Genomic DNA, 62,951 nt, shown 5'->3' on the forward strand with positions numbered 1-62,951 from the left:
AAAGTGAAGTTCAAAATTATTAAAAGCTATCCAGATATAGTAATCTTCACTTGAAAAAGAAAAGAAAGGATTGACAACAATCCCTGAAAAGAAGAGAAAAATATATAGGATTGAAAGCAATCCAAATGAAAATATATATATATAAGTGAGGAGAAGCTTGAGGAGACGCCTAATTAAAAATTGGCTTCACTTGGACCTACCTAAAGGGAAAACCTAAATACAGTCCCGAACTTATATTTATGGAATAACATATTTTACTAGAAATATTCTCATGAAGTTCCTATCGTTTGAATATCTTAAGTAACTTGATATTACAACATATAGTCATTCTTGAAATGAATAGAAAACTAGAACTCTTAAAACTTGATGACTAGATAGTCTTGTACCTACAGAGTTAATTTAATTACTTGAAATTTTTCTGAAAATCTCACTATAGTATTTACTAAAATCAAACTTATAGTATTTTTGAATTAAAACTTTACTACAGTAGATCATAACTTTTATGTAGTCCTAAAATTACTTGAAGACAAGTAAAAGTAAAGTTTGGGGAATTTTGACCAAAGGAAAATATGTTGTAATTTTCATACCTGTTTTATAATTTTTTTGATGATATTGCACTTTAAAGAAAGGTATTTTTTATGTTTTGTTGCAAGAATGATGAATTAGGGTCATCGGAGCAAAAAGATGCAAAAAGGAGCGAATTTGGAGTGAAAATGACCAAAATGTGAAGAATTGAAATAGGGCGCCGACGACGAGCCCAACGGCGCCGACGGCAAGATTTTCCCGAGACTCCAGAATTAATTCACTTAGAAGGTATTAATTCTTTTAGAAGGCCCGCCGACGGCGCCCTCGTGGACGCCGACGGCGAGATCAGCGGTTATGTCCAACCAGGCTTTGGATGAGGACAAATTTTGGAGGGGTGCTTAGGCAACTCTTGTGAAAGCTCATCCACAACTTTAAAAGAAGACTTTGGCTGAAAAATAGGGACGGGAGGCTCAAAATTAAAGTGTAGAAAAAGTGTAGAGAGTCTAAATTGTGAGGAATTCTTTGAGAGATTGTAAGAGTGGAGGAAAAGTCGGAGATTTCCTCCTCCTTGCCGCTTCGAAGAGGAATTATGTGTGCTGTAAAGAAAGGAAGAGATTCAGAGGAACTTTGAGGAGTTTTCTTGGGGAGAAATTAGAGATAAGTTTATTTATTGTTGTGGTTCGTATGACTTTGCTTTTATATATGAATTCCGAGTTTTGTTGTGTTTTCCCCATGAGATCTGAGTAGTTTTCCCTGTCTTTCTCCTTGTCTTGAGATTTGTGAAATGATGAAGCCATAAAAATGTTTAAAAAATTGTGATGATCTTTTTACTTTGATCTTAATTTAATTTCAATCTGGCCAATTGATTTATTAAAATATATTGAGTTTTGCAACTAAAGTGAAGATTACATCCAAGTTTCAGGGAGGTCAAACCCCTTGGAAGTTGGGTACAAATGAATGGGGAAATAATATTATCGGGCGTAGAAATTGAGATTTTAGAGTGACAGACTAAAATCCCTAATCCAATCCTATCATTTGGGTGCTAAAGTGTAGATATTAGCCCTCATGCAAGGGGAACGTGGGAGCTCCGAAGTGAGAGTCGGTATCCTCTCAGTCTAGCCGCAGATTCAGTAAACAAGCGTAGGATTAGTCAATGTTCTTTATGCCTGGACTAAAGGGTAAAAAATAGGTATGTTCTTATTTGGCATAATACAAATTGAACTAATTCATTTATCCATTCACTATAATTTCTTGACAAGGAGAATGATGCTTTCTTATATATTAAATATCACATTAAAAACCTCATTAGCATAATTAGTTATTTAAGAGCTATTAAGAAAATTACATATTTATTTCAATTGTCTATTAGTGACAGATAAACAAATTTAATTTCATTGTTGCGATTAAAGTATTACTTTTCTAAAATCTTAGTTCGTAGCTTCTAATCTTACTCCCTATGGTATCGATATATAGGACTCCATTAGAGCCCTATTTTACTTGAGTGATACGTATACTTGCATTGATAAGTGTGACTTTATAAGTATTGAATATTTATTACACCCATATTTATCGAATCAATAACTGTTATTAAGTGTTATTAAGTTTTGGTATTTAAGTTTTGGTATAGTTGCTGAGAAATTAATTCTTTTAGCAGCAATATTAAATACTTATATTTTTAAGCATATATAAAGTCGCGGTCAATATCCATACTCGATTATGATTGCTTTGGGGATGTCATAATATTTGATACTAGTTATAGACTAAATAAGTAAAATTTGTGTTGTGCTCCAATTGTCGGTGTGAACTACCACTGACAGAATGTTCTATTTGGAGTTGACTTTTTGTTAGATGAAACAGTTGACTCATTCAAGTGACTATTTAAATCATTTATCTGGATAATGGATAACAAGCATCCGAGATTAATATTTACTGACCGGGATCAAGCAATGGTCAGAGCCATTGAAGAGTATCTTCTACATACCAGACCTAGACTATGCCAATGACATATTTACCAGAAATTGTTTTCAAAAGTCCATTGTGGTGTGAGCACCAAGAGAGTCAATGAGTTCTTTTATAAATGCTTGGGTAGATGGAACTCCGAGGAGGAGTTTGAAGAAACCTTATGTATAATGATTGAGCTAGGAAATCTACACGACAATACTTAGTTGAATAGTTTGTACAATATTAGGAATAAGTGGCCAACGACCGTTAATAAAGAAATTTTTGGGATGGGAATCCTTTTAACACAAAGAAGTGAGACAACGAATAACATCTGTCATGGTGCCTCCAAGCCAACAAGCACCCTCACTGAAAGTTTCTTGGGTCGTGGAAATGTCATGAAATCTTGACAAAGAAATGAGAAGGATGAAGATTTTAAATGTGAACATTCTGCAATTTTTTCCGCTGTAAAAAGTAGTCCCGTGTTGAGGCAAGGTGCTTCAGTTTATACGAGGAAGTTATATTCAATATTTGAAGCAGAGTTGCTACATAGTTTGTGTGGACTTGCTGTGCAGTGCTCAACCCCAAAGATTATGAATTTTACATTAGAAACTTAGATAGTGAACACACAGACAAACCCTGGATTGTTAAAGTCGACAAAAGTAACTCTGAAATTACATGCAGTTACAAAAAATTTGAAATGATGAGTTTATTATGTGCTCACACTCTAAGAGTGCTTAGTCATGAAAATATAACAAAGATCCCTGATAAATATATATTATTACAGTGGTTTATCCATGCAAAGAGGGTTATATAAAACAACTATGGGTATAAAGATCTAAAGGACTCACAAACGTCACCAAGTTGTTCAAGTGGACTCATACATCGAACACACGTACATAAATTTGCATACCAGATCAGTATATTAACGCAAGGTAATGAACTTGCTGAGAAAAACATTCTGGAGACATTAAAGAAACTAACAATCGAATCAGAGACCATATTGAATGGGAGAGACCACCGGGAAATGCCAAGGTCAAAGAAGAAAAAGACACCAAATATACAACACAATTTGAACGACCCAACGAAGATGCGGCCAAAAGGAATACCTAATGCAAGTTTAAAAGGCTATTGGGAGAAGAACATGAAAGTAAAAAAGTAAGCATTACCAATAGTACTAGTAAACCTGTCTTCATGCATGTTGTGTTACAACTCCCTAACATGAAGCATTGTATTACAGGAAAGGACAAAGATGTTGGTTCAAGTCAAGATACATTTCATCCATTCGACCCAAACCCGTTTGCAATGTCAGATTGATATAGTCAGGTACATGACTTAAAATTCGAAATACTTTGTAATTTGTGAACTAATTTTGATTATACTTATTTACTAACATTCATTTTTTATTACCTAAAATCAGCAGGAATTGACGGTAAATTGCCGGTATCCCTGCCCACAGACACATATACGAGCTTATTGATGAACCTAAATGATATGTGAATTACCAAGAAACTGCAACGAATGAACGTAATATGGTAATAATGTAGTTTTTGCAGTGTTAAATCAATCTATTTTTTGTTATTTTGGAATTAATGTAGTTTCTGCAGTGTTAATATTGTTTAATATTTTGCTAGTTTATTATAGCCTGCGATTAATATTACCAACATCCTTATGTTATTTTTATACATTTCATTACAAAAATATGTCAAATAAACAGAAATAAACCCTTAATATTATGAGAATATTCATGCATATACGAATAGTATAAGCTAGTTGTGATTATATATTTTACGAGTTTCTTTTTAGACTACGTTGAATAACCCGTGTTGAATATTACCAAAATATTACCATAATACAACCAGGATATAATAGCGCTCGCTAAAAAATATATCCTGGCTTGATTGGAATATTCATTTACTGTATTCTCTACTCCGCAATTGTATCTTGGTTGTTCCGAGGATATATTTATAATATTAAGCTATTTTTATATATTTCATCATAAAATGGGTGAATAAAAAGCAATAAAACCTTATAATTACCATAATATTGACTAAATATGCCTGGAATAAGCTAGGATTGATTAAAATATTTTACGAGTTTTTTATAGCCAGCGTTGAATAGTCAGCGTTGAATATTACCAAAATACAACCACGATATAACAGTGCTCGCTAAAGAATATATCCTAATTTGATTGGAATATTCCTTTACTGTATTCTCCACTCTGCGATCGTATCTTGGTTGTTATGAGGATATATTTATAATATTAAGCTGTTTTTATATATTTCATCATAAAATGTGTGAAATAAAAAATAATAAAACCTTATAAATACGCCTGGATTAAGCTAGGATTGATTAAAATATTTTTAGATTTATCAACCTTAATTTGTAGTACCGACATTTGCCCCTGAAAACTCGAGACTCCAATAATTATCGTATTCAGGGTTCCTTAAAATTCAGTAAACCATTTCTCTTCGCCTTTCAGCAGCTCAAATATTGATTCCATATTTTTATTCGTTACAGTGTACATTGTCTCCAGGGCAATGTCGCTTGAAACAACTGACCCCATATCAAATGATATAGTTGCCTATGGTCTGCCTTTGAATTTCGGTGTTGGAACTGAACTGGGTAATCCTTCATTTAGATTGGAGAGCAGATAGCAGATTGAGCTCATCCTCTAAAAAATTGATCATGAACCTGCAATTTATTTAAAAAAGAAATACATTAATCATTAAAACTCCCAAATGAACATAAGATTTTATTTTTAAATAACAACTAAATGTAACTTGCCTATTCAGTATTCAACCTCTTAAATGTTATATCAATCTGTGATGAGTTCCAGTTTACATTTGTTGGCCACCTCAACATTTGAGGTCTGGCCTTAGAAGTGGCAAGAGTAACCAAAGAAGTGTGCTCATAAAATTAGAGCTGTGTAAAAAAAAAAATCATATTTTGCTTTGCACAAAAATAAATGTTTTTTGATGTTTATACTAGATACTAACCGTTAGCAAAAAAAGAAAACCATCTATAGATCCCAAAGGCCGGCTCTGCCTTATTTTGATGACTACTGCATTAATTTGCTCAATAAGGAATTCATAGAGCGCTGCAGATCAATTAAATGAAGAAAATATATGTACATTCTCGCCAAAGGTGTAAAGTCCTTTGGATACACTGAAATTACTGGAAGGAAAAAATAAATTGATAATAAAAAATTTATATACAATTGATTAAAAGGGGTAGAAGCCTCCCCGATTTTAAAGTTCAAAATACCATTCTTCATTTGGTGGGCATCCGCACCACATGATGGAACTTTCTTCCACTTTGGCACTTCTCCTCTATTTGGCTTGCCGATCAAAAGGACAACTTCATCAGGATTTATTCTCAGATCTTTCCCACCCATTATGAATACCATTTTTTCATGTTGTCAGCATTGCAATATTTGCAGTGTTAGAACATTGTCTTAGAAGAGATAAGGTGGAAGAGCAAAAAATTGATCAACATTCATCATTTTCAGCTCATTCATGATGTCTTCAGACATGACATACTTGACTTTATCGAGCACATCTCTCACTACAGACGACCGACATCTACATCTCATGGACCCTGGGTTTACAAACCTACATAAAACAAAATAATGCAAAAAATATTAGGGGTCATGTAATCATTCTTAAGTTGATATTTCAGTGTTATTTACTCTTTGTTAAGGTGTTTAGTGAAAGTGGGTTAGGTAGACATGTTTTATTTTGGGATTATTCTAGTAATATTTAAGCATTATTATGTTATCACTCAAGTATTTTTTAATGAATTATTTAAGTGATTTTAGTATTATTTCCGTTGTGTTATTTGGTGTTAGTTGTTATTATTAAAGAGAACCATGTATTATAATTGAAATTATTATAGTATTATTTATGTATTATTCTAGTATTATTTTGCTATTATTCTGGTATTATTTTGATAGTATTATTTAGGTATTATCCTGGTATTATTTCGGTTGTATAAATGAAATTCATGTTTTATTCAATCTTTTTCAGGTATTACTCGGGTAATATTTTGGTAATATTTAGGTAGTGCTAAGTAGTGTTAGTTTGATATTATTTAGGTAATATTCAGGTGATATTCAGGTAATAGTTCGGTAGTGTTAAATAGTGTTAGTTTGGTGTTATTATAAAAATTCAGGTTTTATTATGGTGTTATTCTAGTATTATTATAGTAATAGTAGGTGAACTTGTGATTTATTACTAAAAAATAATAAGTCTGAGCTAAAATACTACTCAAATATTACTCAAATACTACTATAATACTACTCAAATATTACCAAAAAACATTCACTCTGACCTAAATACCTGAGTGATTTGTTACTCAAATACTACTAAAATATTACTTGAATACTATATGGATGAATTTCTACAATCTGTTAATAGTCTTGTCAATGAAAGTAGAACCACCAAAATAAAAATTACCTGGATGAACCCTCTTGAATTTCCTTCTTCTTACGCTCTTTCACTTCGTTTTTCTTGCGTTTATTAGCCTCCATTGTTGAATCCTCTTCATTCTCAATTATCAACGACTCTTTGGTCTCCATTTTCACAAGGCTCTTTTTGGTTTCCGTCTGCCTGGACTCGGATTCCATCTTGGTAAGGAGAAATCACAACTTTACTTTGACCAGCGAACAACAACAGAAAACCCTAAGCTTTTCTGAATCCAAAACCCTAAACGATTGTCGAATGAAGGTGCTCCGCGCTCGTGCGACGTTTAGCTTTCCGATGATCTGACATTTTGGTGAGGCTCGCGATTTAATTTTTAGATGCTTCAGGTCGAACTGAGGCCGGGCTGCGTAGTAAGAAAATAAAAAATTAATTTTTTTAACTGTGGGGCCCGTATTTCCATGTGTTACATTTTAATTAGACATCAAACGCATACTTGCGTGCGGTGTCCGCACAAAATAAGGGCTCCAAAATCTTTACTCACGTACAACCATCATAGGAGATGAGAAATGTGTTGAGAATGGAAAAAGGATCAAGTAACTCAAATTAAAATATTCACTTAAATAATAATTTTACGTTCTTATGAATTTTAGGATATTTTGATTTGAAATGAAGTTTCACATATATTTTCCTACAATAATATAGGGAAAATTTTTCAGTTTGAACTCTAGACGTAGCTTTATGTGTGAACTCCAATAATATGCCGCCACGTGTGCTACATCACAGAGGTTATTTTGGGGTTATTGAAGAGAAACCCATATATTTTATTTCAATAACCCCAAAATAGTCTTCGCGGTTCCACTTCAATAACCCGCGGAGGTTATTTCAGGAGGTTTTTTGGGTTATTTCAAGGTTATTGAAGAAAAAAACTCATATGTTCCATTTCAATAACCCAAAAATAACACCGCGGAGATTATTTCGGGATTAATTTCAAGGTTATTTATGGGTTATTGAAAAGAAGCTTATAAATAATCTCGAAATAATCAAAAAATAGTACCGCATAAATTATTTTGAGATTATTTCTGGGGTTATTAGAGTCTGGAGTTCTGCAATAAAATTCACGGTTTCAGTTTAATAATTATTTAGATGAGGCAAATATAACACATATAAGGGTAAAAGAGACCTGCTACGTCCCGTTAGAGAATTTTTACATAATTTAGAGGGCATATTTCTAATATTTCGCTTAACAAGCCGACGGACACCGTGGCGGGGAAGCGTTCATTCCTCTTTTTTCCGGTCTTGCGCGCAATCTATCACTCTGCGCGCTATCTCCGCCTATCTCTCTTCGAGTGAGCGATGGGCACTTCGAAGGGTGGGAAGGAGAAGAAGCGCGAGCTCAACGATCGCGAGCTCAAGCTTCGCCAGCGCCTTCATGAGGCTCTGTCCCTCGGCATCAGGTTAAAAATCCTAACTTCGTTCCCTTTCTCGTTTCCGGTGATAAGAAATGGAGTCACTTTACTTGTGAGAAAGTGCCATTGAGATTAGGTGGTTCTTGTTCCTAGAATTTGGTTGGCTCGTACTGTTGAACACAGTTATGTCCGTGAATCACACCTCAGGAGTAAGGAAGGAAAAGAGAAAGAGTAGGATAAGACAGGAATTTCAGGAGAGAAAAAATTAGTAATTCCCTCATGGCCTTTCGGGAAAGTCTCCCTTTTACTATTTTCATATTTACGGTAAATAGACATACATTATGAAAGGTCGGTAACGCTCATAAGATTATCTATTGTCACTTGGTCATAGTAACCTGCAAAGCTGCCATTAATTTTACTGAATCCTGTTTTATCAGATTGTTATTTCACTCACTCATATTCTAGCAAGTCTTTTATTTGCTTATTGGTCGATCTTCTTGGTTCAGCCCGCGAGATAATTTACTCTGTGCCGGTTGAGAGCTTTTTGAGCTCGTTTGAGTTGATTATTTGACATGTGTTCCATCCATGGTCATCGGATTTGGTTCGACGTATTTTGATCATCATCTTCTAGTTTTCTAGTTCTCTCGTACATTAGTAGGCTGTAAGCTTCCATAAGAGCGAGATAATTAAATGAAACAACAGTTAATTCTTATTTGACTAAATCCTAGTAATTGATACTTCCTTGATTTCTGTGCACTTGATTACTTATAAATAGATGGTAGCTTCTTTTCAATTTTTCCTGCTTCTGTCCCCTTGTTCTGCGCTTCGGTCACGTTTCTGAGAGACTTCTTTCGATGGAAAAGTTCCTTGAATCATAGGCTCATCTCGAGTAAGGTTCTACTTCACATACTATTTGCTGAGGAAAAAGGCAAGAGATGCTTCGAGGGTGGTTGTAAGAAGAAATTGGCGGTGAAGAAGGGGAGAGACACGCTCTCAGGCCATGTTGGATCTTCTAGAGCAACTCCCAGGGTACTCTGCTTGCTATTGTGGATATTCCTTGGACAACCTTTGTCGTTCACTCATCCCATATGCCCGTGCCTCCCGTCACAGTCCCTAGTTTGGTGGAAGGTAGGCTTTCATGCCATACATTGGCTCTTGGTCGTTGCATCAGATGCACCCCAAGAGTCATATGTATGAAATGATCAAAGTTATTGGTCCGTTCTATTGTTCAGTCAAAGCATTTTGTGGTTGCTTGTCGGTTGATGATTTTATAAATTGTCAGGAATGACAAATGACAAGATCCCTCAGAGTTTGAATGAGGCTCCATCGACGTCGATTGAGATTGTGGGGCAGATGATGGAAGGATTCAATCAACCCACCAAAGGAGGAGATCAGGAGATGGTCAGCCGTTTTTCTGAGATCGAGAGCTCTCTAGCTTGTGATGCGGGTATCCAGCGGATTGCAGAGGCACATACTGTATTGACTCTCATGGCTCAGTTGGAAGAGGAGCTATCAGTGGTCAAGCATATTGTGTCTACTCTGCAACAAGACTTTGTAAGTTCACAAGAGCCGTCCCAATCTCTCCAGTTTTATATAAAGTCCAATAGATTAGGTCAGTTTAAGTCTAATGGCAAGTTTTTGTTCCGGATGCTGGTTTGGCTGGGGGATGCCTCGGTTGAAGCTGCACCAGACCCATGTATTCCCTATTTTTTCTCTGTGTAATGCAGGAGATTTGTAATGATTGCATGTGATAATATTTCTTTTAAGTGAAATGACATCTTCAATTTTTATATTAGTATTTTATGGTTTAGTTTTTCGAGGCAACTGGTCCCCGTTTTGTCTTACGACGATTGAGATTTACTTAGACTCTATAAATAAATGTTTGATAGCTGAAAGAATGCTTTTCTCTTCCTATTCCTTTTTTTTCGTCGTGCTTCGTTTTGCCTTCAACTTGGAAATGACTCTCCGATGTCAGGGATCAGCTCCCTCGTGCGCCTCGTCGCTATACTCCCCATGACATGGTGATAACTCCCTAATCTGTTTCGTCAAACATGTCACAGGTGGAGGTGTTGGAATGTCAATTATGTCATGTTATTTTCCCTATCGTTCACCTTGGGTAGCCAAATAGAACGAGAGAGCGAACATTGTGAGGGAGAATGAGATGGTATGCTGGGACCAGCTTTTTCTCGGCCTTTGGTTACCTTCGTGCGAGAAGCTATGTGCTATTTTGATCCTCTATGGGGTTGCTCTCCCTACTTAATTGTCATTATAATGTCTTTCATGATTTTTGCTCGCTAGAAGGAGATGGTATGGTCAATTGAGCTTATTGGGCATTTATTTTCCTTTAGATTGTACCTCGAGGTAGACAAACTTTTCATCCACAGTTCATTTTTACTTTGTCCATCTTGAGAATAAGGTCAAGGACTGGAAGTTGAAGTTTGGCTTTGCCATTTCTCAAGTTGGCTGGACAGCCCTACGACTCCAAATGACTTTCTTTCAAAATCGAAAGGAAAAGTTTCAGTGGAAGTGCAACATGAAATTGAGAAGGTCGAATGGGACATATTGGTCATCTGCCAGTATTTGAAAAATTCCACGATTAACAAAATGCTAGCTTCCGAAAGGTTTGGTGAGATGTCCGAGGATGACTGGTGTGTTTTAGACGCCATGCATGCTGAGTGAGAAAAACTAAATATTGCTATGATCGCCGAGGAGGCGGGGGAAAATCACTGAGGGTTTTGTAGGTAATAGTCTTACTTTATCTTTCTTGTTTGACTGTCATTTTTTTGAAAAAGGGGACTGATGAGTTGATCATTATTTGAGGGGCTGACCTGCCAAAAGAAATGATAGCCGACGGACAATATATGTCCTAATCAGACGATGGTCTCAACCAAGGTGGGTCCCCTAAAGGGTGTTTTGGCCCCTGTGATGGTCTCATTAGGGAACATCTATCCTGATCTCGAATTTCCCTTAGTGGAGCAAAGGAGTGCTATTATTAGGATTTCTTCACTTGAAACTTTTTTGCGGGAACTGAAGATAGAGAGCTGGGGGATGAAGGGTTGTCACGTTGGAGGGATGTTTTTAATGTCAGGAATTAACCAAAACGAGAACAGATGATCGAATAGGCAAAATCATTTATCTGTTATTTTATTATATTACTAATAGTTTAATATTAAATTTAATTAGACTTATAACTTCTGATTTTAATATCTTTCAATCCTTTAATAATTATATACATAGTATTATATATTGAATTGATCATTTTGACACGTAAAATTTATAAAATTGGTTCTATTGAAATCTGAGAGATTCAAAATTTGGGCTATATTTTAAAGTTGCCAAAATTTTTACTCAATTTCACAAAATTGGTTGTTACAGTCAAGGTCGCCTCTATTGAGCCATTGCTGATGATCCCAAGTATTGCAAGCAATGAGAAGTGGATCCATTGGAATTGGATCCCTGGGAAAGTGAGTGGTGTCGAAAGGGGAAGGCTCCAGTTGAAGAGCCTTCTCAAAAGCGTTAGTTGGCGGTTCCCTATCGGGTGTCTCGACTGATGTGGGTCCCTTGGCACGGGTAGCGACGAGGGTAATGATAAGCTGAGGAGGCCGATTTGCTCAGGTCGACTTTATAAAGAATTAGAATTCCTTGAATCTTGTTCTGCTTGACATGCTCTTGCTCTGGCTCCCATTAGTGCTTCTCTTTTGGTGACCAAATATTTTTCAATTTTTGATTTGAAGAAGCTATCCATGGAGGCAACCCATTTACACGCATTAGCTTGACGGGCTTCTGACGCCTTGGCAATCTCTTGCCGTCCTGAGTGCCAAATGCATCAGGCTCTACAAAGCAAGGTGAGTGAGTTGAAGGTGAGGTAGGAATCGAACACCGCCCGGTGTTTGTGTATTGTGAATACGCACGAAAGTCATAATGGACTTTCTAATATTTTAAATCTTATGTGAACTCTCTTTGGGCCCCGACATGTTGGTTCTAACCACTAAACCCGATGGTGATGGTACATGACCCTAGCCATTCAACCAAATAGTGATGGCTTGGGGTCACAACCGCTCATCCAGGTGGTGACAGCTCAGGACCACCCATATGTGGCTTTGCAAAAGAGCTAAGAGTTGGTTTAAGTTTTTAAATGGGGTGGGCTTCATCACTAGGAATTAACCAAAACGAGAACGGATGATCGAATAGAGAAAATCTTTTATCTGTTATTTTATTTATATTACTAACAGTTCAATATTAAATTTAATTAAACTTATAACTTCTGATTTTTATATCTTTCATTCCTTTAATAATTATATACATAGTATTATATATTGAATTGATCATTTTAACACGTAAAATTTTATAAAATTGGCTCGATTGAAATCCAAGAGATTCAAAATTTAGGGTATATTTTAAAGTTGCCAAAATTTTTACTCAATTTCACAAAATTGGTTGTTACAGTCAAGGTCGCCTCTGTTGAGCCATTGCTATTGATCCCAAGTATTGCAAGCAAGGAGAAGAGGATTCATTGGAACTGGATCCCTGGGAAAGTGAGTGGTGTCGAAAGGGGAAGACTCCAGTTGAAGAGCCTTCTCGAAAGCGTTAGTTGGCGGTTCCCTCTTGGGTGTCTCGATTGATGTGGGTCCCTCGGCACGGGTAGCGACGAGGGTAATGATAAGCCGAGGAGGCCGATTTGCTCAGGTCGACTTTATAAAGAATTAGAATTCTCGGAATCTTGTTCTACTTGACATGCTCTTGCTCAGGGTCCCATTAGTGCTTCTCTTTTGGTGACCAAAAGTTTTTCAAGTTTTGATTTGAAGAAGCTATCCATGGAGGCAGCTTGTTTACACGCATTAGCTTAACGGGCTTCTGACGCCTTGGCAATCTCTTGCTGTCGTGAGTGCCAAATGCGTTAAGCTCTACAAAGCAAGGTGAGTGAGTTTAAGGCGAGGTAGGAATCGAACACGCCCGGTGTTTGCGTATTGTGAATACACACGAAAGTCATAATGGACTTCCTAATCTTTTAAATCTTATGTGAACTCTCTTTGGGCCCCTACGTGTTGGTTCTAACCACTCGACTCGATGGTGATGGTACATGACCCTAGCCATTCAACCAAATAGTGATGGCTTGAGGTCATAACCACTCATCCAGGTGGTGACAACTCAGGACCACCTATATGTGGCTTTGCAAAAGAGCTAAGAGTTGGTTTGAGTTTTTAAATGGGGTGGACTTCATCACTAGTCTTCTAGGATAGTCAATGGGAAAGTCATATGGCTAGATCCTAGACTCTAAGGAGAAAAGAAATGAAGACCACAAAATGAGGTTAACATGAAATAGTCAAGGTAGTGAATTTAGGGAATAAGCTTTTATAACTGTCATCGATGATAAATATGAGTAATTATATTCTTATTTATATTAAATTAATATTTTATTAAATGAATAATTGCTTTGTTAATTGGTTTAAAAATAAATATTTACTTCTGTCTTGCATTTTGAAAGTTTGAAATATGTCTCATAAATGGGAGGAAAATAACTAACATATGAAAATATATTTTAAAGTAATTTAAATTGATAAGAAATGAAATATAAATATTTGAGTCATATAGGATTGCTCCCAGAAGATATTGACAAATGATACGATGTACCCGTACATGATAAAGGAAATGATAAATGTGTAGCTTCAGATGCAAATTTTGAGAATACATTCGGGTATATTTTTGAGGATACCTTTGGGTGTGATGGTAATCTTGTTATGACTCTTAAGGAGGTTAAAAATGGTAAATACTTAAATTGAAACGAGAAGGGATAAATTTAAAGTGAAACTTTATAGTTTTATAAAATAATGAACTACAATTGTTTTGATCATTCATCCTTATCATTTGCATATAAATTTGATGTATATTAAGATTATAATTGTTCAATAAGTCAAACTTACCGTTGAATTTAATAGTTTCTTTCAGGAAAAGAAAAACTGTCGATTGATGTCTGAAAGGAGAGACTTAGTTTAGGAAAGAAGAGCTACAACTGATAGGTACTCTGTTATGGTGTTGTGATTATAGTTTCCTTTTGCACTATTTTTTTTTGGATAGTGATATACTGTTGTGTGGATATAGATATTTTACTCGCAGATTATGTTGTTATTGTTAGATGATTTAAATTTCTTATGTATATTTGTGGATTTCTGAGCGACTCTTTATTATGTTGGAAGTCTTAAATCTACATACAATAAATTAAATGTTAATACTATCATACCACAGTTCATGACTAAGTTAATTCTAAGTTTTTCAGGCCTGGTCGTGGTACTTCTGTAGTGGGCCCCACTCATGCTTCAATCATAGTAAAGAAACTAAGACGCACTGATCAAGGCCTTGTACTGATAGATCAATTTCTCTATGGCTCTCGGATTGCAATTCATGTGCTTCTTTAAAAGGAGGCCAACCCCTTCTTATTTTTTTCCCTCTTTTTTGGTTTATTCGTATTTTGTGAGCCCTCCTGGAGATCTATATATACATATATACCTTTCTCCTATACAAAAAGGTAGCAATATAAATTTTAGGGAGCTTTTCTCCATCGTTTTATTTTCTAAATTGACCATTCAAAACTTGTGAATGCTTTGGAATCCTTAAAACAATACAACTTTTACTACTTGAAAGTTTTTCATAAAAACTTATGATAACACAACCGCTGCACCGTTTGAGATTTAAACATGCATAAATCAACCCCCAAGGCAGCTATTTAATGAGCAGAAATCATGGTATCACATTATGGCTCTCTTTTAGGATTTTTTATCGGTTGGCTTACATGTAGATGACTGTGAAATACCATTGATAATTCATGTTTTTTATAATCTGAATGTATGATCACATATAGTAAACAACTTAATTAATTAGGTCGAAGGTTATACTTAAGAGTTTGCTACAACTTTTTTTTTAATTAATTAATTAATTATTTTTAAAGTTTGCTACAACTTTGTTTAATTAAATTTATCTTAGAAACTTCATGAATTGAATAGGTTTCTCTCATTAACCTTTGTAATCTTTGCCAAGCTATTCTTTTTACTGTTTTTTGGTTTATCTGATTTTATATTTTTTGCATATGTGGCAGGCTGATTGATGGGAAAGGTAAGAGATGGCAATGTTTTGATGCTGAAATTCAGTGGCATGCTCTTCGAGCAATGGATGCTTTTACTGAGTGTATGTCTTCTGCTCCCTTGCAACATCCTCTACTAAAGGTGATCAGAATCTACTGCAATACTAATAATAATAACAGTCAATATTTTGCTAGTGAAGAGCATAAAAATGTGTTCTGATTGTAAATACTTTTTGTTACATATGTGTCATTCTTTGAAGTAGTACTTACAGTGAATGGGATATAAATGAAAAAAATTTACAAAATTCATCATATCCCCCTTGTGTTTGATACCAACGTATGCTGCTTTGGCCTAATTTGCTGTTGTTTTTTGCAGATGATAAATTGCAAGCTTATTTGTGCAATTTATGAGTATTCTTAAACCGATTTGAATTTTTCATTTCTTTATGGATAAATTGAACTATTTCTTGAATCCCAACCATCTGTTGAACAAAAAATGATTTCCATCCTCTTTCATTTGTAAGTTTGCATTTTCTTCTGCCTTCCACCCATTTTTTGACATGCACTTGCACATAATTCTGTCGCAATCTTCCCTGTTTTCCTCATTCCACTCCTATTTTTTTTCTCTACTAACCGGTTAGATTCTTGAATTCAACTCACTGCATGAAAATTTTAGAAGTTTAACCAATTTTGGTTTGCTTCTCTTTTGGATTTTAGGAACTAAAGCATTTTGGTTTTGATTCAGATGTACCTACTAGATTTTGGCTTGAGTTTTGTCTACCCTGGGGAGCGAACGCCACACCCCCCACCTCCCCCAAGGTTATTTGAAAGTTACATATTGTATTTAATATCAAAAAGCAAAAGGTACAAAACTATGCATTTACAATGTGATCTCTACCCCTCTAGAGGCAAAAAAGAGGAGGATCTTTATTTACATGCTTCAAAACAAGACTATCATGTAAGGCAGTCACCGAGCAAAAATGATTGCCTTATTGCACTTCTTTTGAATTAAGTGGAAGAGCACCTGTTTGGACTGTGAAAATAATGTGAGATCAGGACCATCTTTGGGTTAAGTGCAACATATTTTTAATATTAATGTTCTGATGAAGAAAGTTGATGGCATTGATGTTGTCCCCCTCAATGATAATCCTCTTCATCTTCAGCATCAATGACTCCAGCATTTTCTTGATGGGAAAGGCAGCTGTAAGTTCAACCTTCGCAATGTCCTAATATCCATGTCCAGCTGTATTGAATTTAGTCTCCCTGCTTATTATGGATGATCACACTCATGCCCACAGCAAGAGGAAGTAGTGCCCCATTGGCATTCGACTTGATTCAACCAGGATTAAGATAAATTATTTGAAAAAAAATCAATAGTCATCATAATCAATTTAAGGAAAATTAAGTATAAAAAATATATGAAAAATTAAGTATAAAAACTATATGAAAAATTACCAACGAATGTTGAACTAAAAGGTTCAACAAATCAATCCTTAACTATTCTCAAAAGACATCTAGCTATTTAACCATATCCTAAATTTAATTTTAAATTATGATCAAACATGCATGATTTTGAAAATTTATTCTCAAAATTAAAGAATAATAATCTTGCTACAATAGAAGAAATTGATTCTGAAATTGAAGAAATTTTTTCATAAAAAGAAGCAATTGATGAATTATTTGAAAAAAAAATCAATAGTCTTCATAATTAATTTAAGGATTTAGAGTTAAACTTTTTCGAAGTAAAAAAAAAAAAATTTTTTTTATATATATATATAGAAAAATGCCGCTTGATAAACATTATTATATAATGGCAACTCAATTTGTTTTTTTCGAAGATAATACTGAAAGGTAGGCAAATCAATTTGTTTTATTCGAAGATAATATTGAAAGGTATCAACATGTTTATGTTGTCACACAATTCTATGAATGAAGCAGATGTGGTCAAATTGAGATTTGAATTCAAGAGACTCTACTTAGAATACTGAAATACGTCGCTCGTCACAATTAAGAAGAAAGTTAGCTCCCTTAGTAGCCAAAATGATCACCTATAACTTTGCATGTATTCCCATAGAATAGTGTGACAATTGTTTCACTCGAAATGAAAAATAAGATTTGTTAAGAGAAATAAAGTTTGAAGATGTTAACATTCCAAATACATAAGCAATATATAATGTTATAATCACAATATTAGAAAATTTTATAGGAAACATTTTAGATAATGGTGGAAAAATCAAATCATTATTATAAAAGTTAAGTTTTTCGACATTAACACATTTTAGATGATATAGAGATGTGTCTATGAGTCGAGTAATCCAATTAGGCGATGTAGGTTATCTGCATTCAAAACAAAAGTTTATTGAAGATCTTCTTAACTTTTTTGCTGAAAAGGGTGAGAGAGTCCTTAAAGCTTCTAATAAAATAATTCCCTATAAAATATTAACATATGAAAAAATAATTAATAATTGCATCACAACTAGTTTAGAAATCTGTTCAGAAATCAAGCTTAACCATCAACTTAAACAATGGAATTCTACGAAGAAAATAATTAGGCCAATTCTCCGAGCAATTTCTAGTTATTTTAATGTAATTCTAAGTGGTGGAGATAATGTGAAGTGAGAGAGAATTTGAAGATGATATATTATGAAGCATTCTCGAGAAAAATCTTATGAGTGAAAAGCCACTGGTACCATCAATAATAACTATTGAAAATTGTATAATTAACTAATGGAGAAGGGAGCAGAAGGAGAAGAGTTGCCAAGAAATGATAGGTCTTATGGAATAGAGTGGAGAACCAATGAGATTTAACTTAATGACTACGTGAAAGATCAATGCCAGGTTATTGTGGCAAATATTGAATAGAACCATAAAATCTATACCAAGATTTGCTTTAAGTAGGGGTCAAATGCATAATGTTAAGATGCAAAGCATTGCATCACTCACACTTCATAACCAAATGATGGACATGACAAATTTATCGCTTTATTTTAAAGTGCAATATTAAAGAAGTTGATTTTTGCATCTCATCTTATATTTATACTAGGGGAACCACGCAGACTGTATGATGTCGTGCAAAGTCAATTTTTTTAGGAGAATTGATGGTTTGATTTTGCTTCATCTGTTGACACTAGTTAAAGTTTCTTTTCCTGGCTAACATGTCTTCTAATGTTGTTCCTTCAGTGGAAAATGTATGCATGTTTTTTCTTGCTGGCATATTTTGGTCATTTTTAATTTTATCAATGTTATGTTGGAATATTCCAAGCTTTTCAATTGTGTCTTGTTTATTGACTATGCCAGGACTCCATTGCGGATATGCTTGTAGCCTTGGAAGGAATACTTCAATCTGAAAATGAAAGGATTTTGAGCCTGACAGTGGAAGTTCTTACGAAGTTATTGAGTAGGCTAGGAAGTTCTATACGGCAATTTCATGTGGTTGAGGTAGTTTTTGCTCTATCACGATTGTTATTATCATCCCACCCGATGGTTACTATTTCATCTGTGGTTGCGTTGAAATACATCCTGACAAACTTTGGTAGCATGAGCCCTAAGTTCTACGTGGGAGTTTGGAATGCTTTAGAAAATGCCAATACAGTATGCAACATTTCTCTTGCTCTACAGGATTACGTAGTGGGAATATCATCTTCTGAGTATTTCATGCAAATGAGCTCACTTCTGAAGATTATAATGTGGAAGTGGCCTCCCTCTAGGTATCATGTTTGGAGCAACAAGAATTTGATGGCTAAACTAGAAGGCGGATTGTCTGATTCGGATTCTAACATCGTTGTTAGCATTCTGCAGTTGTGTTCTGCCCTAGGTATCAGTAAACTTTGTCAATTCTCTATATTGGTCTCATAAAGCTTATTTGAGATTATTTTCTGAATTTAATCTTCTTTATCATTAAAAGACACTAATTTGTTTCAGCTCTTTGTGGTAATGGGGCACTGAAGATTTTAGAAAACAAGGAGCTTATTTCTAAAATTGTGTGTGCCTTGGAAAGTTCACGCCCTCATGATGTTCGAGTTGAGGCGCTGAAAACATGTCAACAATTATCGGTACTAATTATGAAGCAGAGAATTTTGTAACATTTAGTGTTCATAATGCATAATAACTCTCTCTTTTAACAGACATCTCAAGAAGGATGCTCAAAGCTAACCAACAGTCACGGTGAATCCATTGTTAAAGGAATAGTTGCTGCAATGAGTGAATTGCGGTCATCAGATTTTAGGAAGGTCACTCCTGATCAAATGAATTTAGTGAAGGAAGCATTTCGATCTGCATTAATTACTCGCTGGGCCGGTATTCATCATTCCTGTTTCTGGAAACTTAAGGTGGATAGGATCCTTTTTGGTGTTCTTTTTGGCAGTACCAGCTCCGCTTTTGAAAATCAAATTGTATTCCATTCTAATAAAATTTTAACTAAACTTCCTAGTAGCAATATTGACTTAAGACCATACATTTGGAATATTCTTGGATGGATTGCAGTGCATTGTGCAGAAGATTTTCCCAACAATGGGAAATCAGGATACTTAGAAACACTTATTAACAATGCATGGTATGTTTTGCCTACTTTTCCAGAATATCAGTCTCTCATCTTAGGCACTGCTGATTCCAGCTATATGGATATTCCTTTGTTTTTGAAATGTGCATTCTAGTTCTGATTCCTTTTCACCTCCTTTTTGATACAGTGCAATGGCCAATGAGTTTTGGATTAATGGGATAACATTCTTATCATCTGAAAGCTGTGAAGTTGAGCTTGTTTCTAGGGCAGTCTTACTGATGGTTTTTTCACCCTGCAAGTATATTTCATCACAAGCAAGGACTTGTCTGTCAGAAGTGGCCAAGACTTCCGGTGATAAATACCTTGAGAAGTTAATAACTTGCTTGATGTTAAATTTTAGAGAAGATGTCTCTCCAGTTTCTTACAGTCTTCATACTTTCCTTATAAGTCTAGCTTGCTATTCAACTTTGCCATTATATCAGCAGTTCATAGTTCAAAGAAAAGGCATAGATCTATTGGTTTCTATAATTAGGAAGTGCTTGGAAAGTGAGATACATGCTAGCAGGTCAGGCATTACATCACATCTGCATGGTTCCTGTGACGGAGAATTATGTTGCTGGAGTAATATAGAAGATTGGGAAGGTGGGGACCTGATCTTATTTCATAGTCTTCAGATACTTTCTCAATTGGCACCTTTCTCTAACTTAATATGTGATTATTCCAAGATAATCTCGAGAGATTATGCGACCTCTAATACTTCTGGCGGTATGGCTGAATCTTTGTTCAAGTGTCTTAGCACTATATTAGAAAACAACTATAGCCCTGGAATTAAAGGGTATGCTCAGTACACGTTAAGCTTTTTTGGTCTATATGGTTATCCAAGCAAGTTTGGCAAACGGATGTATAGAGCACTCGCTGAAGATGAACTTGCTGACATACAATTTCTGCTTTCAAGTGATCAGCGTTTGAGAGTTCATGGTGCCATTCTTGTGGCTAGCTGTCCTTATCTTCTGCCTCCTAAAGAATCTTTCATTAAGAAGAATTTGTTGGATTGTGAATCTTTCAAAAAGAGTAGACAGCACGGAACAATTTTCAGACATGAAGTAAAACTTTCTGAACATGTTGATTGTTCTGCGTTTGTGAAGATTCTGGAATATGTTTATACAGGGTTCGTTATTGTTAAAGATGATGAGGTTAAACCTGTACGCATTCTAGCGAAGCAATGTGGCTTGAATTCCCTGTCATATATGCTTAATAGAAAGCTGCCAGCATGGGGAGTTTCTGTCTCAAGCTGTGATTTTAGCCATGCGCTTGAACAAGCAGAACATCATCTTTCGTAAGTGTAATGTTTGGCAAAATTAATACAAGGGCCATGTACATACATACCATATAATTCTTATGTAATTACTTTCCTAACACCTCAACATTCATATTTACATGCATACCATTCAATCTTCAACATCACATCCAAAAAACCACCATCACTACCTATTTAAAAGTGAGATGCACCTTTTCTGCATAGGGTTATGACTCCAATGTGTTATAAGTGCAAATATCAAACGTTGGGCATTAGATATGTAAATGCTTAAGAATTATGTAGTATGTATGTAAAATTCCCTTTAATAAATTGAGTCTATTTTCTCAGATAAATTACTGTGCAAATACATAACAAATTGTAATGATTTTGTTAAATGAAAATATAGATGGGATTCTTTCTTGTCAATTCTACTAGTTAATGACTCGGTTTTGACGCTCGAATTATATGGTGAGATTGGTGTCAAGCTTTTTGTGTGAAAAAAATGAAAACGGGTTATATTAATTTGTGCAAGTTATAAATGTGTTCACATTGGATTGATAGCTATATAATTCGATGCATGAAAGTGTAATTACTATGAAAGCATAATACAATCTTGAGTTTTGGCTGAGAAGGAATTGACAAGAGAGAGAAGAGGGGAAGAAGGAGAATTATACCGTAGTTAACCTAAACCATAATAGAAAAATCAAATATTATTATTGGAAAGTCGATCAGGCTATTGCAACTCACATACTGAAAGAAAATTACAACCAACTATAAGGAAATAGGAAGTAACAACACACCTATTACACATCATGTGGCTAGGGTTGGATCAAGGGTGGTGGAGATGGGTCGGTGAAGGTTGGACGGTGGTGGGATGCTGAACGAGATGGTCAACAAACAAAAAACAACAAAAATGATGGTTTTATGGGTTCTGGAAAGCAAGCATGCAACTGATGTCGATGTAGCGTGGCTATCCGACATGAGGACAACAAGGGCGGCTAGGTATGGGTGCAAATTCTGACAGTGGACAACAAGTGGAAGAGTTTGTGCAACAGTGAAGGTAGGAGATGGGGGCAGCAATGGGAAGGGGAGAACTGCAGGGAAGACAGCTACAGGAAGCTGTCCGAGTGGATTTAGTAGGGATGGAGCGGTCGAGATCGATGTGGGAGGAGACGAAAGGGCATAGGTGTGACGACCCGACCCGACCCAAGATTTGGAATTAACCAAGGCAGGTAAAAACGGTTGGATGGTTAGAACTAAATTTTCTTTATTATTTTATCATTTAACAAATGAAAGAATCACTAAACAAATTAAATTAAAGTAATATATTTAAATTTATTTCGTTACTATTTGCTCGAATCTTTTATAAACATTTTCTTATATATCGCTTATTTTTTAATCACTTAATTAAATCTGAAATATTAATTTAAAACAATAATAAACTAAACAAAGCTAGTGAATATTAATACTCTTAAAATACAATAATAATATAATAAAAAAATAGAAAAATGCATGTTAAGTTTTTTAATTAATTAATATATGATGTTATTTAATGAAGATTACAATATTAGAGTATATATATCATTTTATATCCGTACAATCATCATAAGAGCACCGTCTAAAAATTATACTATTTAAAAGTACTTCAATATCAGTATCTTTTTCTATTTACGTGCATGAGTATATTAGTGTTTCTTTGCTAGTACAATAAAATTGTGACTCTATCATAGACAAACATGCACATACAAGCATACTATAAAAATATTACTTTCTAATAATAATCACTTCATTCTCATTTGCATATCAGTCAATATTATTGTAAATGATCAAATTTTTATGTTAATTTAAATAAAGCTGAGCACATAGGTCATTCTAATAATAGATAAAAAATTCAATAGAACCATAAATCATAGATATGTAATGCTATAATATTGAATGCATTTGGTGAAGAAGAAACAAATATCACTATAACAAAAGAATATGAGCACTCACCTCGATGACTTTAATTTATTGTTTTGCCTTGATGTCCACTCTTTTAAAATTGAAAGCCTAAAATAAACATAACATTCATATTAAAATTTAATTTATTTAATATGTTATTACAAATTTAATAATTTATTATTTTATTTTATTTAATCTTGCCAAATTTATATTCTATATATATATATATATTAATAATATTATTAAATTAATTAAATTTAAATTTAATAAAGCTTACGTGATCCTTAATGCACGTGCAAGGGCCTCTTCCTCTCAGTGAGATCCGGATCGCATGAGAGCTGGCTTTGGCTCGTTCCCGCAGGAACTCAACCTATTGCCTCTTCTTTCTCTGCGCGATGTTTTTTCTTTTTTTCTTTTCGTAGATTGGCTAGAGCATGGGCTCTCCTCTTGCACCGAAGTCACGAGCAGCTCTATTCTCCTCTGCTCGAGAAAGACGTCGATGTCCGTTGCTTTTGGCAATGAGGAAGACCTAACATGTTGCATTCCACTCTCTAGTAAGTAACTAGGCTCTGTCGCCCCTCCTATGCAAGGATTTATCCACAAAAGTATCCATTTGGCTTTCCGGTCCTCTCGCTTCATCTCACCCCTCTTTGACTTCCCCACTTCTCACTGCGGTTCTCATGACTTTGTAGTTCTTGTGAGTAAATGAAACATACCCCAAGCAAGTTAACATTAGCTATATATGAAACTAATGAAAAGTAATGATTATAAAGGTAAAAACTCGATACAAGACTCAACTATACTTCAGATAATAATATTAAAGCAATAAAGTATGTTGGGAAAATGCCCTTATATATAAGAAAATGACAAACTCATCACACCTCATCACCATCTACAACAGGTTCGTCAGGTTCATTAAGAGAGGAAATATACTGAAGGTCGAATAGGTTGTCTTGGTTGACTTTGAATAGGAGTTAAAGCTATAGACTATCTTTTTCTGTCCACCTGCGGTCTTGTGTGAAGGAGCTCCACCTAATTTCTGATCTTCAGAGCTCTTCTAGCTAAGAGATGGACAATAGCTTGCTATATTATTAGGCTACCAATAGCAAGTGTTAGAGCCCATCAAGCATCCACCTTTATGTTGTCTTCCGTATTTGGTATAATTGACTACAGTACCCTGAGTTGTACCTTTGCAAACTTCACCCAAATTATTCTTAGACTTCTTCCCTTTGGATCCCTCCGATTGATCCAAATATTCTTCATCAACACTATTCCTCTTGTGGTTCTCCTTACGCTTCTCAGTAAGCTGATAACAAATTTCCACTCTTCTAGCTCATTAGAGTAGTACTAAGTATTCATTTATTCCTGAGGGTAGAAAAGACTGCTTGATCAAATCCTTTATTCCTGAAAGAAAGCTATAACACCCTTTTTCTACAGTAATGATCAACTGTGACGCATACCTCGATAGTGTAGTGAATTCTGCTTGGTACTACATGACTTTCTTCTCCCATTGTCTCAACTAGATGAACCTGTCCTGCATCTGTCTTTGAGCGGATAGGGGTACATACCTCTCTCTAAATAACTCTACAAATTCTTCTCAACTGACCGTCATATTGGGTATGTCTGCTAGCTTGTCTTGGTGCTGCCTACGCCATCACCTTACGAAGTCTCTATCTAGCATAAAAGAAGTTAACTATACTCATTTCATTCAGACAAGTCATGATATTTAGTATATTATCTATCATCATTAGCCATTCTCCACTTCAATTGAGTCTTTAGTTCCATTGAACAAAGGTGGACATAGATTTTGAAAATTCTTCAGGTATTTATCCACAACGACTGTATCACTTCCGATAGACTGTGATATGGACTTCTGAATCAATCGAGTCATTGTCGTCATTATCTGAGTCAAGACATTCATGTTCACATTTATAGTAGATTGTTCTTCATTTTCTATCTGATTCTCTTATTCTAAAATTCTTCAGGTATTTATCCACAACGACTGTATCACTTCCGATAGACTGCGATATGGACTTCTGAATCAACCTAGTCATCGTCGTCATCATTTGAGTCAAGACATTCACGTTCACATTTATAGTAGGTTGTTCTTCATTTTCTATCTGATTCTCTTATTCTATAATTTTGAGTTTATCACTATGCCTGAATGAATATAATTATTAATTGAGTTAAATTAAATTTAAAATTTATTATTATTAAAATTTTTTCATAATTACCCTCTTAGCTCTTTCATCATGATTCTATTAATTAATTCTAATCATTGTCTCTGATATCACTTTTATCACAATCCAGCCCGGACTTGAAATTAACCCAGGCCAATGCAGACTGTCGGACTGTGGGAAATGCTTTCTATATTTATTTATCATTTAAGAAATGAAAAAGTCATTAAACAAAATAAATTAAAGTAACTGGCTGTCCACGTTTTCTGTAAATATTTTCTTTTCTATCGCTCATATTTTAATTACTTCATTAAACTTGAAATATTAATTTAAAATAATAGTAAGCAAAACAAAACTAGTGATATTAATACCCATTAACTGCAGTAATATAAGAAAAAAAGTAAAGTGCATGTCATCTAAATTTTTTTAATAAATTAATATAAACATGTGATACTATTCAATGAATATTATAATATCAACTGTATATGTAAAGCCCAAATTTCAAGGAAACAGGTAAAGCTTGACACATTTTAAAAGTATTCCAAAATTTTTTCTCCCGAAATTTTATCAAAATAATTTTATTGAAATCTCCATATGAAATTGAGCACTTCGATATAAAACACCATGCAAGAATTGTTAATAGATTGGAAGATATAAAATTTTGAAGTTATATATTTAATTTACTTTAATTAATACCTAATTAAATCTCCGTAATTCTCAGCACTATAGGCTATAGACCTTATGCCATTTTTATTCGTTTCGTTCTTTTCCTTCGCCACACTTCTGTATAGAAGTTTGCCTCATTTTTTGTGCTTTTTTTGTTTCTGGTAGCTGTAGGACATGTCAACCTCGTGTCGAAAGTGATTTGAAAGTTTTCACATGAGTTTTAACACGAAATTAGCAAGAGGAAAGTGAATATTAAGGTATTTGGAAGTGTTGGAGAGAAATTTGGTGTTTTCGGAAAAGACAAATTTATGTTGAAAAACCCTTTTGAGGTATTTTTTTTTTGTAAGTAAATTATCTTTTTGGGCTAATTTATGTTTTGAGCCAATTTTTATGAATTTCTATGTTGCCTACAAGTTCCGAGATGTCTATATAAGGAGACGAGCTTGAGACGAGGTGTGGGCACTCGTTGTAAGATCGCTTCATCATGTTAGGAGAAATAATCTTGTGCTAATTTAAGAAAAATAATCTTTTATTGTTGATTTCTATTTTAACATAGATGCATTTAGAACTTGTTGCATATTATAAATGGATATCTGTAATTAAATGTATGACTGCATGTTTACTTTTCTTATGATATGTAATGCTATGATCAAATTATGCTATATATGAATATGCATATGATGTGAATTTCTCACGGGTATTCATTTGTTATACCTAATGTCTATGTCTATGATGCATCTAATGCCTGATAAATACTTGATGCAGGAGTGATGATTTAATTATCACAAATAATGCCATGGGGTAGACTATTATATGAGTGTTTGCAAGTACATTATGTAGGGATGTAGTATTCCCGACTCTCGATATTTAAACAAGGACAAAACTTTGGGAACCGTAGGATTTAGGCGGTGAAAAAACTTTAGGAAACTGTGGGTATCAGGAGGCTATTGATAACTGCTATGTTGAGGGAAGCTCAACCTGTATCGATAGTTTATATGACATTTGAGGCAGGGTGATGACTCATGTTGAAATAATTTAGAAATAGTTAAACTCGATACATTAAATAAGTGACATTATTATGATATGACTTCTATGAAATGAATGAACATGCTTCAATATATATATGATTTCATACTTATTACCTGCACGTTATACATCTGTTAATTTATTTTTATGCTACATGTACCTGCTCTTTTTTCATGTTTTCTATTTTTTCAGTATGTTATGATTGTATTTAGATTTGTACTGTTTCCTACAAGCATGCACATTTGTTTTCTATGTATAAAAATCTTATTTAGTTTTGATTATTTATTTGAGTTCGTTGTTGCTTATTTTTCATTGTTGCCTTTCAAGTTGGGGCGACAAACATCAGGGTAAGTAGTCAGGTAAGTCTTTGTCAACTTTTGCACAATAGTTTTAGGAGCTTTATACATACATTTTGTACATATATTTTTATTTATTGGATTCTCTCTGATTCTGAGAACTCCATTCTTGCCTCTGCTTGTCGTTTTCATATGGTTGGTAAATTTCTTTATGGGCTTCCGAAATACAATTTTTTGATGAAGAACTTTGAGCTTTTGAAGTTATCAGGGGGCTGGAAGATCGGTGCACTGGATAGTAGACATATTCTTATCCAACTATCTAATGAAGATGATTATGCTAAACTGTTTGCACGTAGAACTGTACATTTTGGTGATGTGTGGATGAATGTCTATAAATAGACTACGGAGTTCGATCCTAAAATCGAGCTCCCTGTTATCTCCGTCTGGTTAAAACTTCCGGGTTTAAAAGTTCAACTGTTCAATCATGAAATTCTGTTTTCTATAGCTGCAATGTACCTACCTTTAATTTAACTAGGCCATCAATGGCTAGAATACTAATTGAAAGGGATGTTACCCTGCCTCCTCCGGAGGAAGTTTGGATTGGCTCTAGTCACACTGGTTATTGGCAATAGGTTTTGCTTAAAAAATATTCTCATTACTGCTTGCATTGTTGCATGTTTGGTCATGATTCCAATCACTGTTTTCATTTGCATCCTGAATTAAGAAACCCCCAGCTGGCCATATGGCCTCTACGGGGCTGAAATCTACTCCTAGAATTAATATATCTGAATCTGCTGCTCATTCGGCTGAAGCCTGCGTGGGTTCTGCAGAACTAGTTGCTCCAAGTTTGGCGGCAATTAGTGATGCTCCTCTTGTGGTCACTGCAACAGAGGGTGCAAGTTTGACTCCTGAAAGAAATATTGAAAATGTGGAACCTACCTATTTATCTGTTCCGGAATCTGAGCCACAACCTCCTCAGATACCTTCTGATTCAATTGAACAAATTGGGGTGTCTGTTCCCCTACCTGAAATCTCTCGTCCTTCCACTTCTATGCCTATTTCTCCAATGCAGGACCCTTCCTCCTTGGCTTCCTTGGTTCTAGAATCTGAATGACAAATTCAAAAATATAGCTGGAAAAGAGGAAGAAGGAAATCTGAACTTCCAAATATGGCACAATCAATTAATTTGGATGCCACATATCATTCGGAGGGCGAGCACTTGCACCTTCCCCCTTAGGCTGACTAGGAGGGAAGGTGTCATAGGCCACATGTTTAATATTTTGGTTTGGAACATTAGAGGAGTGGCGGACCCACCCTCACTCCTTTAATCATTTAAAGCATTTATGTAGGGTCCATAAACCTAACTTTTTTGTTCTTTTGAAGCGTCTTGTTTCAATTCATAAAGAGGAAATCATTAGGAAGTTCAAGGGGTACATGCATTTCAGTAATGTGAATAATAAAATTTGGCTTTTTTGGCAGAAAGACATCGTTCTGAACATCATTGATAATAATGTGTTAGTTGGAGAATTATTTCGGTTGGGCTACTTTCATTTACGCTAGTTCACTTTTAAGGGATAAGCTTCTTCTTTGACAGCAACTCACTCATATAGGTGCTACTATTACTGAAAATTGGTTTGTGGTGGGGATCTAAATATGATTATGTCGCCTTCTGAGAGATGGGGCGGGGCTAAAGTTGATACGAGTCTTATTAATCTTTTTTGTGATCATATTGAGATTGCTGGCCTTTATGATTTAGGCTTTTTAGGTCCTCATTTCACTTGGCGGCAGGGTTTTCTTATGCAAAGATTGGACAGATTTTTGGGAAACTCAGCTTTTATGAGTTACTATAACATTATACATGTCAAGCATCTTAATCATGTTTCATCGGACCATAATCATATTTTGCTTAGCTTGGCTTTTCACTCCAAACCTGCTCGTTATCATTTTAAATTTCTTAATGTTTGGATCACTCATTCTACTTTTATTGATTTGATTAAACAGGCTCGGGTCTCTAAATGGAGTGACAATCCTTGGTTCATTTTATGACAATTACACAAGAATGTTGTTTATCATTTAAAAAAATGGAACATTGATGTTTTTGGAAATGTTCATTCTAGGGTGTTGAAGACCCAACAAGAGGTTGACACTTTAGAAGCTCATATGGCCGACACTCCTGATCTTGTGGCTAAGTTAGCGGATACTCATCATACTCTTTTGGAGGAAATCTCGATTGAAGAAGATTTCCTAAGACAAAAAGCTTGTGATAATCATTTCAAAAATGGTGACAGAAACACCTCATATTTTCATGCTACTATTAAACATCGTTGCAACATAAACACCATTAAGATTGTTATTGAGGAGGGCTCTGTTCTCACTGATACTGAATAAATTGGTTCAATGCTGCTGATTATTTATCTTCTTTATATGCTGATGCTCTGCCAGTCACAGATATTCTTTCGAACTTGTTTGAGGATCAAAGGGACATAGTTTCCTCCCTCTGTCCGATTCTCCTACTGAGGTGGAGATTTTTACTGCCCTCAAAGACATTAGCTCTCAAAAAGCTCTTGGCCCTGATGGTTTCACTTCCACATTCTATATCTCATGCTGGGACATTATTAAGAAAGAGGTGGTCCTTGCTATTCAAAGTTTTTTTCAGAGAGAAGACCCTGGAAGATATTTCTCTGCCGCTCTGATTGTTCTTATTTCTAAAACAAATGATAAATCCCATTGGAAGGACTTTCGGCCCATCTCTCTCACTTCTATGATCTTTAAAATTATCAGTAAAATTATTGTGGCTCGTCTTCAACCTCATCTACCTTCCCTTATCTCCCCACATCAGTCGACCTTTATTAAAGGTCGCGATATTTCTGATAATATTTTTTTGGCCCAGAAGATTTTGTAGGATCTTGATAAAAAATGCATGAGTGGAAATCTTGTTATCAAACTTGATATCAAGAAAGCCTTCGATACCATAAGTTGGGATTTCATTATTAACGTTCTGAAAGCTGGGGGTTTTAACACAAGCTTTTGCAATTTGGTCAAAAGATGGTTGGCTAACAACTTTTATTCGGTGCTAGTCAATGGAAACTCTTATGGGTTTGTTACAGCGTGTCGTGGCATTAAGCAGGGAGATCCCCTTTCCCCTATTATTTTTGTTTTATCTTTTGATTATTTTTCCAGGATGCTCAATCATTTCCAGTTTTCACATCCTCACACGCAGTTCTCACACAAAGCTAGAATGATGGTTTCACACCTTGCTTATGCAGTGACGTCATTATTTTTGCTAATGCTTCTAAACTTTTTATAAAAAAAGTGATGGGGCTGTTACAAGATTTCCAAAATTGCTCTGGGCTATATTTTAACTGTGACAAGTGTCAGATACTTTTTGGTAAGCAGGTTAACATCATATTATTCAATGGGGAGTTGCTTACACTGGGTTTCATCACGCCTCTCTAGCTCTTAAATATCTTGGGATAAATTTGATACGAGGAAGGAGGAAACAAATTCAAATGGATGATGTTATTGATAAAATCAAACGCAAAATTTACGATTGGAGAAATGTTTTTCTTTCTATTGGGTGCAAGATCTGTTTGCTTTCTAATGTTCTACAGAGTATCCCATTATATGCTTTGCAAGTGTTTAACCCCAAAAAAAGTGCTATCAATGTGATGGAGAGGCTTTTCAATAAATTCCTTTGGGTAGGGAATGGAGCAAAAAAAATTTGGGGGTCTTGGCATAAAGTTTATAAACCTAAAAAGGCTGGTGGGTTCGGTTTTAAAGCCTTGAAGCATACTGTGGAAGTTAATCTTTGCAAACTTTGGTTTAAGTTCAGATTGGGCTCATCTCTTTGGGCTACCTTTCTACATCAAAAAATAGTGCTCAAACTCATCCATCCCTGGTTTCGTGGAAGGTTGATGATTCTCGTATTTGGAAAGCTGTTGTTAATGCTATAACCACTGCTAAAGACTTCATGTTTTTGGATATAGGCAATGGTATTATCTCTTTCTGGAATGATAATTGGGGGTTGTCACACCTCTCTGATTACTCCCACCCTCAGCATAATAATTCCCTATCAGTTTTCGATTTCTTTACTAATGATGGTTGGGATTTCCCTAAATTGTGTTCTATTGTGGGGGAACAAAATGCAAAGCATATAATTACTATTACTATTGCCCCTTCAAGAAAGGATCTCCCCTTATGGAAAAGAAACAACTCCCAATCGGTTTGCAGGATTATTTATAGCACTTTACACTCACATCGTGATTGGTTTTGGGGAAATTGGATTTGGCATAAATTGTTAACTCCCTTTATCTCCTTTTTTTTGGCGTTATCTCACATCTTTAATTCCTATTGATGAAATCCACGAAAAATGGCCTCGAGATGTAGTATGTGCAAAGTGGAGGAGGATGACACGAGACACATTTTTTTTGAATGTGCTTTTTCCTTAAAAGTTTGGAATATGCTTGGTACTTATTTCGATTTTTCGTGGATGCATAGAGGGTCTTTAAGCAATTATTTATGGCGTTGGAAAGATTTCGATGATGGCAAAGAGGGGTTTCCCCATTGGTCCTTTGGTTTCTTTGGAATGCCAGAAATAGCTTTAAATACCATACTTCCCCCCTCATAGCTTCTATGACTATTGCATTTGTGATCGCCTATTATAACAAAGTCTTAAGGGCTGGTCCCACTGATGTTCTTGTTTTAAAGCCTTCCCGACAAAACTCTCCCGGGTTAATAGGTGGGTTCCCCCCCCCCCCACCAAATTATGTTAAATTAAATGTGGATGGATGTTGGCATCCGGATTTTGCCGCGGTCAGGGGAATTTTTAGAGATTTTGAAGGTAGATGTCTCTTTTTTTTCTCCTCTGTTGCGGCTGATAACCCTTTGGCAACGGAATGTTGGGGGTTTTTATGGCTTTAACGGTGGCTAGTGTTTTCAATCTTCACAAATTAGAGGTGTAAATGGATTCTAAATTGCTCTTTGATATTCTATTGTTTGATATTCTATTGGGTATTTTCATGGGATATTTTATTCACTTTTAAACATATCATGAATGTTATGGCTGAGAAGCATCTCGAGGTAAATTGGAGTTTCATTCATAGGGAGGGCGACTCTCCAGCTGATTGACTTGCCAAATGTGCTGGAGAGGTTTGTCACATTGAGATTTACCCACCTGCTCATCTTAGAAGACTCCTCATTGGAGATAATTTATACCTACCTTATGTCTGTTTTTAATCTCTCATGTTTATTGGCTTTCTGGATGATTTGTTTTCGGTTTGCTTCGGGTTTGCACTTCACATTTGCAGGTTATTTTTTCCCTTGGCAGGTGATCTTTTGACTTTAGGCCGTGGTTTTCTATTCCTGTTTTCATGGTTTTCTGCTGGATGGCTGTCGGTGATAATGCTGATGGAGAACTATTCTTTTGTGAATACGCCTTTTGTACATGTTTTCTATTTAGCTTGTCAAGCTTTACACGTTTTTCCAGACCGGCATGTACACACTAAAACCCACTGCGCCTGCGCCTACTTCCAGAGCCTATGCTGCGTCTGTGCCTCTTCCCAATGCGCTCGCATTTCGACACAGTTTGACAAATTTGGCATGATTTCTTGCTATTTTGGTGCCCTTAGTACACACTCACACACCCACACGTGTGCGTGTGTGTATCTGCGCGCATATATATATATGTATGTATGTATATTACTATTATTTTTATTAATAAATCAATTAGCCTTAGTTTTTATAGAGCTTACCTTATCGATCCCTAAGCCATGTAGGTGCCTCTTCCTCTCCTCAGCGAGATCTGAATTGCACAAGAGCTGGCTTCGGCTCTCTCCCGTTCAAACTCAACTCATTGCCTCTTTCTTCTCTTCGCGATGTTTCATCTTCTCCTCTTCTTGAATGGTTAGCTAGGGCATGGGTTCTCCTCCTCTGCACTGAAGTCGCGAGCCACACTTTTCGGCTTCATAGCTCGACAATGACATTGTCATCCGTTGCCCCAGGTAATGAGGAAGCCCTAACCTGCGCCGTTCGACTCTGACAAGTAACGTGCATCTCTATCGCTCCTACTTTGTGAGGATTTATACAAAAAAGATCCATTCGTCTTCTTGACTCTCTCGCTTCACCTCCCCCATCTTTGGCTTCCCGACTCCTCACTTCGGTTCTCATGACTTCAATTAAATGAAACAGAATGCTATTATAGGGGATGATAATCACACTCTCGGGAGAGGGATATAGTTGGAGCACCACCCAATCCGTTAAATACAACCCTCAAATGGAGAAGAACAGACGTCAGTGACTGTCCTAAACAGAACATATTAAAAACTGAATCCTCAAACTCTAATACAATATATATAGAAAATGACCAAAAAAATGGATAATAGGAAAGAAAACATAAGAAAGGAAAACACAGTTATTTTGACGCCTCCCGTGATATGATTGTTTGCGGTACTGTAGCAGCTACATTATTGCAATATGTTTTTTTGGTAAATTCTCATGTTAGAAAAAGAACTAGAATGGATTTATAAGATCATTTTTTGGAATTCATTGTATTGCATAGACAAATTTGACAACACCTTTTTGAGAACTTTTGCTATTTTTGGGCCTTTGTTTACTCATCCTATTTTGTTGTCTCTTTTAAATTATTTTTGTTTTACTTGTCTAAAAAGAGTTAGGTTTCTTCTTTATTTGCTAAGAAGTTTATTCAAGTTTTATGAAGGCTTGTTCAAAATTTTGAGTTTCCTATTTTAGTTTTATTCCCTCATTAATATGTCATATTTCTTTTCTTTCTTGAGTTAATTTTTTTTTGGTAAGTTCTAATTATTGTAATCAAACTTTCTTTAATAGTTCCTTATTATATAAGGAGAAGAATCGTGATTTGATTTTTGAGAAATAAGATAATATGATTTTCTTCACCTTTTCATGGTATCAAGGCCTGAAAGCAAATCCTAGCTCTCCTTCCTCCGTCTGAGCCTCTCTCTATAGGCGCTAGACCCTACTGGCCATCCGTCAGATTGTCTCCCTACAGACGCTCAGCACCTGTAGGCGATCCTTTCCTGCAAGCGTTATTCCTTCTCTGCGGGAGTCACTCCTTATTTTCGGCTAGTTTTTCCCTGTTTAGTGGAGATCCTAATCGGGCTTGACTTTTTCTTTCCTCTTGTGGATTTTCGTTTTCTGGTGGTTATCCTAACCGGGCCTGACACTTTCCCAATTGGATTTTCCCTAGATATAGAAAAAATACCTATAATTTCACCTTTTGTCTGTGTGTTCTCCTGCCCAACTAGCAGCACAGTAAATTTCTACCCTCCATGTTGTTTCTTTTCTTAAACAATAACCTTCTATCAGGGGGTTTCTTAAGAAATATCAATATTCTGTAAGTCATCTCCAAATGTTCTTCATTCAGACTATTCATATGAGGACTCACAATGACAACATAAAACACAATATCAGATCTAGCATAATATGTAGATAAGCTTACCCACCATTCTCTGGTATCCTCCCTTTAACATTAGTGTATTTTCTCTCCCTGAAAGTTTGCAAAGAGTCATATGACATTTATGTCAAGAGCCTGGATCTCCTCTTCAACTGCCTATTTCTATTATAGACTTTGAAGTGTTTCGTGAACAGACTTGGGCATCTGTACACTATCAAGATTAGATACAAAAGCTTTATAAGTTTATGATAACTTCCAATATGTAGCATAATCCTGGATAGAATAATTTGTGTATCTTTTTTAGTTTTTTCCACTAAGATTTTGCCTCCCTTAGAACTTCAGAGATGTGTGAGGTTTGGTTATGAATTGTCTATGGCAACGTATTATCTTTATTCTACTTAGTGAATTTCTTTCTTTTAGTATACACAAGAAGTTCTATGTTGCTAATCTCAGGTTGGATGTTCTCAACTACTGAAACTTGAGAGACAGGAGGATTAGAAGGAAGTAGAATAACTTGTGATGAATCTAGATCAGAGTGGGTATCCAGGATAGTGTAGAAAAGTGGAATAGGTTATGATGAATCTAGAGTAGTGTCCCAAGTCTGATATTCACTCGAACTCTCCCCCTAAATATTAGAATTGGGATAGTAGGGTTGGGTTTTAAAGAAGGCAGCATCATGGAGTTATAGTATTTTCTTATAATAGAAGAATAGCAGTTATATCCCTTTTTTTAGAAGCATACCCAAGGAAGATTCATTTGATGGATTTTGGGTACATCAATGAATTGGATCTTATTTTCTTGCATATTGATGTAGGCATAATTAAGTTGAACCATAGAAATTTTGTTTTACCTTTTGTAGTTATCGATGTTTCTTATAATTATTGTGTTTTATTGTACGTGCTTCTGGGTTGAAGATTTTGTAGCATAAAACTAGCCACACCCTTTTTCTAACTACTGTCCCATCGGTGAAAATGAAAAGAACTAGTATCCGATTGGAGGCTTCTAACGAACAAGTTGACAATAAACTTTGAGATTGAGAAGCTCGATGACTTGAGGAGTTATGGAATTTTGAGATTTATGATCTGTAGTGTTTAAGTTCGGTTGGGACATGTGATTTACTCATAAAGCATGCGAAGATGCTTGAAATTATGAGTGAATAAGAAAGGAGAAAGGACGAAAGAACCTTTTTCACATTTCCACTATATTTTTCGAATAGATTATTAAAGTAAACAACCAAAAAAGGCGTATTGGTTAGGTTGAAGCCTTTGTATATAATCAAAAGTATCGCCAACAAATTCTATTAGAAGTTGGAATGCTACTTGTTTCACATGTAGGAAGATTTGCCTTTTAAAATATATTTAAATGACTTTAGTTCTATTATTGAAGATTGATGAATATTAATCTGATTATTGATAACAAAGATTGTGTTTTGCTTTTTTAATGCTTTATCTCCCTCGCATAAACATTTTTTTTGATACCATGTTGCATGGGAGACTACAAGTAGCTTTAAGGATAAAAAAAAATTCTCTCATTTTTAAAGCTGTGATTTCTAATCTTTAGAGTGCAAGAAATGAGATGTTGTTGGATTATTGGTTTGGGAGAAATCTTTCGAGGAAGGTTCCATTTCTTACCATGAAAAAATTAATTCTTTTGGCATTTCAAGGAAATTATTTGCTTTTATTGTTTGAAGAGATGCCATTTTAACTTAGATTTTTATGTTTTGAGGAGGAAAGATTAGCGTTCGCATAGGAATCAAGGGGAGAACTTAGAAAATGCATGTGTAGTTAGAAATTGGTTTGATTATGATATTGTTTATGCTCCTTGGTATTGATAGAGATCGATGCAAAGATTTATGGATCTTGAACTTAAGCTTATTTAAAGCATATGTATTTGTTTTGGAGATATTTTCTTACGTATAAGCCAATTTATAGCCTCTGTGTTGACATGAGAATGGAGCTGTGTAAGGCTGGAGGTTTGATCTTGTAAAGCTGAGGACTCGTGATAACATGAGTATTTCGTTTGTTGGAATCATTGTATATACCAGGTGTGGGATAGAATTTAATATCCTTAAATATTTGAAGTGCTACAAAATATAGGTTCTTTACTGATGCTATTGCTCAAATAGAGTTGGTGGACTCTATATGTTGCAGAATACAATATTTAGTAATGATAGATTTGATTGAATGACTTTGTTGAAGTATCACAATTTGAAGAAGCGAAGGAGAATTAGCTTCCAGGCATCAGGAGAAGTTTCAAAACCATTGGAGGCACAAGTGTAGGGGGAATTTTTTGGTGATTATTGATAGGATTAGTCTTTTGTTTCAAATCTATTCCAGTGCTAGGCTGTACCATTACAATTGTAATGTAAGGAGATGGCTACTTTAATAGTATGAAAATTCAGTGGGAGTTGCATGATTTTTTTTGATCGTACAACTACAAAGTGTAGCATTTATGCCATTTAATTTTGCTATGCAATTTTCCTTGGTTACTTTGTTCAAAAGGGCATCTAAATGTGATGAGATTGTGCGGGGTTAAGCTTTTCAGGGCTTTAGGAGCTTAGAGTACTCATTTTGGAGAGGACTTGCTACATAGGAGATCCAATTTTTGACATGATATTGAGTCAGGGGGAAGATTTATTGTTGTTGACTTAATAATCATGCATGAATTGAATGATGAGGTAGGTATCGAGCTTCCTGTGTAAAAAATTAAAAATGGGTTCGATGATTATTTAGATATTGGTTAGCTATCCGTGCATGAATCACGCGGTGAAGTAAGCATAAAGCTTTTTATGTGAAAGCCTGGAAATTTCAACTGATTTTGCATATGTTAGTTTTCATTGAGTTGGTGCTTATCTAAATTGATGCTTGAAAGTTTTCTATGGAAGCATAAGGAAGTTTTGAGCATTTTTGAAGGGTTTGAGGAGGACTGAGAAGAGGGCTAGGAGGAAGAAGTACAAAGAAAGAGAAGGAAATTACGATTAGTTCGTTTTTGGGGGTTTGAAATATTATCTTGACTAAAATGGTGGTAACTTTTGAGGAATTTTAAAGGTGGGGTTTTGAGATATTCTTTTACGTCTCTTTATTTGTTAATTCTTCTATGCTTATTTAAAGGGACTTGCAGTTTCTCATCTTTTTGTTGGACCAAGGTATACATAGGTTTTAAGGAGCGCTAGTGAGTGTCATTATGCGCACTATAATTGTGTCATTTTTGTTAGTGGATCATATTCTCTCTTCTCTATTTTTGATTTCAGCTTAGTGTTCTCTTTTGTGATAATTGATGTTTTCTTATAATTTCTTGTTATCGCACTTATTCCTGGATTGATGCTTCCATAGCAAAAATTTGGCAAATTCTTTTCCCAAAAAACGATAAAGAAATATGGATACAGTTTAAATGAAATTCTGAATATGGAATATTTAATGAGGTCTTATGTTGTAGTTTTGGTTTAGTAATCTTTTCAATGTATCATAGACATAATGTATTTTATATCCTCAGGGTAGAAATAAGAAACAGCATAGAATTCCCTATGGTTCAATTTCGCTCATTACTAAGACTTTTCATCAGATGAATTGTTATGTTTTTATTTTTTGTGAGTTTCCTGTTGTTTTGGAATATGTTGATGCCTCTTCTTATGTTTTACAGGGACATTATATTGGAAGCGAATAAGATGACTGGAGCGACTTGGACTTGTACTATATGTGTGTCCACTATGCCACATATTCATGCTAACAGGGTCATATTGCTGTCTAACTGTGGTTATTTGCGAGCACTCTTTCAGTCAGGAATGAGTGAAAGGTGAGTCTTATGCTTCTCTTAGTTTTTTTCCTTTCACCATGTATGATTCTGTTTGTGTCTTGTGGGTTTATATTGTCTACAGACTAGTATAGTTATCTCAACTTTATATAATCATCAGTAAAATCTCAATGCCGATGCATGGGAAACATGCTCTGATTTTAAGAATCAAATGTTTATGTGGTACAGAGGGCAACAAAGAGTATCTCCTAGTAGTAATGAAGTGGGTGTTATCAAATTTACAAATTTATAAATGTGAGTTTTAATTGAATGCACCAAACATATCTCTAAAAGCTGGGTTAAGAGAATCAATACTTTTGGATCATAAAGAGAATAGGAATTTATAAATTCAAATGCAAAACAGTGTTCTTTCTTGAATTGCCACACACACACACACACACACAAGCACACACTCAATATTGTGTAAAACTGGATGCATAATTGAACTGGCCAGCTCACTCCTTGCCAAACTCAACTTGTGCCATTGGCAAATATCTAAAAGGAATAGCTAAAATCTTGCCTTTCAATGTTATTAATGATTTTAGTATAAAAGAATCAGAAAGGAGTGCTCTTCTGATTTAGCTACCTGATTATATCCATTGCAATTAAATTAAAAAAAAAATAATATTATAAATTTCATTCGTTGTCTTCAAATTTTGACGTATTTATGCATGATATTTTGAATCTGTATGTACCAAAGTTGATAACAATGCGTAGCATAAAAAAAACATTCCATGCAAAAATTACACCATTATATCAGTGGCATGCAATTTTTTAATACCTTATTAGGAGCTTATTGGCAATCCATGTTCTACTGGCATGCTAACAGATATCTCATGCCATTGGACCTTTATGATAATTTTAACATTGGCATAGTTATTTAGGTCATTTATTATTAAACTTATTTGATGATTATTAAGGGTCCTACTCAATAAATAAGATTCTTTTGGATTACCACACTATTTTATGATGATTTATGAAGAAATAGAAGTTTTATTTTCTTTTGATGGCCCTTTGTAACAGGTATAAAACTGTAAGTGATGATTATATTACACATTGCTGATTCGGTTCTTTCATTTTTCCTCTTCATTTTAAATCATCTTATCAACTAGTTTTATTTTTTCTTTTAGCCTTCTTTTTGTCCGTATTATTTTCACTTCAAGCCATTGTCTTGATTTAAAGTCTTTCTACATTCCATCGAGCATCAAATTAGTATCAAAAACAAAGCTTCAAATGTTATTGTATTGTTAATTAACTTACTTATTTCATGTAAGTTGTTTGCATTTTAAAGCTTTGTAAGGTGCAAGTGTTCTTTACAGAAGTATTCAAAGGCTTATTAGGATATCATACAAAATTAATGTATGACAACTTTTCCTGATTAAGAAGAAAAATAAGCAATGGTTGGCTAAGATGCCATTTGCAAGTTGTGCGTTACAACTTAACCCATATCGTGGTAAATGATAAGGTAAGGATTGATTTGTTTAAAATTATGATTAAATTTGCAATATGGATTTGGAGGAATTTGGATTGGATACTAAGAGAATTAGTTGATAAAGTGTGTTCTTAATAATTAATGTTTTCTTATTTTTTGATGTACAATATTGCTTGGTTAGTATGCTTGTGCCAACATCACTTCAGGCCCGTTCGGGGCAAGTTTATTTGGTGCGGTGAGTTTTGAAAACTCTTTCAGGGGAATATGTTTCATGCAGCGTGGGAGCTTATCCTAATAATCCGTAACAATATTCTATTAAACGCGGCCGCGAGTTCTACTCTGTGGCCCGACCCGCGTTCGTTCGCATAATAGTTACCCCGTTGCCCTCGACCTCGTGCCTCTCTCGCATCTCATCTGCCCTAGCTTCGATTTCTCTCACGAACCCATGGGTACTTTCTCTTGTGCCTCTATCTCTCTCACGCGTAGCGTTTCCTTCTCCTCTTCCTCCTCCCTCCAATCTTTGGTTACTGTAGTTATCTTCTGGTAATTTTTTATGGAATGACTTTCTTCATGCGATTTTTGGCTTTCTCTATTGATGGGGTTTTTGAGGTTGGTTTGATGTTTTACTGCGAATTTGATGAATAGAAATAAGGTTGTTGATTTGTTTAGGAGCATTGTTTCGGGTGCCTTGGTTGTAATTGCCTAAAATCTACATTCTCTACTGTTTTTATTTTTCTTTGCTTGATCTTGAATTTGACAAATGGATATAAGAGAGTGCTTCATTTGTAGTATTTCTTTAGTTAGTCCTGTGGTAATTTTTAATGGAATGACTTTCTTCATTCGTTTTTTGGCTTTCTCAATTGATGTGGTTTTTGAGTTGGTTTGATGTTTTATTGAGAATTTGAAGAATGAATGAAATAGGGTGCCTGATTTGTTCAATAGGCATTGTTTTGGGTGCCTTGGTGTACTTGACACATTCGTTGCTCATGCTTGTTGGGTGAATTGTTCTTTCATTAAACTCTAAACGAAATTGTTTGAGGCTACGGGAAGATTTTTTTTTTTGGGTGGGGGATCCTTAGATTTTTACTAAACTTCGAACTGATCAAATTTGATGGGAAAAATATGCCGAGTATGATAGTAGTTATGATGATTGTTATGAGGCAGCCCTATCATACTTGAAAGTTTTTTCCGGGATATAGTGATGGTTGGATCATTCAACTTGTTAGTGGGTTGTGGGTGTATAGGGAAGGTGGCTGTTAGTGGGCTGTGCGTGTGTAGGGGAGGTGGTTATGGGTGTGTTGGAGGTGGTTGGGTGGGTGTTGGGGTGGCTGGTGGTGGAGGTGGTGGTTGTGGGTGTGTGTTGGTTGTGGTGTATAGGGGATGTGGCTGTGGGTGTGTAGGGGAGGTGGTTGTTACTGGGCTGTGGCTGTGTAGTGGAGGAGGCTGTGGGTGTGTGCGTGGGTGTGTAGTGGTGGTGGTGGGTGTGTAGGTGTTTACGGGAGGTGGCTGTGGGTGTGTAGGGGAGGTGGTTGTGGGTGTGTTGGTGGTGGTTGTGGGTGTGTTGGGGTGGCTCGTGGTGGAGGACGTAGCTGTGGGTGTGTAGTGTTGGTGGTGGGTGTGCGTTGGGTGTGGAGGTCTGTAGATGAGGTGGCTATTAGTGGGTTGTGGGTGTGTAAGGAGGTGGATGTTGGCGTATTGGTGGTGGTTGAGTATGTGATGGGGTAGCTGTTGGTGGCTGTCGGTGTGAAGTGGTGGTGGTTGATGTGTTTTGGGTGTGTGTTGGTTGTGATGGCTGTTAGTGGGTTGTGGGTGTGTAGGGGAGGTGGTTGTGGGTGTTTTGGTGGTGGTTGGGTGTGTTGGGGTGGCTGGTGGTAGAGGTGGTGGTTGTGTAGGGGAGGTGGTTGTGGGTGTGTGGTTGGGGGTTTGTGACTATTGGTGGCTGTGAGTGTGGGTTGATCTAAATTATTAATGTTTTCCCTTTTCTTTGTTTAGTAAAGCAATGGTTAAGACTGAAGAAGCCGGTTCATCAGTTATGTGGGGTAAGGAAGTCGCAATCATATTTTGTGACATCCATCTTAAGGAGGTCGAGCTGGGAAATCGACCCACCATCTACTTTAACAGAGAAGGGTGACAAAATATTACGAAGAAGTTTAAGGAAATGACAAGAAGAGAGTGTGGTAGATTACAATTTAAGAACAAGTAGACTCAGTTGAAAAGTGGCTGAAAATTATGGAAGGAACTAAGCTGGGGATCAACGGCTTAGATTGGGATCCAATCAAATGAACTATTGATTCTTCGGAGGAATGGTGTACTGAGAAATTGGAGGTAATAACCTATCCACTCAAGACTTGTTTTTCCATTCTTTATCTCACTATGCTTAAGTAATAAACTTGTTCTTATGTTGTAGGCAGTACCAGCCTTCAAGAAATTCAAATTCAGTTGCATTGAGCCGGACTTGGAGTAGAAGTTGGACTGTATGTTCAGTGGGGTTGTTGCGACGACCACACGTGCTCACCCCAAGTGCGCATGAGTTTACAAACATACCAGAGGACTTGGAGACCGAGCAAATAAGTGGGTCAAATGAAGGCCCCAGCCTAAATCGAAAGGAGTTGGAGTCTACATGCCGGTCAAAGCAACCTAAGGTAGAGAAGGAAAAAAATGAGGTGCTTTCGTCAGAAGCCAAAAAACAAAACAGGTGGAAGCGTGCACAATTCATGCTGGTGCTTCACATGACACCTCCATAGATGACTCTCTCTGAGTTCTGGAGATATCCGAAGCTAGGTCGGATAAGTTCTATCGTATCACTTTGAAGTTGCTAGAGAACCCGATCTACAAACAAATATTTATGAAGATACTCCTCGAACTTAGGGTCGACTTTTTATTTTTTTTATGGATAAATGATTTTGTAGAGTTATTGTTTTGTGGCATTGGTTTCTTTTTTCATTTGTTTCATGGGTTATTTGATTTGAATATTTTCCTTTCTAGCATGAACAATCTATATGCTGCTCTGTATTTATTTCTGCTCATTATACTCTATCTTCAGATTTTAGATGTTCTTTTAATGTTGTTTAATGCACACTTAATACCTGAACAAAACACTTCTTTAACATGAATTCACATTGAGAGAGCCTGAGAAGAAAGATTTCGGTGGCAGTTGTTTTGATGTACGAATACTACAACTCATACGTCGACTGAACTCTCTGCAAGACATCGACTATATTGGTGATAAATGGGTTGATGAGCTACTACAAGATTCAATAACATGTTCCGTATTACAAACCTATATTTATAGATCTGCTCGATGAACTACATAGACGTCATGGACTCTAAAGCTCCTCATGAATGACATTAAGAGAAATATTAGCAATAATCCTATACATTTTATTACAGAATAAATCAATGAGGGGAGCAATTGAGTGATTCCAACATTCATTTGAAATAATTAACATATATTTCAAAGTGGGGTTAGAAGCTCTTGTCAGTTTGTCGGCAAAATTATTAAGCCATAGGATCCAACATTTGAGACAGCTCCAACAAATATTGCAAATGACCTGTGGTATATGCCATTTTAAGGTAATTTTTTAACATGTTTCATTCATACATCCAAATGTCTTGCGTGACTGACATAACATTATTTATCTGACAAAACTATATTTGAGTGATTGACGGAATTCACGTGGATGCATGAGTATTCAATACTGAGAAGGTTGCATACATTGGACGGTGTGGATAACCCACATAAATTGTAATGGTCGTATGTAACTTCAACATATGTTTTACTTTTGTGATGATTGGTTGAGAAAATTGTACACATGATAGTCGTATTTTTGTTTTTGCAATAAGAAACCGAAGACACGGATTCCCTCACTCACCTCCAGGTTTGTAAAGCTATCAACCACAATCGTTGTTTTAGTTTCTTACTAATTATGGTATCTGGGACAGGTAAATACTACTTGGTCGATGCTGAATTTCTTTTACGAAGGGGGTATTTGAAGTCATTTCCAGATACAAAATATCATATTTCTAATTTTGAAAGATCCAACGGTGTTGCTTGAGACAGAAAACAAATATTTAACAAAAGACACTCTTCCTTATGTGACGTATTTGAAAAAATATTTGGAGTGTGGAAGAAGAAATAAGTCATACTGTGTGATATGCAGACGTATTAATTTCCAAAATAAGTGCAGATTGTAGTGGCCACGATGACGCTCCATAACTACATTCAAATAGATGTAGACTTCAATCTGGCTGCCGATGATCACATGTATGTCCCACCAGAAACATTTGAATTTCACGTAGGTCATTCTATACCACAACTAGAGGTAGAGTCACAGGAAGGCTACACTCAAGATGGCAAAGATGCCGCAGAAATGGTTGAATAAAGAAAGCGGATTACTGACGTCATTGTTGGATGTTGATCAGACGATTCTTATTTATTTTATCATGTTCATGTTTATTTTATGTTTTATGTATTATTGATATTTTAGATTTGGAAGTTTTATGTTGTTTGTAATTGCTTTTTCTCTTTTTTTTCATTTCTTTTTTGTACTTTTTTTTGAGTCTATGTCGTCCATGATGAGACGTTCGACCTTATGGATTCTTTTGGATGACATGCTAGTCACTGTGATTAGTGTTATATGTTAAATCTTGATAAAGACAACCAAGTTCCTCTTTTCTTTTTTATGCTGGGGTTTTTGAGGTACTTCTGGATGACATGCTAGGTGCTGTTAGTTAAAATGTCACATGCGATATCTGATAAGGGAAATCAAGTTCCTCTTTTCTTTTTGACGTTGGGTTTTTGAGGTACTTCTGGATGACATTTTTTAGAGTGGTATGCATATGTGCACACACGAGCTTGGTGTTAAGTGAGCTAAAGACAATAAAAAATCCCTATTTTATAAGGTCCGCTGTCTTTTTGTTATGATAGGTTCAGTGGATTTAGTGTACTTAGTTTTCTAAGACTTTGCGCTCGTACAAAACCGTAATTGATTACTGCTTTTGTCAATTTATAAAGTTCATGTTTATTTTATGTTCCATTGATTATTGATATTTTGGACATTCTAAGTTTTATGCTATTTGTAATTTTTTTATATTCTTTTTTGATTCTTTTTCTTTTTTTCGTGTGGGTTTGTGAGGTTCATAATGAGACATTCGACCTTGTGGATTCTCCTGGACGGCTTGTTAGTCGCTGTTGGTTGGTGTCACACGTGAAATCCAGATAAATGCAACCAACTTGAGTCACTATGTTATATGATTGGTATTGATAAATAGACATATAGGCTTTAGTAAATAACAGATAAAGGTTAAATTTGCATAGACGTATAGGTTTTATTATAGTGGGTTGTAAGTTGATTTATTGTCGTGGAAAGGAGCAAATAGCAGGAGAATTATTAATGAAAATTCCAACAAAATTAAGCTGTGGAATTGATATTAGAAAAATTTTCGGACTCTTGTTGCAGTTAAGTGCCAAAATTTTATGTCAAAAATCATCCGATGGCCTTTGTTATATCTCAAGTCAATTGTCCCTTCTTGCCCAAGTTCCTATCTGCTCTATTTGCTCTATTTTCTCTATTGCTCTATTTGCTATGAAATCTCGAGAAAATAGATTATGCAGCTCATCCTTGTTTTAATTCAGTTGAGGTTTTGTGGATAGAAATGAGATGTTATGATTGGTTTCCTAGTAGCGTATTATCTTATAATTATTATTAGAATTTTAAATATAAGAAGAGCATTTAGTTTCAAAATTGAAGTTGCTAAATAACAAATAAACTTCTTTTTACTTAGAAAGAAAGAATCCTCTTCTAAACATTATAAGATTTTTTTGAGAAAAAATTTAACCGGTCAATATATAGTAATATGGTTATGAATTTATATAGGACTATAACATATGATTAGAAGGATTTATTTTCTTAGGATTGGAAGAGAAAAAAGTTGTCAAGAGGGGAAATTAAAATTTATGACTCAGCTAAACCTCTTTGAGGATGTACTGTTTAAATCTATTAAAAAAATTTTCATAAACTTCATTGATTGAAGGAGCACAAAAAGCTATTTGGAAAGATAAATGCACTTTAAAAGAGTAATAAATAATAAATATGACTTAGACTTAAGGTATCAGTGAGTTATGTCGGTTTGAACTCAAATTATTAATGTGCTATGATCGAGATTATTGAGTCACTATGTTATATGAGCTTGAGCTTGGCACGGCACAACTTGAGAGCTCGTTGAGTTAATGCGATCAACATTAATTAAGATCTATGAACTATCCAACTGAAAATTTTCATTTTTTACTCGTCTTTGCAGTTCTATCGAAATAACTTAGCCCAAATCTGCATTTTTTTAGTCCCGAACTTCCTAGTGTGTCTCCAGCTCAACAATAGAGTCAAGCTTGTGTAACCTTGTCGAGCTTGAGCTAGACATCTTTTGGTTGTGTCAAACTGGAGCTCTAGTCAAAGCTAACTAATAACTAAATGAGTTACTCAATTAAGCCAAAATTCTAATCGTTCACACTCCTTTTTAAACTTATAGTAATAAAAAAAAGTTGTACGTTTTTTAAAAATGTTAGTGTGTAAAGAAAAATGTGTGACTTTTGAAAATTTATATAATAGAGTAGGTACTAAGGAAATAGAAAAAAGATATCTAAAATTATCAAACTAAGAGATTTTAATAAGCTTTAATGCATTAAAAAGAATGATTATAATATCTTAATTAAAGATATAGAGTGTTAACTAAATATTAAAAACTATTTAAAATAGTTCTTAAATGAGAGTTTAAGAAGTTTGCTTGGAAGTGGGGCAAATAATTCTAGCATCAAGGAGTTTTAGCATTTCAGCCCACACCACTACCTTCATGTTAGGATTTAACCTTTTTTGGCGTTTTACCATGGTTTATCATTTCTCTTCCTCGTTTCATAGCCTTTTCTTGCAAATCTTCGAATGGCCTTATTATGAATGTAAGTAACGTCGCATCTAGTCTTTGAGTACATTCCAGAATTTCTTAATTTTAAAAACGTAAGTATCACATGATGCAAACTAACAGCCGTTCATTTGGGTAGTTAGATTGAAATAATTCATCGCACAATTGTAAATAATATGAAAAAAACTTTCAACTTCAACATTTGAATGCTTTATAAACTTGAAAAATTAAAGATCAAATGTTTCTCTTGCACTCTCAGGACTTTGTAAACGTCAGCAAGGGTTCTGGTTGCTAGGAACAGTTTGCCAGAAATCTCTTGTTCTTTATCAATATCAAGTATTTTGAAATCAGTTGGGAAGGCGAGTTTGTCCACCTTCACCAAGATACCTTAATTTATCCATTATGAATGCTTCATAAAATTATTTGCCACTCATGAAGATATTTTTTGTAGGCTTTGCTTTTTCTGTGTTTTAATTTTTATGCTAAAAGAATATCAAAGTTATGTTTGTGCCACATCACACAAGAACTTGTCAAAATATGAGTTTTCAGTTGTGCACGAATTGGTGAAGTTATTTGGGTCCTTGAGTTTTGGTGGTAATTTTCTTTTGTAGAATGGTATTGCACTTTTCAGTAAGTGCGATTGTCTCATAAATTTTCTTAATCCTTTTGTTGGATTAGATGTTCTTCATAAATTTCATATAACCGGGCACACACCACAAAGCATTTATAAAAAGAATATTGATGTGGAGCTTCTTCAGAAACATCTAAAATTTTTGGGAAAAGTTTATCGTACTTATTTTTTGAAGTCTTCGTGGATATGGAATTTGTGGCACGTACGGTGAAGGATTGTCTGGTAAGAGTTAAGAATTTGGCTTCTCAACTTCTGTTCAATTTGCTCTTCTGAATTTGTTGATTTATAATCAAATTCCTTGCTTTTTGGATCTTCAAGTACTTCTCCACTTCAATTGTTTGGGAAAGTATCTTGTGCTTGTGATGAAAGTTATGATAATTAGCCAATTTAAACATTAAGATTTTGGATCAATTGAGTTTGCCTTTAAATTGCGGCGCTCTCTGGTAGCATGAATGCACGATTCTTTTCTTGCAAGATCCATTGTTCTAACACTTCTCAAAAGATAGTTTAACACTCGTCTTTGAAGTGTGGCATCAGTTCTTATCATAAACTGAGATGTAGAGAAGCGAATTTAACAAGTGTTTCTTTCAGTAAGACCACCTTATTTTGCTTGTACATGGAAACAAGAAGTTGTTGAATTGTTTTTCAGATGCACTTTCATTAAAAGGTGGTGCAATTTTGCTATCTTTGGTTATAGTTAATCTCGAAAGGATTGGTTTGCTGCTTGTTTACGTGTGAATTGTAGGATTCATTAGTAGCATGTGCTCCACGTTAGAATTCACAAATAATAGGTGTAAGAATGGCATTTGTGTAAATGAATTAAATTGCTTAAGACAACAAAAAAACTTGAGCAATCAGTGCTGAAGTTGGATCAATCTCAAATACTCCTACCATATTCTTTGGTGCAATGATTTCATTTAGCCATTGATAGTTGTTTATGATCATCTCCTCTAAAATCTCATACACTGCTGCTTGTATTTTGCTCATCAAAGTAACTCCAAAAGGGCATCAAACAATGCTTTTTTGAATTCGATCAACACATTATAAAAGGGATGAAATCCATTCACTTTGGCAAATCATGTAGCACTCTAGGGAAATGTATAATGTTTATCCTTCTATCTTAAGCAAATTTCGAGATCTCAGTTTATCGTTTTTGTAGTTTTGGTTATGTGAAAAGTACTCCAATAAAAACTTTTGGGCCAAATCGTCCCACTTTGTGATAGGGTGAGTTCAACAAACTCTTCACCTTGTCATAAAGTGAGAATGGGTCAGAGGTGAAGTGCATTTTCTGAAAATCTATTGAATTTGAAAGTATCATATATTTCCAAAAAAAATTAGCAATGTGATAATATATGGATCATTATTCAGCAATTCATTGAATTGAAAATCTTGGATTTGGTCAACTCAAATTCAAAATTTGTTGGTTTTTTGCGAAGTTACAGAATTGAGGAATTTAGAAGGCTACCGAATTGTCTCGTACAACTAAACACAATCTTTGAAAAACGTTAGAACTCACAAAAATTAGTTAATATAAAATTTAATAAATTTTCCAAATTAAAACTAGAATTAATTTCTATCAATATTAATGCGCAAAAATAAGTCCCTAATGCAACACTAATAATGCAAAAAACTCGTTGCATTATCTTAATATAAGTGCACGATGTTGCAAAAGCAATGAAGTTTACGTGCCGTGGGGATTGATTATATACTCTATTATTGAAATTGTTGTAATCCTAATTTTATTTGAAAAATAATATAAAAAAGGTCTAAGGTGAGCTCAACATGAAAAATAAAATTAATTGCAATTGATGAAAGCAAATGGAGAATCATGAAGAGATGAACTCTAGATCTTACCAACAAATTCTGTTAGATTTATACTATTTTAACTATCCCTTCTTTAATTTCAAATATTGCTAATTGATTTCAAATAATCATCCAATAAGCTTTCTCAAGCATTATGGAATATATATTGCTAGGCTGTCCTCCTCATCTTAGTGATGAATTCGATTCAGGAAAAAATGCAACATTATTAAAACGACAAATTCTACAAGAATAATACGTTGGCATCTCTATCATTCAAAAGTTTCTTTGCAACAACTCTTAATTCTAAAATAAATTTAACTTCTATAATTGTTGGTCATGCAATCACGAACATAAATAATATAATAAAATACTTCAACAAAAGTTAGGAAAATCATAAGAAATAGATGAACTAGAAAAATAAAAATTCAAGATTTTCATAATTAATTTGCTCATTGTAGCATACAAGATTTGTGATTGAGATGATTGTAAACCATCAAAGCTTATCATATAGAATTATGACCATTTATACATAGAATAAGCATGATATAAATTTTTTATGAAAATTCACATTAGAGTGATAAAATGGAGTCAAATAGATAGCGACTCTTTATCTTATGTTATCAAAAGTCATTCTTTTATTTTGATAATAGCAAATTTCTGGATCATGAAGATCATCTTAACCTGCAGTTATTCATCAATCATCAAAGTTCCCGTTGGATTTGAAGCCCTAACAAAGTTAGTTACATGGTTCTATACCGGTATACTCCCAAGAATAAATTTAGATTGCAATTGGAACAACATGGCTACAAGTCAGCAATTCCATGAATTGCAAGTTTATGTGGAACTATCTTCGCTTGCTGAATTCTGGTTGTTGAAGGAAGTTGAAGAAGAGAGCTTGAATGTAGTTCTGTTATGCTTGGAACAAAACCAGAAGCTATCAATGGAGATCATGGACTTCGCTTTAAAACTCCATCAATGGAGAATTGTGAAAGCTGCAGCCAGCAATATTGCTCATTTGTATCCAAAAATGCGTGATTTGGGCGATCTTGAGAACTTGAGTGAAGAGGCCGTGGATTTGTTGAGATCTGAATATGTCCGGCATTCTCAGAAGGGGTTTTCTTAGGATGGCTGAATTTTGTAAGGCTGTCTTTTTCAGTACATACCTGGAGCAGCAGATGTCTGTAAAACGTATTGTTTTTAGAACTCAGGGTACAAATGGCCAATGGGCGACTTGCTACTGTGCTTAATCGGGTTCACCTGCTGCAATTTAGAGATTTATTTATGTAGTATTAGGCTTGATGTTTTATATAATTTGTAAAATATTTTCTCTATTGTTTACACGGGAAAATGGGGAAATTTTTTTTTCTTATTATCTTATAAAATGTGAATTAGATTAAGGGAAAATTTGGAGGATAATTTTGTTACATTTCCTATAGAACAAAGTGTCTGATTTTTCTGATATATATATATATGTATTGTGGGCATAAGGATCTATTTTTATGCTTTTGCTACTATCCAACATTCCCGAGTGCTTTCTAGGAAAGTGCGAAAGGGGGGTTTTTGTTATTCAATCCATTTCTTCTCTTGTGAAAACTTCACATAATTAAGCGTACAGACGACATCATTTGCTTCAGTTGCATTTACTAATTTTTGCTTTTCATTTAGTTAATGACCATTTTAATTTGTTGCATGAAATTTACTTTAAGATATTTTATATGATTTTGCCTTGGTGATGATTTAATTTTTAGAATTGGAATGTAATATGTTAATAGAATTCATAGAAACTATTATGGATGTTGAATAATGATTAATGGAAAAAATAATTTCTTTACGACACTAGAGAAAAAAGCCCAAACTACAAAAACAACTTTTATTAATGGAGAAATATGATTACAACGCACACAAATTGAAAATAACATTATTAAAATATGAAAGACAAACAAACACCTCGAAAGTATAGCCCTAGGGTGGTGGAGGTTGGCTAGGTGGATCAGAATGACTAGTGGGGGTGGCGGTAGTAAAGATGGAGTGTTGTGTAGCAGATTTGGCTGTAGAACTGCAGGCTGCAGATCTGGTCAGCCGATTTGGAGGGGCTTGAAGGTGGGTTGGAGGCGGTTGGAGAAGGGTCAAAGTGGTGCTGCTGTGGAAGAAGTAGGACAATAGGGAAAAGGAAGTATTGTAAGAAAAATGCGTCCGCAGAGTCTTGATTCAACCGGAGCACCACTCGAACCCTTAAAGACAATCACTACCTTGGATGAGGGACAGTCAGAGCACTACCTTGACGTTGGATACATCCCTCGAAGGGAAAAAACAAAGGGTAAAACTTGAATTTTAAATATGACCCCAACTCCAAGCATCCCATCCCATGACCAAACCAAGCCACCATTTGACCTAGATCATAGCTAGAGCCTATTTCAATTCAAATTGAGCTAAGGAGAAGCTTCATGGGATCATAACGATCGTGCCTGTGAAACCCAATCGAGGCTACATCTCTTGGGACCAGGTATGGATCAAGAACGCTAAAATTTGCTTCGCATTTGGCCTTTCGTGGAAGAAACTAATGCACAATGCTTAATCAACCGTATAGATGTGTTCTTCTAAGTTAGATAAAGATTTAGGAACAAATCCCATAAGCTTTCATGGAGAAATGAGGGAGATCATTTGGCCTTTCGTGGAAAAACGAAACGTTGGATCATGGCTACCTCGGATGCTAGCGTGGAAAGGAGGTCAATCTAACGACGTTGTGCAAGCTTTCGACAGATCCGAGGAATGACACGATGTCGAGTAGGAGAAATAGAAAATTCAAAATTTCTGAATTAAATAAATTCATAAAATCCTCATAAACTCCAAAAAATTATATTTTCGTGTAGAAAATCACAAAAATAAAATAAAAATACATCTGAACTCAATGAATAGAGGGAAAAATAATAAAAATAAAAATAAATGTAATTAACTTATATTTAATTTTTAAATAATTAAAACATCCAAACAATGTTTTAATTATTAAAATTTAATTAAAAAGTGAAAAATTCCAAACTTTTAAGGGCATTTTCTCTCTGATATTGGGAATGATCTCTGATTTTTTCAAGATCAGAAAGAAGCTCTAACCCTAAAATGGTAAATTCTCTATCAAAATTGTATTTATTTTGAAAAATAATTACAAAAATTAAAATAAAGATCAGAAAATTGAAAATTAAAATGAAAATTAATAAGAAAAATTAAGGTAGTGAAATTAAACCCTAAATCAATACTTTTATGTTTGAAAACCCTAAAATGAAATACTAGAAAATCAAGGGTAAAAAAAATAAAAAAAAAAAAAAAAAAATTGTATTTTTGGCCCAAATTGCTCTTCAAACCAAGTTAAAACATTAATCCAGGGGTTTTATACCATGGTTAAGCTCTTAACCATGGGAACATCTCTATGACCTAAGGTTTAGCCTAGTTTGAGCTTAGGCTTAGGTTAGGTTTAAACCAACTTAAACCTAACCCGAGTGAACTAAGAATTGGACTCAATCCAATAGAAGTTAATTCTAAGCCCTAATCAAACTTGACTTAACTCATGTCCAATTTGGGTTAGAAACAACCTAACCCTATGTGTGGGTTCTAACCACTTTAGACCCAACGTAACCCTAAGTGTTGGGTCTAACCACTTTAGACCTGACCTAAACTAAAGTGTTGGGTCTAACCACCTTAGACACAACCTAACCCTAAATGTTGGGTCTAACACATATTAGACCCAACTTATACCATAAACCTAGGTTCAACCTAACTTGAACCTAACCCTATATGTTGGGTCTAACCCATATTAGACCCAACCTAAACCTAAAACGTAGGTTCAACCTAACTTGAAGCTAACCATAATTGTTGGGTCTAACCCATATTAGATCCAACCTAAATCTTAAACTTAGGCTCAACCTAACTTGGAACTAACCCTAATTGTTGGGTCTAAACCAAATTAGACCCAACCTAAATCTTAAACCTAGGTTCAACCTAACTTAAACATAACCCTACATATTAGAACCAACCTAAACCTTAAACCTAGGTTCAACCTAACTTGAACCTAACCCTAATTGTTTAGTCTAACCCATATTAGACCAAACCTAAACCTTAAATCTAGGTTCAACCTGAATTGAACCTAACCCTAAATGTTTGTTTTAACCCATATTAAACCCAATTTAAACTTTAATTCTAGGGTCATCCCAAATTGAACATAACCCTAAATATTTAGGTTCAACCCAAATTGAACCTAACCCAAAATCATTAGGTTCAACCCAAATTGAACCTAACCCTAAACCCTCGGGTTCAACCCAAATTGAACATAACCCTAAATGTTGGGTCTAACCCATATTAGACCTAACTTAACCCTAAATATTTAGTTTCATTCTAAATTGAACCTAACCCTAAAACCCTAGCTCCTGCCCAAATTAGACTTAGCCAACCCTTTTAGGTTCAACCTATATTTATCCTTAACCCTTAGTTGGGAATCAGAAGGAACGAAAGAGTAATAGTAATTCTTAAGAGCATTTCGTAAAGAAAACAAACAAACAATGTGAGCAACAAAGATATCTATTTGCTTGCCCCTCACAAAAAAAAATCAACAGTTCCGTCAGGTAGGTTATCATAAAATTCCCAAACCATAGGAACCACTATCACACATGTTGTGTAGCAGAAAGTCTCCCATTTTTGGCTCATAATCATGCTTTCCATAGCTCCTCTTGGCCTAATAAATCCCCTCTCAGCAATCAATTTCTTTGATACCAATTGTTCGTTGTAACGCTTCTAAGATTTGGAGCTTACAAACTTCTTTCTATTGAATGTAGCCATGGGTTTAATTTTAGTTTTTGAGAGCCATGGAAGAAAGAAAACAGAAGAATTTCTTAAGAATGAAGTAGATCTTTAGGGTGGATGAACTTAATATGCAAGTTATGAGCTAAGAAAAGTATTCTTAAAAAATCTTCAAATTTTTTAAAATCTAAAAAAATTTCGCTATAAGAAGAAAAAATCCAACTTAGGAAGTGGAGTTTACCTCAAAGAAGTGATTTCTACCTTCCAAAGCTGCGCAAATCAAGCTCAAATCCAAGATTGAAGAAAACCTTAGGTGTTGCCCCTCTAAGTCGAATGAGAGCTAGGGCGGAAGAATTGCAAAAATGCCCTAGACCGACCAGTTTAGGTGATTTATCGCCCAGGAAGGAGTGGGGCCTAGGTGCCGCAATTGTGGTGCCATGGTCTTGCTCCTTTTGTTTGGGGCCTTGGCGCCAGTTCAACTTAAAGCCTTTTGACGCTAGAGCCTTTTGCTTTAATGTGTAAGCCCTAGATTTGGTTCCGATCATATAATTCAAATTATTTTTTCCTCCCCAATTATTAATTCACACAAAACAAGTTCAAAAAAAAAAAAAAATCCTAGATGGATGATAAATGATGATTACTAATGCTCCTTCTCATCACGTATCCCTACCTTAGTTCCAATATCTAACTGAATCTCTACATTGTTATGTTAGGTGCATTTCAAAACTTTTGTAGGGCTGACACCATGGACAAGATTACCCCTATTTTATTGGCTCAAGTGTTGCCAACCTCAGGTATCACCTCATCTGTAATGTATGCATACTCTTTCTGGAAATAGATTGTGTGTGGTCGTCCTTATATTAATCATCAAGCAAGTTTATGGAACCTACTTAATGAACACAAGGTTAGATAAAGGAAGTAACAGAATTGAGATGGACCCATCCTAAGGCTAAATTCAACATCTCTAGATAGACTTATGCCGATTAAGAACTATGATGTAGAGGATAACATTGATCCTACTACCTCTAACATCCAAGCTAAAATCTAGTCATAACGAGAAGACTAAGGATTCACTATCTCACATCACACACGCAAACACAAACACAAACATAAACCTAAAATGTAAATCATAGTAAACTACAAAACAACTCAGAAACACAATCACACAACAAAACATGAGTTGCCTCTCAAGAAGCGCTTTGCTTAATGTCATCAGCCCGCTGTTTTCAGATAGTATTTGAGATAATCCAACATCAAAATCTCATTCAAAAGCGCTCTTTCCCCTTCTAAGTAAGGTTTATGTTTTTGTCAGTTTACTTTAAATTCTCTCCCATTTTTAGGATCTTTTATATCGATGACTCCACAAGGATAATTTTTTACTACGGTAAGTGGTCCTAATCACCTGGACTTAAATTTTCCTGAAAATAATTTTAATTGAGAATTAAATAGCAAAACCTTTTGTCCAGGCTCATAATCCTTCTTAAGAATCTTTCGATCATGCCACTTATTTATTTTGTTTTTATAGATCCAGTCATTTTGATAAGATTCTTGTCTAATTTCTTCAAGTTACTTAATTATAGTAGTTTATTCTCACCAGCTTCTTTCATATTATAATTAAATTCTTTTATCGCCCAATAAGCTTTATGAAAATGAAGGCGAACAGATCTCATATATTTAATATTTTAAATAATCGAGCACGACATCATAAGTAATACACCATCCTAAGAGATATACATACTACTTGGCGGTGAACTTGATTATATAAACTAAAGAATTTAAGGGAATTGTCAGCCTGCGAACCTTTTGTGTGACCGATAATTCCCTCACATAATATAAAGATTAGATAGAATTTATTTTACCCGGATTTCTAATTTTCTATAAGGGCAAACTCTTATAGTTAATTACGTCTTAAATGATCGAAGTCACTAAAGAAAACTCTCGATTAAGATTAGAGATTTTGTCTTCAAGATTTCAAAGTTGGGTTTTCACAATTGTTGTTAGGAAATTCAAGTGGGAATGGTTCAAATAGGAACAATTATTTTTGAGACCAAAGGAGCGAAACATAGTGGATGTCACATGTTTTGAGGAGAACCTTAATGACTTCTCAAACTATCATATTGCTTAGCTTTACGTTTTGGGAATGAAATTATTTGATGTTTACTTCTGCCGATTATTTAAATATTAGGGCTTACATTCGCACAATACCTGATCGTGCAAATAGCCTAGTCCTAAAAGATTTTGGGCTTATATTACACACCATGATTGTGTAAAGGCCTAAAGTATGAAGAGAGGATCTATGTCGTCTTAGGCGAACAACCTCGAAGTCCTATGAGTTATATTATTTAAAACTAAGGAATGTTTAGTTAAAGTAGATTCTCTTCATTGCTGAATCTTGATCATTATTCAAAGTCGTCCTCCGTCTGCTTGCAGCTTGCTCCGAGCTCCTTGTCGTGATGGTTATGAGTTCAAGGTTTATGTGTGAACATGCATTATTATTGAGTCAAACGCTTGTCGTAAGGTTCCTCCTTAGCATGTTTCCTACCATTGTCTACCCCAGGGGTCTTTGCAAATTTAACAAATCATGTGTAAGTAAAAGAACAATAAAAGCATAATGAAAGTAAAGTAAACATGCGTACTTGTGTTTCCTGTCGTTGCTACACAAAGGTTAGTACCATGAACATAGAGCAGTAATAAGGAAATTAAACAAGTCATGAGGGACTGTGAACGTGTTTATGTGTGAGAAAGCAAGTTGTCATGTATATGAAAAATTGGAGATGACTATAAGAATTCAATTTACGGGGAGGCTCAGGCTTATAATTCATGAGGAACCTCCATAGGCAACCATAAGCATTCTGTCTGCTTTGTCCTATACAACCTCGAATAAAAGTTATCAACAAAATGATCGAAGGAGGACAACTCCAGACCTACTCAAAGTGATTACTAAGTGGACTTATAGAAGGTAACATCCAAAATTCTTAAGTTGTTAGGCATTTAATATTTAAATTTTTAATTAGCAAACAAAAATAGTAGTGTCCCGAGAAATTTTTTTTAATTGAAATATTATATATATATATATATATTGCAAATTAGGTAGTCCACCGATTAATCACTTTGATCAGGCTAGAGCTGTCGACAACCTAAGAAAGCAAGGGCAACTTCTCACCAAGTGTTGGTGAATAGTACCATCGGTCTTGTACCCTATCGAGGATCTTCGGGCCAGAAGATACTATTCTGTTATCCCACATTTAACACTAGAAGCATTTTGCATCATTGCCTTTAACCCCAAACCATCCAACTTATAGTCCTATTCTATGATCCTTACACTCATATTTTAAATATCCTTAGTTGCCCACAAGGGTCTGAATACCATATCTAAGACTCATACCCTTGAGCATTTGGTTTTACTGTAGGTTAAGTTGTAGTAGGGTATTTCCATTAACGTGTGGATTTAAGGGCCTTGAGTCATATCTTGGTGTGTCCTTATGTTTTGTGGTTGATTTTCCTCAACAAATTATGGTAAACCAGAATGTCCTCTAAAATGTCCAAAATCTTGAAAAGGTGTTTGTGGAATGACCCTAAACAACTTTAGCATCTCATGGACCATTTTATGTTCATTTAGCTTTGCTAATATTGCTTAGTTAATCAAAATAATTACATTAGGAGTTTTCATGTTTTAACTGTGCTCGGTGTGGTCCTGATATCTTAGTTAGCCCATGAGTAAGACAAGTGATTGTTTACCTAATGTCATATTAAGAGTTATATAAGTAAGCACTCGTTCCCCACAATTGTGTTTGAGCTTGTAGTGCTTCAATATGTTTTATTATTATTTATATTCTATTCTTTAACTATTACTAAAGTGCAATTAGATTAAACCTAATTCACTACCAACCTCTTGGGGCTTAAGAGCAAATTTGTAATTTTTTGGAAAGTCTTATAAGGTATGCTTAATCCTTATTGAATGGATTGGAATTTGTCTAATCATTAATAAAGGAGTTCAAATAAATAGCTTGCTGATCTTCCGATTCATACTCCTTACTTTTGAATCATTTAAATTCTCATTTCTTTCAATTCACAACAATTCAAATAATTACAATATTACCCTTTATAGAAATACCATGAATGAGTTGCTACCAGATTTACCCTTTGTATTTTAATCACTTCAGAAGGTTAATCATAATAATTTAATATCATCCCCTCTTGTTTAATCATGAAAATTAGAGTTAAAGTGTAAAATTCCAAAAGTACTATTATGCCCGTAAGGTTTATACTTCATAACTCTTTCATTTTAGTCTGAATGGCCATGAATCTTTGTTGTCTTCCTACCATGAATCTTTGTTGTCTTCCTACTCATGTACTAATTAAGACATCAGAGGAGAAATTATATATTTTTTCTGATATTTATTTTTTTTATAATTATTTTTAATCCATAATTATGAATTCCTAATGTTAGTTAATTTAATTACCTAAAACATGTTCTCTATCCTTAGAAAAAAAAATTATATTGTTGTTGAAGGTCAGAGGACTACGTGGACCAATATCTATGATTTTTTAAATTATATTTTAATTTTTCTGATTTTTCAATTGGTTTTAAAGAATAAATAACAAGAAAATGTTATTTTTATCTTAAATTTTTAATTTTTATTTTTCATAAATCTCTCTAACTTCAATGAAGTCAAAGAAATTGATTTTATATTTTTATATATATATATTTTCTTTTTAGAATTATTTTAGCTAACTATTTATAAAACCATAGAAAAATAGTTTTAAATACTCAAAATATATTTTTAAGCCTTAAAAAATTTGTACTAATACTTTAAAGTTGTTGTCTCTAATTTAGAAATATTTGCCAATATTGTGAATAAATTTATATTTTTTGTAATTTTTAATTATTTTTTATTAGAAAAATACTTAAATGTATAATTTTTATTTTAACTTCAATTTTATTTTTCTCAAGTGCCTCTATCTGTAAAGACTTCACCAAACTTGATTTCACATTTTTTTGATCTATGATTTATTTTTTACAATTATTTTAAGCAAAAATCACTATTTTATTAGAAAATTTATTTTTTAATCAAAGTAGGTTTTTTGACTTTGAAATTTTTATGGAACATTTCTAAAGTGATTACCTTGAATTAGAAATCAATTTATAATATATTATCTTTTATTTAAATTTTCATATATTTTTTAATTATTTAAATAAATAAATATTAGGAAAAATATAATTTTATATGGAAAAATACATTTTTATTTTTTATTATGCCTCTAACTTCAGTGAACTTAACAAACTTAATTTTCTAATTTTCTAATATATATTTTATTTTTTTATAATTTTTTAATTGAAATAAAGGTGATAAACTTAAATAATTAGGGCTTTTAGCGTTAAAGGTGTACTCTGACCTTGGAAAAATCAGAAGACCTCCCTAATCACATGAGGAACAAGCCCACAAAATTTCATACCATAATGAACAATATTTCATTTTTTTATGATTTAATGAATTTATGGAGTTTTTAATTAATTAAGGAGTAAATATTAAATAAATACTTTTAAATTTTAGTGTATAATATTCTCCTATGTTCTTGAGTGCATGAATATTTTTTTTATTTTTTAAAATTTTCTACACCAAGATATGATTTTTTAATGTTTTTGTATTTACTTAAATCAGAAAATATCCTATTTATCTTCTTATCCATGTCGGTGTCACATCATCCTTAACATCCCCGAAGCCTCATGTGTCGTCCCGTGATTCACCGCGCTTTCTATGTAGACGCTGACTCGGCCTGCGTTTATTGCTCCATTTCTTCGTCCGACCCGATCCAAGCCACTCTTTTCAATCACACAGAAATGGACGACATTCATTCATCGTCTCAATTAAGCCCTAACCCGAGAACCGTCCAAACTCTAACGCTAAGATCTCACTCGATACTCAACCAAATTAAGTGCTGTTAATCTAAGTGAGACGAACACATCTATATGGCTATGCAGACATGGATAGTTCATTTCTTTCATAAAGTTCCAAACTTAGAAAAAATAGGGGTTTTTGAGCTATACTTTTGCTCAAGTGGTGAGACCTCAATTGAGTTGGTTGAAAGCTTCGCCTTGCATCAACAAACCTTCTCCAAGTGTTATTTTCCTCAGTGGTGGAGCCTAGGTATGACCTAGACCAAATGGTGAGTTGAGGTCGATCTAGGGCTACAATAATGGGCTCAAGAGAGAAGGCTTTTGAATAGGGAAGTGGTTTTGAGGTATGGTGAAGCTTTTGGTACAGTTAAATTGAAGTTTGGGAGAACTTGATGGAATGACCGAAAATGTCCTTGTTTTCATTAGGGAAACTAGGATTTTGTGGATGGTTTGAAGGCTTGAAAAAGATGGGGACGATCTTCATGTATGTGTGGGAAGGGTTTGAAATGATTTTGACAGGGCTTTGCGAAGGTTTGTGCATGCATTTTCTCATGGCCATGAGGTGGTTCCCTATTTACAGGCTAATAAATAGTGACTAATTGAGCCAGTTAATGGGTGAAATATGGTACTTAGGTGGAGGTGAGGTGGAGGCCATGCTCCAATGGAGATGAGCCACATTGGAGGGGTGAAATTTTGGGGTTTTGACTCATGGGTGGCTTTTGGTTTTGGGCTTGCCATCAGCAATGGTGGGATGGTGGAGCTTGGGTGGTCACCATGTGACTATGGGAGGTCAGTGATTTCAATTGACTTGCTGTGAATTTCCTAGCAAATTTGTCATTTCCATTTTAAACCTTCCCCGTAGGATCGATACTTGGGGCTTAAATAGAAAGTCAATTATTACTTGATAACGATACATTTACTTGCATAGAATTCAAATATTAATTGATTATATTTAATTAAATTTTACACAATCTATCGCAACAAAAAAGTCAGATCAAGTTTTTGGCTCCGTTGTGTGGGAAAGGTAATAGTTGAATTAAATAGTTTTGATAAATTAGAAAACTTAGAGATAATCTATATATATATATATATATATATATATATATATAATTTAAAAATAAAAAAAATCTAAAAATAAATATTTTTTTAGAGTGTTTTACTTTGCTTGTTTTATTTGTTTATGTGAAATATTGGATCTGAAGGTTAGTACCTTACGATTCAGAATTAGAACATACTATTAGAAAAATTCGAAAACAACAAAGAGAAATTAAAATTTACAAGAAATGGAGAATAAATTAGATAATCCAATAAATTAAAATTGACAAAGACCTTTAAAAGATTATGCAAATCTGAAAGCAGATGAACTTCACTTTACTATTCAAAATCATGATGTTGCTGTTAATTCATTTGAGCTTACAACTGCTATTATCCAAATGATACAAAATAATTAGTTTGAAGGATTACCTATTGAAGATCCTAACTTACATCTTACTAGTTTTCTTGAAAATTGTGCTACATTTAAATATGACAGGGTGTATAATGATGCTGTTAGACTTAGACTTTTTCTTTTTTCATTAAGGGATAAAGTCAAGGCTTGGTTAAATTTGTTAGCACCTGGTTCTATTAGAACTTGGGGAGAACTATCACAAAAATTCTTGGCTAAATATTTTTCACCCTCGAAAACTGCTAAGCTTAGAAATGATATTACATCTTTTTGTCAGTTTGAAAGGGAATCAATATATGAAGCCTGAGAAAGATTTAAAGAGCTTCTTAGGAAATGTCCACATCATGCTTTACCATATTGGTTAATAATTCAAACATTTTACAATGAATTAGTAGGATCACTGAGATCTATTATAGATGCTACTACGGGTGGTTCATTAATGTCAAAACTTTTTGATGAAGCATATTCTTTAATTGAAGAAATGACTACTAATAATTTTCAATGACCCTCTGAAAGGGTAAATCCTAGAAGAGTAGCTAGTATTCATGATTCTGATGCAATGTATATTTTGACATCTCAAATTGCTGCTATTTCTAAAAAGATTGATAAAATGCGAATGAATTATTCTCAAGTACCCCCAGTATTAGAGGAGAATTCACTAGAACAGATTATTGATACTCTATCATCTTATGAAACTTTAAATGCTATAAATAATCGCAATATCAATTCTAACTATTTTAACCCTGGTTAGAAAAATCACCCTAATTTTAGTTGGAATAACTATAATAATTTGGTGAATCCATTCAAAAATCTGAACAATCAAGGAAATCCTAAATTTTGACCTTATTATCCTTCAGGATTTAACTCCAACCCTAACCCACAAGTTAAGGAAAAGAAGTTGACGACGGAAGAGGTAATGTTGAATATGGGAAATTAAATACAAAATCAAGGGGCTGCTCTTAGAAATATTGAAAATCAATTAGGACATATTGCTATTGCACTTAGTAATACATATTCTGAAATTTAAAAATGAACAAACACAGAGCCCTGTAGAAAAACCACTGACTCCATTTCCTCAAAGACTGAAACAGAAGAATAACGATAAACAATTTACAAAATTTTTGGAAATCCTTAAGAAGTCAATGATAAATATTCCTTTTGTTGAAGCTTTGGAACAAATGTCAAGTTATGTTAAATTTATAAAGGATGTATTAAACAAAAAAGGAAGTTTACAGATCATAAGACCGTTGCACTCAGTGAAGAGTGTAGTGCTATTATTCAAAAAAAGCTTCCTGAAAAATTAAAAGATCCTGGTAGATTTACTATACCTTGTGCAATTAGAGAAAAGTTTTACGGAAAAGCTTTATGTGATTTAGGAGAGAGTATCAATTTTATGTACTTATCAATTTTTAAATGTTTAGATTTGGGAGAAATTTCCCGTACTAGTGTAACTTTTCAGTTAAGTACTGATCAATAACCTATTCAAAAGGAGTTATAGAGGATGTACTAATAAAAGTGGATAAATTTATTTTTCCTGTAGACTTTAAGATGTGCTAGT

At 34.6% G+C, this 62,951-nt stretch overlaps 1 protein-coding gene across 3 annotated transcripts; it reads left to right on the forward strand.

Annotated features, from left to right (window-relative positions):
• Nucleotides 1–8,145: 8,145 nt before the first annotated feature.
• Nucleotides 8,146–50,743, forward strand: LOC110029341 (BTB/POZ domain-containing protein At1g04390). 3 transcript variants are annotated; one of them, XM_020731589.1, is made up of 9 exons: nucleotides 9,340–9,421; nucleotides 9,576–9,847; nucleotides 15,384–15,472; nucleotides 18,666–19,182; nucleotides 19,290–19,420; nucleotides 19,493–19,920; nucleotides 20,054–21,202; nucleotides 38,338–38,490; nucleotides 49,953–50,743. In XM_020731589.1, the coding sequence occupies exons 3-9, from the start codon at nucleotides 15,392–15,394 to the stop codon at nucleotides 50,386–50,388; spliced, it is 2,895 nt and encodes a 964-aa protein (XP_020587248.1). In that variant the 5' UTR covers nucleotides 9,340–9,421; nucleotides 9,576–9,847; nucleotides 15,384–15,391; the 3' UTR covers nucleotides 50,389–50,743. The 3 variants fall into 3 exon arrangements, with proteins under 3 accessions (XP_020587246.1, XP_020587247.1, XP_020587248.1); XM_020731587.1 differs by lacking the exons at nucleotides 9,340–9,421; nucleotides 9,576–9,847 and adding an exon at nucleotides 8,146–8,341 and having other exon boundaries at nucleotides 15,384–15,510; XM_020731588.1 differs by lacking the exons at nucleotides 9,340–9,421; nucleotides 9,576–9,847 and adding an exon at nucleotides 8,264–8,341.
• Nucleotides 50,744–62,951: the final 12,208 nt, after the last annotated feature.

This window comes from Phalaenopsis equestris, unplaced genomic scaffold (genome assembly GCF_001263595.1).
Source record: "Phalaenopsis equestris unplaced genomic scaffold, ASM126359v1 Scaffold000564, whole genome shotgun sequence".
Classification (NCBI taxonomy): domain Eukaryota; kingdom Viridiplantae; phylum Streptophyta; class Magnoliopsida; order Asparagales; family Orchidaceae; genus Phalaenopsis; species Phalaenopsis equestris.

Excerpts from the sequence above, each read along its gene's own strand:
- LOC110029341 (XM_020731587.1), top strand. The coding sequence starts at position 8,241 with ATGGGCACTTCGAAGGGTGGGAAGGAGAAGAAGCGCGAGCTCAACGAT. Across the intron at positions 19,183-19,289 it reads GCAGTTGTGTTCTGCCCTAG|CTCTTTGTGGTAATGGGGCA; the intron begins GTATCAGTAAAC and ends AATTTGTTTCAG. Across the intron at positions 38,491-49,952 it reads CAGTCAGGAATGAGTGAAAG|TTATTCATCAATCATCAAAG; the intron begins GTGAGTCTTATG and ends CTTAACCTGCAG.